The following is a 72089-nucleotide window of genomic DNA, read 5'->3' as shown; positions in this document are numbered from 1 at the left end:
CTATCATATTTTATAGTGCCTTTTTAAATTATGATAAAGAATACATGAAAAAAATAATCAATTATTGGCAAAATTCTTTTTATATATATAATATTTTATTGAATACATGAATTATATATAGATATAACATGATGATTTATACATGTTACTAGAGATCTGTAATGGTCGCCATTTAAAAAAAGTAATCCGCTATCCCGCCCACCCATGTTTTTTATTCACCCGCCACCCACCTATTTATCTAACAATGTTTAAAAATTATTTCAATGGTGGGAAGCGTTGTTAAAAATCGATTTTTAAAATGACTCGATTAAGATTTTAGCCACAGTAATATTATGTAGGCTTGAAGATTTTCCTCATAGGTGGCAAAAAGATTTGAACCCCTGTTTGCCAAATCCCGAGGCTTACCTAATATTATTTTGGCTAAAATCTTAATCGGGCCGTTTTTAAAATAGACCCAAACGGAGCCGTTTAACATTACTAATGGTTAGTTTGGCTATTTATTTATTTTATTTTAATATATTTTTAATTTAACTAATAAATAGTATTGTTAAATGGCTCGTTTTGAGCCGATTTTTTAAAACGGCTAACTCAATATTTTAGCCAGATAAATATTGCCTAAGTCTTGAGATTTCGATAATGTATGCCTAGACCTTTGTTCCTTCTATGAGCAAAATCTTGAGGCTTGCGTAATATTTTTCTGGACGAAATATTGAGTTAGCCGTTTTTAAAAATCGGCTCAAAACGAGCCATTTAACAACACTACTAATAAAGTATTCAATTAAATTTATAAATCGATAAATAGAACTCTGTTTCGTTTATTTCACACGAATAATATTTAAAATTCACTCGCCCATCCCCAGCTCATTATTTAAAAATATTTTTTAAACCGCCCGCTCACTATTCAATATTTAAATTTTAGAAAGCCCGCCCATTGTAGATATCTAGTAGTCACCTCTACTTATTTTGCATGAAATGGAGTATTTTGGACAAAATAAATTCATAAAGTGTTTATTGCTCATATATTTCATTAGGAAGTAGTACTATATTATAATTTTTCGCTCATATACTGTCTATCCGACGCTCAATTTAATTCATTCTCCACATTCAAATTTTCATAAACCAATTAATTCATTTTCATAATTTGTATCCTAAACTATTCTAATATTTATATACAAAATTCCAAATGAAATATGAACATCTCACGGTTCTTAATCGGTATCACTGGGAAACTTAATTATTTGCTCTATGCCTTAATTCTTTACTATATTCCTCTATCCATCTTCTTATTTTTCCCTTCCTTATCATGTCTTGTTCTAATACCTCTTAAACTTCTATTTCTTCTTCATATTTTAGCAACTTTGAAACTTATAAAACCAGAAACAATTTCCAAAAAATTTATATTAAATTTATAAATCTTATCTAATGAGAGGACGCTGATCATACTTACATAAATAGAGAATGAATCAGGCTTGACAGTGTCAGTTAAATCTTAGAGGTAGATGGAGCATTTAGACTTTCTTTATATTTTTCCCCTGAAGTAATGGAGGGGTACTTTTTTTTAAATGTTTTTAATTTCTTCAAAATTTATAAAGAATAATTTTAATTTTTAAAATTCTTTCGAACGTATAAACGAAATATTTTAAATTTTTGTTATTTAATTTCGGCTATACCGTATGCCTAGAAATATAAATCAACATAAAATGATACATTGTATTAAAGGATACATCGTGTCAAGGGGTACATCATTTAAAAAAAATAATTAATTTTACAGTATTATATTATATTTTTGAAAATTTTGGGTAGAACGAAATTGATTCTACTAGAAATTGAATTTCTTACAGAAATTTTTCTATTAATTCCAGAAATATTTTCTAGATTTTAATGAATATGAACACAACAATGGCAAAATTAATTTAATAAAATTCGCTATAACATAATTTATTTAATTTAAAAATTCGAATTTAGTTTTTCAAGTTCGCGATAAAAAAATCTATAAAAAATTTAAAATTTTTTTTGCAAATTAGTAGAAAAATATTTTTTCTTTTGATTTTTCCTTCTCTTAGACTTTTTAAACTCCTTTGCAAATATTAAATATAAACAAACTAAGCTTTCATCCCTAAAAAATTATCTCTTCGACTTCCTTTTAACCTTCTTTTAGATACTCTCTTCCCATACCCAATTATATATTTTTTTTAAACTATTCCCTATCCAAAAAATATAATTCAGCTTTGAATTTTATTCTTGTTACTTTTCGAAAATTTATATTTTGCAGAATAGTTATTACATACAAAAGAATAATTAATCAATAATAACAATAATTGAATAAAACTATTTATATTCTTCGCGCGACATAGCTTTAACCAAATATAAATCTTTGATCTATCGCGATTCGTATTGAGGTTCGCAAATTTGAAATTAATCAAATCTGTGGCGAAGGTGAATAATCGACGAAACGTTGAAGGAAGACATCACAATCATTTTGCAAGACGACATATTCTCAAAGTTTGAGAGCTGTAGTCAGTTAGTTATCTGGATGAATTCTTATATAAGATTTTGAACTTTCTCAATATGAATTTAAAAATGTGAAGGGAAATAAAATGCTGCTATATTTTGATGGCAGTGAAATGGGCTAGTGAATATTTTTGAAATAAAAAATTAACAAGATATTCATTAAATCTTATTTTAATTCCTTGCTAAATTTTCAAACAAGAAAATTTGGATATTCAAATTAATCATTTGAAAAAAGGTAGAAAATTATGTTGACAGAAATATTTTTAGAATATGTCCCATCAGGAGATGACAGAGAGGGGAGGATATTTTTATGAATAAAAATAACAGATTTACTTATAAAAATATTTTACAATTATTTAAAATTCTGGGTAAAATTGATCTAAGAACCTATTTTTCTTTAAAAATCTATTTTTAAAAATCTTTAAATATCAATATTTTTTTTTTGGAGAACGTTCAAATTCTGATATAAATTTATACAATATTTGACATGACAGATAATAATGGCAGTTATTTTATACTGTACCCTTAACTTATATGGCGGGAAATATAATATTTGTGGAAGAAATTGTACCATGTTATTCAAATTTTTTTAATAATAAATATTTGATAGTAGTTGGAAAGTTTGTATATCATAAAACTAATTTTTTTTAAAACAATATAAAGAGTTTTGGAATATAAAGTCGAAGAAAATAAAATACTACTTGGTAGTTGTCTAAGGGATAAATCACACATTTTAATCATTGATACCTCTTTAATAGATACATGTAATATTCATGAAAATTCCTTGTACCAATTTTTCGGAGAATTACAAGAGAAAACAAAAAATATTAATACATATTTAGCTAAAGCTTATAGGTGCATAGATGGAATGGATATGACCCTTTATAAAAAAGCAATTGATATCCAAAGAGTTCATATATATAAGAATTGTAGGAATAAAGAAACTACTCAGGTCTATCCTATGTTTAAATAAAATGTAAATCTTAAAAAACGTACTTACTCAAGTTTTAAATGGGATCCATATATTTCATCATTTCCTTTCTTTTCCTACATTTGTTTATCATCTAAATGAGATTACAAATGATCTATTTAAAAACTTTGTTCCCAATTATAGCATAATGTATTTCATTTTTTATATAAATTCATGATTTTATTTAATGAGAATTTATAAAATATTTTTTTATAAAGAATAGAATTTTGAATGCATATGCTTCTACAATTTTTAAATGTTAATAGTAAAGCTTTTTGCATTATATTTAGTTCATAACTAGATGCTCTACATAGAGTATATTTTTTCATCTCTGGATTCAATTTTTTTTTAACTACATAATTTAATTTTAGTAGCCTTAATTTAAAAAATAATAATTGTGAATGCTTAACAATTTTAAAAAAAAATTTTAAGCAAAAATCTTAGAAGATTTTTTTAAAAAAATTTGATTTAAATGAAAAACTTTTGGTATAAAAATTATAAAAGATTTTTTTGTAAAAAATTTGGCATTTTAGTTATAATTTGATTAAAAATTTCTTTTCTGAAGATTCTTTAATTTTCAAACTATGAATTGCTTATTAAAATTATTTTCAAAAATTTAAATTTAGGAATCATTTATACTCATTATTTAAATTTATTATTGTTAAGTTTTTTTTATCATTAGATTTGAATTTTTTGTGAATAATATTATTGGTATTAGTAAATTTTGAATCTAATATCAAATCATTTTTGATAGGATTAATGTGGGAATAAGGAGTCACATACCATCTTACTATTCTGACTAAGAAAAACAAGGATATTATTTCAACTGATTTTTGCTAAGGGCAAATTGGCTTGATTGTTCAATCTTGGCACTCATGTCCTTAGTCAAAGATAATTGTGTTCCTTTATCAATTCCATTTTTAACCCATTAATATGCATAGTTAGTTTGGCTCAATTTTGTCACCTTTTAATATATTATTTCTTAAACTTACCTTGTTCAGCTTTTGGTAATTCTTATTATTTTTTTTTGAATTTGCAAAATTACCCTGTTTCATGTGGCTATTGCAGGCAACCTTAATTGATAAAGATATAACATCTTTGGCATGTCTTCCAATATATTTCATCATTTAAATTATTGCAATATTCATACTATTTCTCATTAGTATCATTTTTACTACAAATTTTAATAAGATTATTATTTTTATATCATAAATTTTTCATTATTGAATTATTTTTCAGATTTATAAGTCTGAATATCTCTCCTCCAATCTACTTAATTTTATGCACCATTAACTGTTAGCATAAACCTTCAGTATCATCTTATATTGGCACATTTATTAGCTTTAATTTTATCAGTTTATATAATGATAGTTTCCATGATTATTTTTAAACTGATAAACTCAACACTAGATGCGAGTAATGTCAAATTAGGTTTGAGTAATTGTAAACATGTCTTTAATCTTATACCTTAAGATCTCATAAAATCCAGAAAATGTTTCGATGCTTTTACTTCTGAATAATATAAGCAAAATTTTTTTTAATACTGAACTGATTGAACTTAGTTGCTTGCCTTTGTCGAAAGTTTATTAAGTTTCAAAATATCTGATTTTGAATTCGATCTATCAGATTCATCTCTTTTAGCATAGAAATGCTGGTAAATCTGTCATTTAAATTTTAACTCGAAATAATTATTGTATATTCAGGGATGATCTAAATTTCCCTTCGTGTTAGATAACAAACATTGGTGGAGACTTCACTGGGGCTGTTTGGCTCTTGCCCACTTGAAAAAAATAGATTAGAAAATGAATTAATATCATAAAACTGAAAAAAAATATCTATCTTTCAAATTACAATTCCTGACTTCTCTATTGCAAAAAAAAAAATAAGAATAAAATAACTTGATTATATTTCAAAATTTTTATTTTCAAAAACTTTTATAACAAAACATTGTGTAAAAAATTGATTATTTATTTTCTGCTATAATTTCCACAAGGAATCTAAAGGCATTTTAACTCTCTACATATGGTGATGGTAAATGAATGATACCATCGTTCACAAAGATTTTTAGAATTGGAAAAGGCACTTGAATTGAAAATTTGTTTATACATTGCCTATCTCTATAGTGGTGATTTTCGGAATCATTTAAAAAGTTAAGCAAAAAATGTTAATTATTTTATTGATTAAAATAGTATCCTCTAAACGGAAATGGGACTACGAGTTACAAAAAAACAAGATAATTATTTTAAAATGATAATTTGTATTTATTGTTTTAGAAAAAATTTGTCTATGTTCTGAATTCTTATGTAATTGCTCTGATTTTGCCGACTGTAATAAAAAAACTTAAAGGTCCACTTGATAGATATCTAAGGGAAGTGATAACGATTGGTATAAAACCATAATTAATTAATTATGATTATTTACTCAGCGACAATATCAAACGGATTTGATTTAACATTTTTTGGAGGAGACGCAAAGTTCCAAATTAAGGATTTACCTAAAGACCTAAAATTAAGCCACCTGTTCTCAGGCTCATCAGATGATGAATTAGAAGGTTACAGAATGTTTGGCATTCTGGATTTCGGAGGACCATCTAATTTAGAATTAAAAGAATGACTGAATTGTAATAATTAAAAGGGAATCTATCACTATATAATTAATAAAATTCTCACTAAAAAATCTTTAAATTACAACTTTAAAATCATATGCATTCTAGATAGATTATATAAAAGCAGTTTTTCATATTTTTTAATTATGTGGAAGAAAAGGATTTTATTAAATATCGGTAACAAATTGCGAATATTTATATCGTAATTGGATATATTATTTAGGCATTAGAAAAATACAGCGGTAAACTTCTGATGGAGTTATTAATGTTAGTGGGAATAACTAGCTTATAAGCGCGTCTTTTTAAGTAAGAATCTTGATAACTCTATTTCGTGACATAAAATCAGAGACCTGCAGAGGTACCATTTGCACGATCTGGCCTGGATTTTTTTTAAAAGCTTTCGACCCAACCCGTGTTTTATATTTTAAGGCCCGGTCCAGATTTTTTTGAAATATATTACATTTATTTATAACTTTATAGCAAAACGGAGATGTAAAATATTCGGTTTTAAAATATACGGCTGGCCCGGGTCGGGTATTTTTCAAAAAAAGTTTAAGGCCCGGCCCGGTTATATTTCAAAAAATTAAAATACGACCTGGCTCGTGTTCCCGGGCCCGCAGTCTCTGATGTACATTAAATTTGGTTCTGGTGATACAATATTTCGTTTATACTATTGAAAGAATTCTCAATGTCATAGTATTAATGAATGATTTATTTTTGGCTATATGTATTTAATGTAGCCGTAAGCTACTAGCTTAATATTTTTGCAAACGACTTTAATATGCAGCATAGAACATGTATCGAAATGAATTTACTAAAGTATGGGCAATCCTTCATTCAGTGAATTAAAACAAATATTTTCATGCAAAAAAAATTGGTCTGATATTTATTCTACATGGACTCCATCTCGAAACTGTTACGCTTAGGTAGAAGTTTATCTAGAACACTCCTGTTATTTTTAAAGAATGACGATCAACGTTTAACAAAGGCCTAAATATTAACCAGAGAATAAATTATCTACCTGACACACGAACTAAAATTTTATCTTCCTTTCCTTTTTTTTATCTAATCATAATTTCTGAAGGCACAAATCATTTTACATTAATCAACCCTTATAATAAATTAAAATAACTATTTAGGGAAGACTTTTATAAAGCATGTTATAATATAATACTGAATTATTAATTAAAATGCAACTGAATGTGAATTAGAATTATATTCTAATTATATATATCATTTATATCTATTAATTTTTGGTCTATAAAGTCTGCCATCATGTTACAAGATATGCTTTTGGATAATTTTCCTAAAACTTCCTCATTTGTAAGCGAAGAGGGTATTCTAGGTTTATTGAAAGTTCCGTTAGTATCCAAATTTTCGAATGAATTAGTTCCTGAGACTGACTTATCTTGAGAGTAAGTATGCGATTTAACAAATGAGTTTTCTGTGAAACCGAATAAGGCCAATCTAAATATGCCGTATTTTGTTATTAATCTACTTTAATGTAATTTAACCTAGTCTTTAAATCTGTATCCTTGCTTAGTTTACTCCTTGTTGCATTATAATTACATGAAGTAGTACCTGAAGCCACTAAATCGTCTAGGCTTCTAATATTAACGTTTCCTCTGAGGCCTCCAAATATAATTTCATTTTTTAAATCTTTATTTGATAAATAAGATTCTGGAATTTTAGCCACAACATCATCTGTTTTATTATTAACTATTTTATACTTTAAGGCCTTCATACGATTTGGCAAACATTCGTTCATCTCTTTTTTTCTGTCTGATATATCTATTCTTTTAAATATTATTTTTTGTAATAAAATGTACTGTAAATTAATATTTATTTTGATAATTTACAATAGATTTTCCAATCCTAATATAACGCCATCTATTCTTTCTTTTTCAATAGTATTGCAAAAACCATAATTTTTTAGTGCGGCCGATAATATATCATTTCGTCTGATTAGTGTAGCCATATCTTCATCTCTTGTTTCTAATAGTTTTTCTAGTTTTTTCTATTTCATAGGAAAATTAACTATAACCTTTTTAGTTATATTAGTGTATTAAACACATAATAGCATTCTGTGTGTATTTCTCAAAATGAAAGCGACATTTTGCAACACGAAATTTTTTGTTTAAAATAATCACTTTAACAAAATATTTCGGCATAAATTAAATTACAAGAGCTTTATTGTCTTATTTCTTCTCCAAATTAATTAGTTTTATTAAATGCTCGAATAATTATTCGATATTTTAGCTCTTCCTATCAAAATTTACAATTTTAATTAATACTCAGATTCTAGGTTCTTTGGCTGTTTTTATGAATAAACATTATAATGTTGTTATGCATTAATTTTAAATATTTAGCAATATCACTGACAATATATATCTATTTTATTGTAAAATAGGATATGAACGTGAAAATAAAATATCCTCCACCTAATATATTTTGAACTCTTCCTGCTTGTATCTTTAATTGTGATATTCCGTCAGACAAAAAATAAAAGAAATATAGACTTTTTAGGGTCATCGGTTGACCATGCAGGACTCTAAGGAGGATTGTCAATAGGAGAAAGTCTAGTCTGTACTATAAATTGAATTATGGGCTTATTATAGTTTAAGTATTAAATATATGTTGTAAAATCAGAAAGGGGAGAACGATGGGGGTTATATTATCCATATAAAATTGAAGGGCCATAAAATATAGTTGAAGAAATTCCCAAAATATTTAACGTGATTTTAATCTTTACACCTCTACAGTGAAAATAGATTTTAATATTTTAAAAATTTAGTTAATATAAAATTTTAAAAATTATATAAAAAAAATCTGGGGTACCTATATTAGCCTTTTGTGGTGGGCGTTTATAGAACCTCTTTATTAGATTTTATTAATTTTTATATAAAAAATGTTAATATTAAAAAAAAATACATTGTTAAAATTAAAAAATGGTTAACACTCCTCCCGGAAAAACTTTCCCCAAGTCTTCACATTTAATCAAAAGTTGATTGTAGGATATTAAATTCGCATAAAAATTGTTTATATTTTTTGAGATTATTTTGTCATTTAGTTTGAATATTTTTATATAATTTATTAATAAAAATACAAAAAATTTAAAGGTTACTTTTGAAGTGTTATTAAATGTATTTTGGAATTTAATTTTAATGATAATATTTTGTAAAACATTTTATAACAATTTAAGTATTTATTAAAATAGTTTAGGGTTTAAATTACAAATCCCAAGGTATTAAATAAATTTATATGATAAGGAAATACCTTTCCCGGGATAACATACTCGGTCTCTCATACCGATGTCATCACATAAATTATTAATAGATATTTTTAACTATAATAGGCGCATAATTTTCTAAGTACAGACAGGTGTTGTTAAAAGGCCCAATTTAGGTTGATTTTTAATAAAGACACGAATTTTAGATAAAATTAATATGTAAGTCGGATTTGTCAAGTATAGGTCCAATTTCTGCCAGTAATAAACAAGATCTCCAGGCTATATAATAAAATTTGTCTAAAATTTTAATCGGGCCGTTTTTAAAAATCTGAACTTTTTAACAACACTGGTACAGACTTGACTTTTCTTATTAAAAATTCTTTTTAGAGTGCTGCATGGCCGACCTGGCCCCTAAAATATATTTTTTTGCTGATGGAATATCAAAATTCAAGAATAGATAAACAATAAAAATTTAATTTAATTCATAATAATAAAACTGGTTAATTTAGACAAGGTAGTAAAGAGAAAACATTATATTTTTTATTCATGAAAATAGCTATTAAGAAGACCTTGAATAATGAGGCATTTACTAAAACTAGTCAATTATCGGCAATAAGGATAAATGCATTATAATTTTTATTCAAAAAAAATAGCTACAACCTCAAATAAATAAAGATGTGCATTTTTACTTTCTATAGTTTTTAAATTAAATCATTTTAAAAAAAAGATGTTATAAATGTATTAATAATAACTTTTTGAGAAGCGACAGTTTTATACATATCTTCCATCCTATAAAACAAATACTTCCAAGGATTATCACTTTTTGCAGACTCCATCGCAAATGCAGAAAAATTTTGCACGTCATCAATTCCTATCCCGCTTTCTTCTTCCTCCATCTCTTCCTCATCTCCGCCCTCTATCGAGTCGCTAATTTTGTTGTTTTCTTTCGACGGGGTCATCATTAAAACTGTTATCGCATTTCCCGATCTTAAAATATTTGAATTGTCTTTTGATTCGCTTGAATTAATATGCACCCTTTGATTTTTCTTACTTTATATAGGAGGAAAAAACATTAGGATTGATAATTTATGAGTTTGTGCAGCTATTTTTTCTTTATTTCTTTAATTTTAATATCATTGAAACTTTTCCCGCTCTAATTAAAATATTTTATAATGTAAATTAATCGTTTCCTAATAATGTGTTTTTTAAATATTCGAATTGGTCAGAAATTATATTTATTTTTTTTATATAGAAATCTATTTTATTTTTATGAGAACCCATTTTTCATAATTTCAAATATTGTTTATTTTTTTATAATTATATACATCTAACTTTAAAAAAGTAATTTGTTTTCATTAATAATTAACTTTTATGATAATTTTTTTTATTATATCTGCTTAACATAATCGTTAGAAAAAATATTTGATATTTTCTGATAATATTATTAGTTTCATAATGTTTTTCAGATTATATTGTAATAAATATTTAATAATATTGCTAAATTCTAAAATAAACTTATTTTAGTAAAAAATTTAATAATTTTATACTTGTATACTTGTATATGGGTCTCAAAAAATTTGTATAATCAATTGTGTCGTAATCCACTAAATCTAGTTTCATATCTTTGACACACATCCTAGATTCGAGATTCACTAAATATATACGATCAAAGGATTTAATTTACGTAATATCAATCTTATTTAATTCTAATAAAACTTCAGGAAATAGTTTAGATTCTTGACACAACATAAATGCACCTTTCAAATAATAAGGCCTAGGGGGGTGTTTTAAAATATTTTCGATTTTTTACCATTAGAAATTGTATATTACATTAAATTACTTTAATATTTCTTTGTATTTTAATATTTCCATCAAATATAAGTGTAAACGCTTTTCAATAACAGCCAATCTCAACCATGCTCTTCCCTATTATAATAAAATTAGTAATAATATACCCTTTAATATATTCTAGTCATATGATATCAGAATAAATTTTAAGTTTATTTTGTCGATTAATTTATTCGATAAGAGTTATTTTAATATTTGGATTAAAGAAATATTTAGTCTATTATAACTCATGTCCGAATTCGTTAACTAATTTTAAAAAATTTTTTATTGATTTACTTCACAGAAATTTAAATATGAAAATAGATATAATAAAATATAGAAAAATGGTATATAACAGGTTAAAAATTGCTATGAAATACTAATTCTGAGGACATATGTTGCACTAACATCTAATTGAAAATCCCTTGTGATTATAATATAATTATATTTTGAATGTAAAAGAAGTCCTTGAAATCAAAAATTGAATAATTTATTCATAATTTTACCATTATTATGTCTAAAATTTTTATCACCAACTATGTTACTTACAATATAATGTTAAATATACATATATTATTCCAAATTTTATCATAATACATAATTGACAAACTTTGGCTTTTGAAGTTTTATAACTCATAGTTTCAACTAGTTGAACGCAAGAACCATTATAAATATTTTTGCAAATTACTTTAATGTAATCCCAAAATGATATGGTATCTCCTTCACTACCAAACCAACATTTTCTTCCTGTATAATACAATTAAAAAATATTTTTAATTACACAGTATTTCCATAAAAAATTAAGTAATTGCAAATATTTATGAAAAGATAATTAGCTAATAAAGTATGAGTTATAAATAAATATTATAAAAGCAGATTATATGTAAAATATGTTTAGAAGTATACTCAAGAGAATAACGGTTATTCTTGAAATAAAGTAAGAGAAACTTAAGCGAAATGGACGCCAGCACTTATATTTCCCTTAGAAATAAATATTTTTTCAAGTACAGTTATTTTTTATTAAAATTTTTTTTAATTTCTAATTAAAATTTATAAATCGCAATATTTTGTAAATGATAATATTAAATAATTTATAAAGCAACTTTCAATATTGCTAGTTTTTGAATATAACTATTTTTAAGGATGTGACTGTAACTAGTTACTTTTTGATAGTAACGTTAACAGCACTAATAACTCAATTAATATAAGCTTTTATAATAAGTGAACAGTAATAGTAGGGGCACGTTGGCCAATAGAAACATTTATGTCTATTATCGATATTTTTGCATTTAACATTTTTTTGCAATTTTCTATGGTACAATATTGTATATTTAAAAAAAAAGCCATAATTGATGGCATATCTAGCTTTTATATCTAAAAAAATGATTCAAATAAAAGAAAAAAAATTATGGAGGGGTGTCCAAACTTTTGTCTTTCCCAAACATCCTCTAACATGGCCCCATTAAAATTTAAAAGAAAATAAAAAGTTTATAATTATTTATCAGAAAGTGGAGAACTAAAGCCATTTGGCCAAATATTTTATAATGTTTCAATTTTATAGATTTTATATAAAAATAAGGTTTGAGTGACGCGGTCTCCTAAATAAATAGAATAACATTTGCTTATGAAATTATTTATCAATTTTTCACTTTGTCAACATTAAAAATATCGAATTTAAATAAAATATGCAATTAAATATAGAAATACTTGTACTTTTAAGTCGATGTTTTAAGATATTTTCAAGAATGGCGAAAATGTTTTTTAACTCTGAATTGTTATCTTCTATTAGCAAATTTTGATATTTGTCTGCAAATTCCATAACTGCCAGACTTGATATTTTAGAGAAAAAAAAATTGATATCAAATATTTTTCTAGGCATATTATTTATAAAGGCTATGTAAAAATTAAATTATATTCTAAAAAAATTATGCCATGGAAATTAAATTTATTAATGAAAGTAAATTAACATGAGCAAATAATGCTAATTCATAAAAATAGTACTGAATTTTTTACATAGGAAGAAATATATTAATTGAGAAAAGATTCATGTAATATGGAAACTTTCATGCAATTCACTAAAGCCTTTGAAATAGAATGATTAATTCAATTTAAGCTATTAAGTTATATTCATTATATTATAAATGTATAATAATATACATACAGTATAGTTATTTTTTGAAAAACTTTACTTTAAAATAGAGAATAGACTTTGTCTCTTGATCTTAGCCTGTTCTAAACCATGTTTTATATTGTCGAATAGCACAATGTCGACTGATGTCAAAGCTGTGGGGCTAAAGCATGAAGCGGATGTTATTGTATTCAATATTTCCATTGTCATGTCAAACAAAATTTATTCAATATTTGTAAATAATATTGCTATGCATCTCCCTTTTACTTGATAAATCCAATTCAGAAAAAAATTATTAAAACAAATGCATGTAAAAGTTATACATTATCATCACATAAAATAAATTTGTAAATATCTCACATAGCAGCGTGTAACACAAACATTATTATTTATTTTATTAAACTGGAAAATCGATTTTCCTTTTTCTTAAATAGCCTTTAAAAAACAGTTTTTATCACGACCATTAACAAATATATCAAAACAATTTATACTGTTAAAAATTATTAAAGATTGATCCCAAGTTTTTTAAATTTATTTTAACCTTTATTACTTAGCTTAAATTTTATTTTCTTCCATCGTCTTATCTCTTTTTCTTTCATTTTGCTTAAAATATCCCCTTTCTCAATCATGTCTTCATAAATAATTATATATGAATGAATAGTGAACGATTTTCCATTTTAAAGAAATAGTAGTGAATCTTAAGGGGTAGGGAAAAATTTTTTGGGGAGGGAGATTTACGGTTGTTGTATTTTTTTTCGAAGATAATTGGTTTAAGAGTAAATCAGTATAAAATGGAACATGAAGAGTAAAGACGATAATATAGAGATAAGCACGGGAGAATGGGCACTGGAATTAATAGGTTATTATTTACTAAAAAAATTATATGAATCGATGATTTTATCAACTGTCTGATGTGGATCAGAGACGTGGGCATTGAATAAAGTTTAGCTACAATAGAAGTGAGTATGCTAAAGTGGATAGCGGGTGTGCCGCATAAATTATCTCTGGAATAGTAGGAACTTGATGGGCCTGATTGAAAGTCCTAATAAGGACAAGAATGTGTCTATGAGTATAATATCCATCAAAATAAAATATTATCAAAGTTTTATTAGATATAAGTTTTATTTATTTATAAACGCGTCAGTGTATTGGGAAGTAGGCTAAATCCCCCCTCCCCCACGTTTTTTTTATTAGCCCTTTTTCTAAATTTTGAGAAAAAATTTAATATTTTTTCAAAAGTGTTGAATCTGAATCAGTGTTGTTAAAATAGCGCGCTACTTTTTTCAGTAGCGGTAGCTTTAACTGGCTACTTTTTTTAGAAAATAGCGATAGCGGTAGCTCGCTACTAATTTAGAAAGTAGCGAAATAGCTTAAATAATAAATACATCTAAAAATTATTAAAAAATTTTTTTTATTAAATCTAAAATTATAATCCTTTTATTTTATTTAATTTTGAAATTTATATTTAAAAATATACATTATAAATCTAGTTATTAAAAATGTGTGAGATTGTTGAAGATAGTAAAATTTCTTTGGAAAATTAGAAAAATATAGATTATCCTTTCCCAAAATTCAAAAAATACTTTAATCTTGAATAAAAAATTACTACTGGATATCGGTTTCGATGCAAGAAATTTTGCCAACCACTGGTAGAGTCTATACTAAAAGGCATTGAGAAAAGGTCAAAACATTATTTTTATTTTCTATTATACAATTATATAAAATGAATGATTTATTGCTTGATTAGCCAATTTAAATTGGCTTAATTTACAACACAATTATAAAATTCAAAATTAATATATTATTAATTACCTTGTGTATAATAATTATATTTTTAAAATCTTTATTTACCATAATTTAATGCTATTTTAATATTTTTTTATAAATGAATCTAAATCTCAGATAAATTTAAATTTTGAAAATTAAAAAGGTATTCTTCTTATTTTATAATTAATACAATCGCTTTATATAAGTTAGATTTCCAGATCTGTATGATGATGATAACGTAATAGCTGCTATCGTTCATCCTAGTTTCTAGTTAAATTGGCCATACATTAATTTGACTGAATCTAAAGGGCAACTTGATAGGCTGATGGTAACGTTAAAAAATGCTGCCTAACCACGATACTAATACTATAGCAAGATCGAAACCGCGGCCTTCCATAGACGATTTTTTTAAAATAAATAATAATATTATTGAACCTCTAAATGCTTTTTTTAAATCTAAAAATACTCATAAAAATATCTTTGATGATTTTTTTCATATAAAAAGTGTGTTTATTAAATTCCTCAAGTGCTACTGCTGAACGATTATTTAGTATGGCAAAGCTTATACTTTCTGATCGTCGAGTACAAAATGTTATTATTATTAAAGTGCAATATTAAATAAATTATATATACTAGTAGAAAGCCCGTCAAAAATGACGGGAAATGAGATTTTTATTCATTTTTTACGATAGATGTCATGCCAGGTTCAATCTCACAATATTAGGAAGCATCCAAGATCTCACAGCTCAACCCTTAATAATTTGTAAAAGATATTCACAAGTCAGGTGCAAGCTAATATTAATTTTGAGGTTCCAAGCCCAGTCCTACCCATTATAATTTTGAAAAATTTTTCCCGCCTCAGATATAGTTAAATTTTTAATATCATCACATGAACGGAAAATATCTGATTTACCAATTAGTCTAATATGGAAAAAAAACTGTAAATTCCGTATTAAAGGAAACTAGGGAGGCCTGGGCAACCACTTATTAGAGAATCATGACAAATAAAATAAAAATAACCGACTCTTATACTTTTTGTAATATGATCATTTAAAGTATATCTAAAAAATAAATTCTTGTTTATTATATAGGGTTATTGTTTTTCAGCTAAATTTAATGTATGTCTTGCATTTTCGAAATTATTTGTCAAAGAATTTGATAAGGGATATATATATTTTTATGTTAAGTTATAAAAAAAATGCTATCTATTTAAATTACAAAAATGCTATTAAACACTAATGAAACTTATTAGCAAATTATTTATATATTTTTTAAGATATTTTTTTTATTGACATATAAATTTAGGATAATTTTTTTAAAAAATAATGAGGATTAATTTATATGTATTTGATAAAATTAAGAGCAAATCCTTGTTGACATTTTTATTTTTGATGGAAAAAGCGACAAAGTTGAACTGTTGTTAATCCTATGAAAATATTAAATTTGCTATCAAACATATATTTAATTTACCATTTTCATCCATATTATATATATCACCTGGGAGAAAGTTATTTTCCCTTAAAACAGTCAAATAATTATTAAAAAATAATTCAACCATTTTCATATTGAAATTAGGGGTCCTGGCTATACTTGTAGCCTCTGGTGTTCTCAAAGATATTGTTGGATTTCTTTTAATAAATGTTCCAAACCAGTCTTCACCAGCTGATTGAGTAATTTCCCAAGATATTGGTACTTTTAAACTACACTTAGCCATTTGATATGCTAAAACTCTAACCTATATTTAAACATTAGATATTAAATTATTTATATATCAAGGCAATCTCATTAAAATCCTAATTCTTAAATTTTATTCTGAATTTATTTTAGAATTAATATATACAATCTTCTGCTAAAATCATTTAAAATATATCATGCATAATTAAATCTTTAATGTATAGGTAAGAACCTAATTATGTTTTAATGCATGATATAATTTAATGCTTAATCAATGAATATAAATCATTTTATAATTAATATATATACATGGCAGAATCTTCTCCGTTTATGGCGATTTCCAGGTTTACCCAAGTAGGCCAGTTATCCCTCTGATTTTTCTTTTCCATTTTTGACGGTCCTGATCATCAATACTTGTAAGATTCATGCTTCTCATATCTGCCGCTATCACATTTGTCCACGTCATCTTGGGTCTTCCTCTAGGTCTTGATCCTCCTACTTCCATCATTGTGCATCTCTTTACCCAGTCATCTCTTGTCATACGTTCCACATGCCCAAACCATCTTAGTCTATTTCGTCGCATTACCATACCAATCATTTCTATACCTAATCTTGCTCGCAATTCCTTGCTGGTTTTTCTCTCTCTCAGAGATACCCCACACATCCATCTAACCATCCTCATCTCTGTTCTTTCTAATTTGGCCTCGTGAGTCGCTTTCATTGCCCATGTTTCACCGCCATAAACTAAACAACTCCTCACACAGCTTACGTAAACTTTCCCCTTTAACTTCAGAGAAACTTTTTTATTTGTAAGAATAAACGACATCTCTCTAAACTTCTTCCATGCTTGTCTGATCCTTGCAACAACGGCATAATCTACACCACCATCTGCGTTTAGCATATCACCTAAATAACAAAACTTATCCACTTTTTCTAGGGTTAGCCCATTGCCAATATCCAGACCACCATTTTTTAGGTTATCATTATTATGTATCCCTTTCATGCATGTTCTACAAATAATGGTCATTCTTTCTTACATCAAACTGCCTTTTTTCCCGCTACATCTTTTATGTACCCATTTCTGGCATCTGGTGCATTGGATAGAATTTCTAGCAACTCCTTTCCCACATACACCACAAGGCCACTTACAGGATTCCTCCATCTTTAGTTTTTCCCCATTAATCATCATCTTTGTATTTGATGCATTCATTTTCAGGCCCTTTGCTTCCATAGTCATCTTCCATTTACCAACTTTATCCCTCAATTCTCCATCACTGTTTGCCATTAATACAAGGTCATCTGCATATAATATCACCCAGGGAAGTCCTTCACGCATTTCTCTAGCCACCACATCCATTACTAAGATAAATAATAATGGACTCAGCACGGGTCCTTGATGAAGTCCTACCTTCACCTCAAAGCTGTCACTATCACCATAATCCGTCCATACTGCTGTTTGTTCTCCAACATACATCGCCATCACTGCGGTAACAAACCATTCTTCCACACCTGATTTTCTCAAGGCCCATCTAGTAATCTCACGCGGCACCTTATCAAATGCTTTCTCCAAATCAATAAACACATAATAGAGTTTCTTTTCCTTCGCGAGATACTTCTCCTGAATTTGTATCACCATAAAAATTGCATCTGTCGTGCCTTTTCCCGATGTAAAACCAAACTGCATTTCATCAATTTTAATTTGTTCTTTTAACCGCTTCTCTAACACTCTCGCAAATACTTTCGTTGCATGTTCCAAGAGTTTAATAGCTCTGTAAGACCCACAATCTAAAGGATCACCTTTCCCCTTGTATACTGGGATAATTATACTTCTTCGCCAGTCCTCGGGAATAGTACCTTCTGTGACAATTTGATTGGCTAAATTCATTACCATTCAATCCCTAAATCATCAGAACCTTTAAACATCTCTGATAACACCATCGTTAAACCCGATGCCTTCCCTTTCTTCATCTTTTTCACTGCTCTCGTTATCTCGTACTTGCCAAATTTACACCCTGGACCTTCTACCTTTGCACAACTAATATTATTATCCCATTCATTTTCTTCATTCAAAAGTCCTTTCATGTAAATCTTCCAGGTGTTCTTAATACCACTACCATCAATCGCCATTTTTCCTTCCATATTTTTCAAACACTTTACACCTATCACATCCTGCCTATTTTTTGACATCTGTTTTGCTATTCGAACCATATTTCCAATTCCATCAGCGCATTCCATTTCTTTGGCAAACTCATGTCATTTTTCTTCTTGAGCCTACGCTATTAATTTTTTAGCATTTTTTTTTAGCCATCTTGTAAATATCATTATCACTCTATTATACCATACTTTGAAACACCTCCGTTTCTCATCCACGGCTTTCGCTACCTCCGGGTTCCACCACCAAGTCTCCTTATGTCTAGGCGGCCCTTTTGTCCATCAACATACCTCCTCAGTTGTCATTACCCAGGCTTTCTTCATGGCTTCCCACTTATCATTCACCCCAGATGCTTGTGCCACTTCCGCCTCCCTTATCGCCATTGTCATATTGAATTGACCTCTAGCACTCTCCTTCAATTTCCAAACCTTCAGCCTTCGGACAAACTTTCTTTTAGTGACCCTGGTACCTTTAAGAGTGAGATCTCTTACAACTAGTCGATGCTATTTATACATTCCTCTCCCAGTATCACTTTCACATTTTTTACGATACATCGATCACATCTCCTTTATAACAAGTAATCCACTGCACATTTGGTACTAAAGTCACCAGCATCTCTGATTCTTTCTTAAACATTGTATTACAGACAATCATATCCATAGCATCACTAAAATCTAAAATCCTCTCTCCTTCCAAATTTCTCATGCCGTTACTGAACCCTCCATGTATTCCTTCATAACCCTCACTACTCGCTCCCACATGTCCATTCAGATCACCAGCCAGAATAATCCCCTCTTCATTTGCCAGTCTCGATGTCACCCCCAATAGACTGTCCCAAAATATATCTTTCACTTCTTCCAACCTGAGGAACATATGCCGAGATAATATTATATAGCTTTCTACCAAAAATCATCTTGATAACCATTATCTGGTTGTCTAGCCTTCTCACTTCGACTACTTTGTCTACCAATTTCTCCGCAACCAATACCCCAACTCCAGCCTTACCATCATTACCTCCTTGCCAAAAGAATTTATACTTTTCGCTAGTCTTGTCAATCATTCTGGTCCCATTTCCTTTCCATCTAGTCTCTTGTATTCAGCACACATCTATATGCCTTCTGTGCAATACATCGACGACTTCTCCCGCTCTTCCCGTCATACTCCCAACATTCCATCGCGACTCTAACTCGATCACCCGTAAACTGGTTTCTCCACTTTTTATCAGGTCGTTTATGGCCGTCATAAGTTTCATTTTCATGAATAGTGGTTCCACCAGGTTTCCCATCCTTCTTTTTGTCGTAGGCGGATGAGGAGGCCCACGGGGTACTTTGGGCTGTACCCCGCCCATGCTTTGTTGTAACCATAGGGAAATTTTGTAGCAAGGTTTTTACAATCGGATGCCCTTCCTGACATCAACCTCTTTAAGTGGTTTTTACACCCCGTCGAGGAGACTGTGATTCTATTCTAGACCCAGATCACAGGGAACCTTTTAGACCTCCATTAGCCGCCAAAAGACGTTGCCACTCCTCCGCCACGATGAGGCTGAAGGTAGGATTTTGGGAGAAAACATATTTCATTTAAATATATATCACACACACATAATTACATATCATTCTAATGCTTATATTAAATTCTTACTTAAACTATTTTAATATTAATAAAGATGTTTCATTAACATATAATGAATTTAATAATTAAAAAATTTATATTAATTTGTTCTCAGGTTTATTGTTTTAACAAAATTCATTTTAAAGAGAATTTGTATGATATAAAATTAAGAATTAAAATACTTGTTTAGGGCATAATCCTGAGAATAATCTTGATCCTTTAATTAAATAATCTGTTAATTTAGCTTCTTGAATATGAGAAAATACTGATCTGTGAACATATCGCTCTTGAAAATCTTCATTCCTTTTGAACAATTTATGATACCTCTTAATACTTAGTTTAGTTTCTTAAATATATTAATTTAATAAAAAATTTAAGTTATAGGATCATCTGTTTGTATAAAATAAATAAATAAAATCAACAAATAATAAATAAATAAATACGTACCGATGACATGACGTCACGGTGACGTAGTGAGGACATCGGAAAATTATAATATAGATATATATATATGTAACAAATTATAGTCATGTTTTTATACCAATATTTTATTTGTGAAAATAAAGTTATGTAAAAAATATTTTTAAAAAAAATCAAAATAGCGTAAAAAGTAGGTAATAGCGCGCTACTCATTTGAAAGCAGTAGCGTTTAACAACACTGATCTGAATCCCTTTTCTTCGTATTATTGTAATAAAAATTAAAATTTTTATCTGGTCAAAAATCTTTTTCATATTTTTTTTATAGCTACAGAGAATTGAGAAATAGATTTATTTTTCAATTATTTATATTTTTATAAGTCGCAGCCTCTTCTGCTTTATTTAAAATATAGAATGTGGTTCACCACCAACCGTAAATAGCTCAATTAACAGATTTAAAGCCAACTCTAAAAAGGCTAAACCGAATTTTTAAGCGAAAACAATCATCTTAACCTCCATCGAGGTTTAAACTTAAAGAATAGCTCAATCAAAAATATACTCTTGTCTTAAGGCTTAGCGAGTTTTTCGATTGTTATGATTTGGCCAATATAACAACACTACAGGCACGAAATAGATCAATTTTAACAAAATCTTTTAAATGTTTAAATAAGAATTTAAAATTTTCAATAGGTAGGTTATTGTTAAAATAAATCAATTTACTATAAAAGAATTAATAAATTGAGAAATTTTTTTATCAGGTTCTTAAGTGTTCTTTTGCCAATTAACCATTCTTTTATTGATTAATATATAAAAAAATGAATCATTTAGAACATGTAATATGTAGGCAGCGACTACATAACAGAAAATTTATTGTAGGCAAATCCCCTCCAAAATCTACTTTACGTCCTAAATATTTTAGCCGCTGTAAGCCGCGATATTTACCCACCCATTGTGCTCTAATAATCCGATGATATTAATTTTTAAAAATTTTATGATGAGCCACCATTTATAACGTCAAAATAATTCTAATTAAACTCTTTGTCCTCATATTTAGGCATGAGTAACAAATAATCAAAGTTATATGTGAATAAATAAAATATTTATAAATTAAAATTTTTTATCATTTATATTTATCTTTAATCTACAAAGAGTGTCTATTTATACTTTATCCTACCGCCCCTTTTGAGTGTAAACCCCTTGCCCCCTTCAAAAAAATTGGTGACAAACTTATCCCCCTCCCCTCTCATGTAGACATTGTATAAATGCAAATATTTACAGATGTCGCTCGATTCAGAAATTTCACTTATCTATAAATATACCATTTATAAACAAAACTATAAGATTAAAAATATACCAGTTAATAATTCTCCAGAAAGCATCATTCAGTCCCGTATAATAGATTAAAATACCTAAATCCTTTTTTTTAAATTATTTAAGAAATTCTTTCCAATATATCCTATATTCAAAAAGAAACGGCCTAAGAACCTAGATATGCGATTTGGCCAAAAGCAAATAAAACGAATCTGCCAAATATTATAAATAAATATGATGGGCTTCGACGATATATCGGTAAAGATATTGGTAATTATTAAAATTTTATTAACTGTGTAGGTGCATTATCCTATAGCCTAGTGTAATTTAAGCTTTCAACTTATGATTTTGATCATGGAAGATAAACGAACGAGTTTAAGACTAAATAATTTGTCAAGTTTAATGTTGTAAAATATTATAAAAGATAAAAATTATGTATAATATACTATAAGATCAAAAAACAACAGAAATTTTTTGTAATTTATAATAAAAACGAGATGTTCATATATTATGAAAATCCTTGAAATATTTAATATGAAGTGCGATTTGACATGTTTAGCACATATCTTGAGTACATATGGCAATGTCTGCATCTACTAAGTCTTTTTTCATCTATAATTTTGGATAAATAATGTCCAGATGAATCAATAGGGTTCTCTGTAATGCAAACTGGCTTGCGTGCCTTGTACTTAAATTTTTTTACAATTTATACTGGTGTTTAAATGAGGTAGTTAATAACTTCTCTCCTAAATGCAAGCAAACTCTTCTTGTCATCTCGATTCACGAATTTCCAGATTTACCAAAGCTACATTGATAAAATTGTCACTATCATTAAACCAATACATTCTTTCTTGTGGGAACGAATAATATTCAGTAAAAATAGGCACATATTATATTACTATGATCTACAATTAGGGAATATAAGTCTTCGTCGAAAATCAAAGAAAATATATCTGATGGACTTTTACCATGCAAATTTATTATATCTTCCTTTTTCTATTGAATAGTCTTGTGGAATATCTGTTTTCCATTTTAATTTGCGAGAAATTACAATATCTTCTTGTAGAAGATGGTTCTGGAATATCTTTGTCAAATGAATTATGAATCTCTAATTCACCATCAGTATCTGAAAGCAAAAACTCTGTCATTTGTTAAGTCATTTTCGTTGAAATTTTCTTTCTTTCTTATTTCAGAGGGGTTTAGTGGAATTATAACTATATCTCTTTCTTCAATTAGTTCCTCACCAAGAATTTGAGCAAGCGCTTGTAGTGTAAAAAAACTATTCTTTTAAAAATTTTAATTGAAAATTAAATATTTAGATAAATTATTTTGGTAGAATCTTTTTTTTAATTAGTAATCTTGAATTGATAAAACAGGTGCATAACAAGAAAAAATTAAATGTATTTAAAAATAAAATGTTCAGCAAGGAAGATGTTACATATAATTTTAAATTTTATGAATATTTTTGAATATACCTAATATTTGCGAATAATTTGACCGTAAATATAAAAAATTATAAAAACTCGATTTAATCTCAGAGGGTTCAAAAAAAATTTTTGAAATTATTTTCATAAGACCTTTTTTAGCTAACATCTTCAAAATGACCTTTTTTGGGTATGAAAAAATTTTCATAAAGAATTTATTCATAATATATATCAGATTTTTTGATAATATATAAAAGGTATTTTCCTACAAACTTAAAATGCAAATTTATTATCCTAAAATTATTACGGATCGGGTTTTGCTATGCAATAAAAATTATTTTTCTACAAATTTAGAATGCAAATTTGTGATTTGTCCTAAAATTATTACGGATCGGGCTTAGGGCCCATAAAACATTTAAAAATATTTAAGATCCGAGTAGTGCTATCTCTAGTAACAAGCCCTCCCTAGAGTTATCATTGATTATAATTCTAACCTTTTGGGGGATTTTAAATTATGTATCTTAATAATATATATATTAAATGATTATCTAAGGCATTTATTACAATTATATAAATATTATAATATCCATTTATGTTTGATTAACAACATTAGTTAGTTTTTTTATGAATTTATAAAATATGGAATAAAAAATTTACAATAATTTACTATATCTTTCGCACAGTTACAAATTCATATATATCATAACAATTTAACTATATGATTTTTATGTCAATTGGGATTGGGTGAAGTACCAGTGCAATTTTGGCAATATTTGAAATACAATATAAAGCCCATGACTACAGCCATTAAAAGTAATAGTGAAAAAAGTACCAATATTGCTATAAGCATTCTTTCCGATCTTGGGTAACTGGGCTCAAGAGGTGCAGGCGTAGGGTTTTCTAATCCTATATTTTTTTAAAAGGAATATACGATGCTGTTCATTTAATTATAGTACCAAGTATTTAAATTTTGTATGTGGATCCTTATGTCAAATATTTGCATCAAAAAATACTTAATTATCGATTAGATGGAATTATCTTATAATGGGTGCGATTTTATTTGAGATTTAGTATTATTAGTAAACGTCTCCAGCACAGAAACATTAATATTAAAAAGAATTACCTAAAAAATCTAATATTAACTATAATTATATCTTATGTTGTCAAAAACTAAATCACCTTACAATTAAAATAATCTTAAATTTTTTTTCAGGTAATTTATTTAATATAATACAACATATATTCTCACTAGATTTATCAGCGCTTGAAAAAGATTTTGGTGTGGTAATATTTTTGGCAAATTTTGTTAACGTTGAACTGATATTATCAAAAATACCGAAAAAGTTATCATCAGTTATTGTTTCATTAGTAACGTTGGCTGAAGCTGTTGGGACTAGTGTTGTCTTAATTGTAGGTGACGAAGCTGATAGGGGAGTAGTTGGCGGTGTAATTTTGGTTGTTGTTATTGAATCTATTATAAAAATATAATTACAAAAGGGTAAACATCGTGTCTACTCAAAATAATTAAATTAAACTAGCATATACCAAAAACAAAGCTTAATATCCTGTATTTGAAAGAAAAAAAATTTTAAAAAATCCATATTAATGGCTGGACAAGTCAATTACAAAAATAAATTAATATATTATTTTACTCCTCTCCATAAATTGTTTAAGAATATTTTCTATATTAATTTTGATAGTAAAGGTCCCCAATGATGAATTAGTGTTTTGTGTTGATACATTATTCATTAGCTATATTATGGAATATATTTATATTAAAAAAATTATAATTTTTTACCGCTAAAAAAAGAAGGAATAGCAATACATACCTCTTAACGTGTGAAAAATATAGGTGATGGAATATCATTATTGGTATTATAAAAGACTTTTTTTAGTCAAAGAAGATACTCTTTATCTAAAAACTTTATAATTTAAAAAAATGTATAAAATATTGATGGCTTTACAAAGAAATAATAAACAAATTTTGCTACACTATTATATTTGATTACCTTGAAGCCAAAGTTTTTTTGGTACTAATCGCAAATTAAAATATCAACTATTTATATTTGAAAGTAAACTATCTTTATACAACAAAAGTTTATAAACTGTAAACAATTTTGTTTAATAGAAATTTAACTATATTAACTTCGTAATTTATCAAAGGACTTTCTAAAAAAGTGATAAAATTTTATGATGTTATCAATCATTATTAAAACTATTGAAAGTTATTTTATAAGAGATTTATTTGAATTCTTGGTTCTTATTCTAAATCTTAATTTCTAATTCATATTTCTTTTTGTCACCAGTATTTTATATGGCAGTGAAATTAGCTTAGGAAAATTTATTTCAATAATTAATTTGAGTCAATCTGCTGAGTATTAGGTAATATAAAAATTAAATTAGAATAAGAATATACCTATAAAAATAATTTAAATGACTTATTATATTAAATTAATTTATAAATTAAAATTTGCCATTAACCATTTAATAATTTTTATCAATTCTGGTGATTCAACACAATTATTTTATATTTATATATCTATTGATAGCATGTTTCCATTATGGTTTTGGTTCCATATTTTGTTTTTCCTTCGATGTAGTTATTCTCTATCATATATATTAATCATATGGGCAAAATATTCCAAAAAGCTATATACCTTAATTTCTTTCCCCCCTATTGTCAAACATGAACGATATTACTATTCAGTGATGTAACTTGATAATCAGTATTCAGTAGGGAGGTAAAATACAGTGACTATAAAAAAATTGTAATTGGAAAAGAGGTTCTGGAAAAATGTTGAACGGAAAAAAATGCCAAAAAAAAGGAAAAAAAGCTGAAGGAAAACTTAGGAATACTTGAAAAAAATCTATATAGTATAAAATCCATTTGAAATGAAATTTGTTTTAAATATCACGTGATAATTTAATAAATTAGGCATAATAATAATTAAATATATAAACTTTAATTATTACCCTAATAAGTTAGTATCTGAAAAGGACATTATTGTTATTTAATTTTTTTTATAACTTTTATAAATAGATAAAATTTGATAACCTCTTATAATAATTATTGATTTTTCATCTTCTAGAAACATATCTATATATAGTTACATTATGCGGAAGATTTTTTTTTTCAAAAATTATTCTTTTTAAAAAAAGAACTAAAATTAAATTAGAAAAAATATAATATAATTATAAAATTGCAAATTTATAAAAATTAAAATTTTCATGATTCACTGGAAATTTATGTTCACGCTCGATCACGCCCGGGAAAAATTTTGAGAAGGCCCGTCACGCCTAATGGTTTAAAATTTATTCACACTCCACCATGACCCGATGGGTCACCCTTAATTTCATGGCCCGCGCCCACTTCTAATTCAAATTTTAATGTGGGCTACAAAATTTATGAGTAGATATCTATCTCATATAATTTAATAGCAATTGTTCGATTTTACTAATACATTTATATATATGAATGTTTATAAATAATAATTGTTAGATTTCTATAATAGAACCAGGGTTGTTAAAAGATCGAATCAAAAGATCGCCGATCCTGGATTCGATCCTAAATTTTTCAATTTTCTCGGATTTAAGATCCTGACCTTAAATTGTGGATCGTGATCGAGATCATTTTTTTAAATATTCCCCGATCCTTTTAAAAATTATTTTTTACTTAAAAAGCAATAAATAAAATAAATATTTGAAAATTAAATTTAAATATTATTTTTAAAAAAATATCTATCTACATCATATTTTATCAACCACCATTCCACCAGATTTGATATTTCAACAATTTCCCAAATTTTTTGTAAGAACAAGTTATATTTAATTATTAATTATGTTATAATATAAATTCTAGGTTTTAATAATGTCCTCCATTATAGATTTAGAAGATGATACATCTACTTCTATTGATGTGACAGCAGATATAAGTGAGAATAGGAATCTTTTACCATTTCATAATTTACGTAAGTTTTACTTTATGTGAAACAGATGGAAGTAACCATACAATGATCTATGCAAAATGCTCTTTATGCAAAAACAAAATATCTTCTTCAAAGATTAGCAGTTTAAACCTAAAGAAGCATTTAGAAGTAATTAATTCTTGTAAAAATACTAGTGAAGATCATAACAATCAATATACATATAATAAAAATTATAGATTTCCTTCACTATATGATGACAGTAATATAATGGCATCAATAATTCACCCAAAATTTAAGCTCAATTAACCTTTTTTGCCACAAAAGTTGCTAAAAGAAAGGTTAATTGTCCATTTAGAAAATATACAACAAAATGCTCTTTCCATTAATAATTTTTTTTATTCTAATGATGATTCAGTGAATATTTTTAGTAATGATGTTAATTTAAAAAAACATTTATTGAATATAACACACCTTTACCATCAAGCGCTCCTGTGGAGGGCTTGTTTAGTAAAACTAAACATGTACTTAATGAAAAACGTGGTTGTTTAAACGATGATAATTTAGAAAAAATTTATTATTAAAGGCTAATTTAATTATAAATAAATATATTCTAAGTTATACTTATATTATATTATTCAATTACAATAAATTTATACCATATTTATTTTTTTTAATATTAGTTAATTTTGAATCGATCTCAGAAATTTCAATAATAAAAGGATCGTGATCCTTTTTTTAAAAAAAAGTCGATCCTGGATTTCGATCCTCTTTTTCCCAAAAGATCGGGATTCGATCTTTATAAAAGGATCGATTAAACCTGAATAGAACATTCTCAAAATTTTCTTCAAGATCCCTCGTTTATCTGTAATGACAATTTTAGCCACACTAAAAAAAATTCTTCAGGAGCACTTAACGTATTGTGTTATACTTTATGAATAACAATTTTATATTGGGATAATCTTTAAATATACTTAAATCCTGACACATTTAATCATTCAAAATTTGATGAGTGTTAAAATTTTCGTCATTTATAATCATATCCTCTATAGGGTGTTGAAATATATCGCATATCAGCTTATTTAATTATTTTCAGAGAATATCTGTTTACAATAGGTTATAAACTTTGATAGTTCATCAACTAATCTTTGCATTAATTATTTTTTTAATTAAAATTTTTTTCCATTTGTATCTAATTCCAATCAATTTAGAAATAAGGATGCATTTTAAAGGCTCTGTAAATTGGCTAAGGAGATTCAATATTCTAACCGCTGATGCTGTGTTTATTATTTCTTCTGTTTCTTCATCATCACTTGTAATTTTGATCAGATTTATTTTTTTTTAAAAATTGAGTATAAATATTAAATATAATTTAATATATTAATGTCTAAAATAACATTTGTCTGGTTTGTTTTTTTAATGAAATAAATTATCAAGTAATATATAATCAAATATTTATAATATAGAAAAAATGAAAAATTATATCAAAATATATCTAAACCTTAAATCTCTAGATTAGGATACTTTTTATAAAGTGTATCTAGATACAGATACCCCATTTTCATAGCTAGTTACTTTAACAACTCTGATACTTCTAATACAAAAAAATCAGCTGTCTATTGAACTAAAAATATATTTGCTTTAGGCGAAATTTTTTAAAATATTATGCATAATTAAAATATCTTTTACATAGGGCGAAAAATCTCGAATGTAATTCCATTTTTAAAGTAGGTTACTTAGATTGGTAGGATCGCGGAATGACTAATTAATCACTAGATTATTAATTCTTTAGCATTTAATTTTTTTTTTAAATATTTTTTCAAACATATTTTGAGATTTTGATCATAAGTGTATTTAAAAATATAGACTCCCCACATCAAAAGATAAAATTTTTGCTCTTAAATCTATAAATATATCTCCCTGTACCGGGATTTCTTTTGCGCGTCTTATTCATATATCTATGCTTTTCAGAGTTGTTAAAGTATCTAGATATAAAAATGTGGTATCTGTATCTAGATAGATTTTTGATTAAAGTATCTGTATCTAGATATTGTTTTAGAGGTATCTGTATCTGTTTTTAGATACTTTTTAAGATACATTTTGATATACTTCTATTTAACGCTTTTTTATATTATAAATAAAAATACTTGAATGTAAAATTTATTTTATTTCATATGAGAATATAACTTAATATTAATATATATATTAAAAAATTATATATATATGTAAAATATTAAAACTTATCTAAAAAAGGAATAATAAATATTAATTAAATATTATGTCCGAGTTATCAATAACAAGCAAATTCTGATATTACAATCCATCTCAAGGAATTTGCCATTTTTATTGCGAATTGGTATTTTATTCTATAATATTAATTAATATTAATGACGACATTCTTCCATGGCCAATTTATAGACCATATTTTAAAATAATAACTCAAAATAAAGAAAACAAATCTCTCTTAGTAAAATGTTTGCCATGTCTACCAAAAAATATGCAAATTTTAGTTAGCATTACCTCAACTTGCAACATTGTAAAACATTTAAGGGTATAGATACTAAATAAATGTTTACAATTTTAATTTTAAATCTTAAGAGAAAACATCAAACACTCTTAATCCAAATAAAAAAGGGGAAGGAGAAAAAATCTATTAAAGAAAATATTGGACTAGGCTCATCGTCCATTGATTTTTTTTCCAAGAGACCTCAGACTTTTACCCAAACTACTTTAGATGATTTAATAACTGATTTTATTATAGATAGCATTCAGCCATTTTTAATTGTTGAAAATCCTTCATTTATAAAAATGATCAAAACATTAGCTCCACAAAGAAATATAATTTGCCGACAGACAGTGGTTGTTACTGAAATCTAATAATTATTTATAATCATATATTATATTATTTTATTAATGATATACAAAAATTATTTATATTAATCATATATTATATAAATATCTAAAAATCCTTATTTTAGTTATATTTTGATATATGTGATATCGAGTCAATAAATTTTTTAGATCATTTCATGAATTTTCACAATAGAATCCTAATTTAGGTTTATTCAAACCTTATCTAAGAGTATAATAAAAAATGTATCTGTACATAGATATTTTAAATTGTATATGTACATAGATACATTTTAAATTGTATCTGTATCAAGATAACTTTTTAAAAGCTGTATCTGTATCTAGATAAATTTTTAGACGATGTATCTGTATCTAGATCTATTTAAAAAGTATCTTTTAACAACTGATGATTTCGCATCTCTATTACTAGAAGGCAGGGTTTCTAGATGTCACGATTTAGCCGAGATTCTCACGATTTCATACCTATTTTCTTACTTACCCACGTTTTTTCACACTTCACGCTTTTCTCACGTTTTTTATTAAAATAATCACACTTAGTCTCACATCACGTTTTTAAATTTTTTCAAAAACAAATATAAAATTTTAAATTAATTCTATTATAAAATATTTTAAAAAATTGTAGTATTTGTTAATAGTCTAACTAACCAATCATATTCATAATTACCCACAACATAAATTCAATTTTTAGAAAGTTTATCAAGTATAATTATAATATGAATTTAAATAACTATACATTTCTTTTATGGATTTTATAAATCTTATATTAAAACTCGTAAAATTTTAAATGAAATAAATTAAGGGCAAATGTTATAAAAGATCTAAAAAACAATCATCCGTTTTCAATACTAACGAATTTATAGAACAAAGGTGATATAAAAACATTTCCCTTATTACTTAGATACTTCAACAAAAAGAATGGAATAAATGTTTAATTACTTAAAATTTTTTCGTCTGACAGTGAAACTTCTAAAGGCATATCTAGATACTTGCTAGAAAATTTAAAATTCGCTGAACTTGATATTGCTAATGTAACGGCCTATTGTGCAGATAACGCATCTGTAAACTTTGAGAAAAATTAAAGTATTTGAACAGAATTGAAAAGCCATACCAATGGGTTGTATATGCCACATTCTTCACAATTCGTTTAAAAAGGCTTAATTTTTCTTAAATATGGTATTGAGAGTATAGTAATTATATGCTATAATGAATTTAGCAACTCGACAAAAAGATTTATTTTAAAAGAATTGGTAGAATGGTGCAATTTAGAATGGTCAGAATCACTTCGCCATGTTCCAACACGCTGGCTTACATTAATTCCAGCGATTAAGCGGATGCTTAAGTATTTTCAACCCCTTAAAGAATATTTTTTATCTTTAACAGCAATCTCACCAATTTTGAAAATAATTTTGGAGATGATTTTGCAGAGGCATATTTAGGTGTTGTCCTTAACGTTGGCACTTTTCAATAACATAAATTTACAATTGAAATCTGAAGATGTATTAGCGATATATATACATGCTTTTATCCTAAAACTAAAGAATTCATTAAATTTAAAAATTCAACAAAATTTTTATCGAAGCATTTCTAAAAATATTTTACAACATAATAATAATGTAGAAAAGGCAATAAATTTCAAAAATGAATCAAAGATATTTATAAAAAATATTATAGAATATGTAGAAAAACGTTATGATATTATAGATAATATATGGAAATATCTTAGCCCGCATTCAAATGATCAGATTCAGTCTAATGACTAGGGGAGACCAGGGCTAGTCGGCGCAAGGGGCTTGTTGGTTCAAAGGATTTTATTTAAAAACCAGTAAAGATTAAAAATTGAAATTTAGTTCTAAAATAGAATTCTATAATATCCATAATTGGGGATGAAAATAATTTATAATATTTAGCAATTTAAATTTTTATCTATTATGACATGTTTTTGATGTAAAAATTACAATATAATTTTACTTAATATTATAAGGTTGTATTAAAAAATTAAAAGTTTAAACATGACAAAATGAACATTATATGAAAGTTAAATATCTATTTTAATATTTGGGAAAGTTTCAGATTGATATACAATGCTTAAATATATGTTAAGATCAAATTAGTAATATTACCACCATTGAGGTTAGTAGAATCGTGGGTAGTCGGCGAAATCAGTCAATTTTTATTATATTATTGGCACCCAAATATATATGCAAAATTCAAAATAATAATTTACTAAAAAATGATTATGAAGAAACTATAAAACTGTATGAAAATGATATTTCATTATGAAAAATACCATTTATTACAGGTTAAAATATTATATTTTATAAATGTAATATATTAAATGATAATTATTATATAAATTTATTAATGTGATTGATTTTTCATAATACATTTCAATTTTAATATAATATCAGACCTAAATAAATGTCTTGCAAACTAAAATCTTCATATACCTATTGTGATAATATATTATATATTGTCACAGATAATACAATATTTTATAAATGTAATATATTAAATAATAATTATTATATAAATTTATTAATGTGATATATTTTTCATAATACATTTCATTTTTAATATAATATCAGACCTAAATAAATATCTAGCAAACAAAATCTCCATATACATATTGTGATAATATATTATATATTGTCATATATATATTGCATATATAAATTTTAGCCTATAATATCAATATATTTAAAATGAATTATATATAACAAACAAATATTTATATTTATATATATATTTTAATTGACAATATAATATGAATCAAATTAATTCATTTTATTGGACACAGATTATATTTAGCCTGATAATAAAATCAAATAATGTTATATAATTAAATATAGAATTAGATAAATTTTGAGTAAATTTATTATTAATAAAAAATACATTAATAAAAAATTAATAAAAGATGTGTGCATTATATGTAAACAGGATTATAAAAGTTTTCATAATTTTGAAGATTGGTTTCAATATAGAGTGGTTCTCTGTCAAAAAAGATTGTTATTTTATTTGTTATAAATGTAAATAGAATATTATATAAATAAAGTATCATAGTTATATATTAAAATCTGAAAAAAAAATTTTTGTCCCATAAGAAGCCTAATAAACCACTTGATTCGACTAGCCCCATCGATGATCCGACTAACCACGGGTTCGGGGCTACTAGTTTGAAATTACTTAAATCTTTCCAGATAAATAATTATTAAATATTTAAAAAATATAACAGTATATATATATATATATAGGTAGATGTTTAAGGTATCTATTGGTATTTTGTAAGATCTTATATGATCATCATTTTCGGAGCTATAATGATTTTGACAAAAATTGCGCCGACTAGCCCTGGTCTCCCCTACTGCTTGGCGAAAAGAACGTCATCATTGAAAGCTGAAAATATAACTATTCATGCAAAAAGTTTTCAGCCGATCTCCACAGTGCCGATGGGAAATCTTTATTGCCTCTTTTAAAATCATCCATAAAATATTAATTAATGTTATGCTATATTTATAAACATGAGAAAATATATATCATAATTGTTATTAGTAAATCAATAAAGAATTTTCATTGTATTTAAAATCTTGTTATATTAAATATAACTCACTAACTTAGATGAGTATGCTACATCAATTACCGGCCAAAGGCCCGCAAACTGGGGGTATGGGGGGGGGGGGCGAAGTCTCCCATTAATTATTATAAAAGAAAAACTCACATTTTTAAGTGAAGAATATCTGGCAACCCTGCTAGAAGGTGCATCTGGTTGTCCATTTTTTAATTATTGCTTTATTTAAATTATTTTTGGCAAACTACTTTTAAAATTTTTTTACATTTATTATAATAAACTTTTGATTATTATATTTGGCTGTAGGAAGGAAGATATAATAATCTTTTTTTATTATATAAATAAAATTTTATGATCAATTTATTCTTAAGTATCCTATCTTTTTGATGGTAGCCAACTTTTCTGAACAATGTTCGTGATTCATTATTCTATGTTAGTAAAAAATGTATATAAATTTCCCATTATCATTTTTTCTTCTTTATTTCGGGAGAAATGCCAGCTAACTTTATAAACCTATTTTAAATTGATCCTTAACCCTATATCATATAATATTATATATTTTTTAACTCTTGATTTACCAATATTTATGATCCATCAAGATTTGTTATTAACCATGATTTATACTACTTTCTGATTTATAGCCAGTTGTGATACTCGGGCCCCACGTCAAAGGCCAGGCTACGACTGTATTTTTAGAATCATATATTTTTATACCAAAAGCTAGAGAAGAAATAGAAGAATATCTGAAAATCGCTCTATTCAACGTAGATATTTTAATCTGATGGAGCGACGATGGCCAATTGCTGATTTAATGATGGCAAAAGATTTCTTGTCCTGAAAGAGAATAGCAGTGGCTATTGAAAAAGTTTTTCGCGCATTGTGGATTTCTTGACCAAAATAATGAATCGTATTTTAACAAAGACATTGAAAGAATAACCTCTTAAATCGTGGGCAGCATTAATATTTAAGTTAAAGCATCATTTTTAAAATTAATTGCTATTTTTATAAAAATTTTAGAAAGTGAATCAGTATTTAATTGAAATTTTCTATATTTTGCTACTTTTGCTAATTTTTCAAGTTTAATTTGTAGATTTAAACATGGCTACTTATCTCCTCCGGTCCCACTTGTTTATAAAAACCGAAAGATTAAATGGCATAAATATTAAAAACAAATCGTTATTTTAAACAATTAAAAATAAATAGGGCATAATTAGCTGATTTTATAGCTTAAATCCCTGGTTAATGATAATATCGATAAATATTTCCAGTTATTTGTGAACTCTATTCAGTTTTCATCTAAACAGTTTAACTCATAAGATATTTATTTTAAACAGAGCATTAACTGTTTTCTATAAATAAATATATAACTCCCTTCTCATTCCTTTTATTGTCTAAATTTGAATATTCATTTTATTGAAGTGATTTAATAACATTATGATAATACTCTTACGCACAAATAAATCCTAGAACTTCCAATAATTCGGCTAAAAATGTAGTACTTGTAATATTTTCCCATTGGAGAAAATAATATAAGTAAATAGTTTCAAAAACAAAGTCAACTCATGCGGCTCATCTCAATGAGCAGTTTAATTTAAATTGAAATAGTTTTAACATCTTAAAACTCGATGCACTATAATATTGTTTAGTACTTATTAAATCATCAATTTTGAGAACTATAAAAAGATTCAGTTATAAAAATGAAAACTATCATGTTACGCTTTAAACGTGAAATAAACCAAGTTTTTGGAAACAATACCTCTGAAACTTATACCAACCATTAAGTATTGTTTTATTAGTTCCTTTTTAGCATTATTCATAGATTATTTAGGGGGGAGGGGGAACATTGTAAAATAGGAAATTATTATGAACGGAGAAGAATAAACTCTAATCTGATTTGCATATTTAGCGCCTTGCTTATTAATTCTTGAATCAATTTTATCAGCCACAAAAAAAAGTAACAGATTTAAAAATAAAATAAAAACTAATCACGGCATTAAATAAGAAGACAGCTAAATTTCTGGAAGAATTAACTCAAACTTATGCAATAATTAGTGCTTATTTAGTACTAGTGATATGCAAGACCCACTTCGACCCACCCCCCTCCGAGGTCCAAATTTACTTTGGTCTTATATGAGTCTAATATTTGAAAATAATATTGGTTCGGACTATGACAAAAAAAATTTTTAATTGGCCGGGCTGTTCCGAACCGGATCTAATGATATTTAGGTCCGATTCAGATATTTATTAGTAGTATATTTTAATTTTTAAACCTTCATTCAACCCATTTAGTAAATAGATTAAAGTACATCATTATTTAAAAAAATTTTTATCTAGAAAGAAAATTATGGAAGCACTGTATTTATTAGTGAGCCAGTTGCCTGATTGGTAGTTACTTTTTCGTGAATCAGTTTTTTTTTAGTAAATAAACAAAAACCATTTATAATTAAACTAAAAGTAGGCTGAGTTTTAAATATCGGATACTAAATTGCGATTATAAAAATTTTGTTTAGAAAAAAATAATCGAAGATCACAAAATTGAAAATTTTATTTAAAGACCAAAATCTTTTTTAAAAATTTGTGATTTAATCTAAAAAATTTTGTATGGATAAAAATCATAAAAGATTTATTTATAAAAAATTTGAGGAAAAAATCTTCAGAAATAAAAATCTTTGAAGATTTATATTTATAAGAGTATTTAAAACTCTAATAAATTCAGTGTAATTTTTCCCCCGATCCAAAATGTCTTTTTAAATCTTATGATTCTATCAATGGATTCTATTATATTAATAAATTTTAAGTTTTATTATTTTTTTTTATTAATAGATTTAGATGATAAAAAATATCATTAAATTTTTTCAAAGATTTGATATGAATCTGACTAATATTAAAACACAATCCTTAACCATGAAACTTTCCAAACTTTTGGAAGCAATAATTCTAAAGATCAAGTCATAAAGGTTAAACTCCCCTATCCCAAGTAAGTAAATTATAACATCTGTTGGAAGCGTCCTTTATTTTTTTTTAAATATAATTTACAAAGTTGGTATTCAGATAAATCATAAAATGGATCTAGATATAGATACATCATCTAAAAACGTATCAATATACTAATTTTACTTTATCCTACTTATATAAAGGGTTATAGGCATAGCCAAGGTGATAGGGCAAGGGGAAATCCCCCCACCCTTCGGAAATTTATCACTTTTTGTGAATATCATTTTAAGCTAATAAAAAATATCCCCCTTAGTCCTCCCTTCCAAAAAATGTATACATATAGCTTAAACAATAATTTGAAAGAATTTAAGTCTATATTTTTTTATAAAACTATTCATCATAATTTATACATTTTTGGAAAAAAGCATTTTTTTTTAAAAAAGTGAACCAAAAATGTCTTTTAAAAAATGGAATATAAGCCTAAGTCTTAAGACAAAAGTGAAATGTATTATAATAATTAATAAAAGATCCATAAAATAACTAAATAATATAATACATCAAATATAGTTTTTTATAAAGTGAGTAATTTTAATTTATTTATTTTAATAAAAGTAAAATATAATTATAAAACTATTGATAAAATAAATCATAAATTAAATAAAAGCACAATAACAGTGGAATATTATATGTCGTAGATTTACAGTATATCTAATTTTATCAATTATCATATGACAATCAAATAATTTTTACAATATAGCGAATTATATATTTTACGAAAAAATATAAAATATTGATAGAGACATCAGAAAATATCTTTTAAAGATATTGTGGTATGAATAATATAAAGATTATATTTTAATATCATTATTTTAAATAAATAGATGGCGTTAAATAGAATGCAAATTGTTGCTATATTTATTATCAAGAGCATTGATTAGTAAATGTTAAAATATTATTATCTAACTGTCAAATATGTCTGTAAAAGTGGAATTTTACCTAGTATTTTGTAGCCAATTCTATATAATAGAGGAATATCAACCAGCGTCTACATGGCAGAAAATTTGATGGAGGCAAAGCCCCCTCCAAAATCTACCCATACCCACATAAAAAAAAATCCGCGCCCTTCGGCCGCCAATTTTACATACCTACGATGGTATAGTGATTTTATTTAAAAAATCTTATAATAAGCCACCATTTATAACCTTATAACATAATTCTATTTACAATCTTTCAAGCCTATTTAGGGAAAAAAAATTTAAAAATTTGTAGGTGATAATCAACTTATATTTAAATAATGCAATCTTTTCATAATTTGTTTGATATTCACTTTATTTTCATAAAATATATATAAGTGAATAATTAAATTTACATTTTTTAAAAGCGTATATATTCGCTGTGAAAAAGATACATTACTTATTTTATTAATAATTTGGATAACCTTATAGATGTTAATGCAATGACATTAATACTATAGACTGCCGATTAATATATTTGAAGTGGCAAAAATTGAAGTGACTGGTGGCCATTTTGTGATTGTATCTTTTACGAAAGAACCATTTGATAATTTCATAAATTTCAGGTATATTTTTATTATGTTTATATTTATAATATATATATATATTCTAATTAAACACCAATTTATTATTTACCTTATATATTATAGTATATATGAATCAAATAAAGGTCACTACTAAATATGAAGAAAAGAAAGTTAGATGTGATATCTGTTTACATTCCCTAATTGATAATTCCGCAAACGACAATAATTATACATTAATAAAAATTAAGAATTATGGTGGATTGATAATACCATCCCAAAGCGTGTCAAATTTATGCAAAATAACAGAGAGCTCATTCAGGGCTTTTGAAAAAGTAGATGAAATAACCAAAAGACATGCTGTTAAAAAAATAGAATGTCTAATATTGTCAAAAATATTAGGGACAAATATCCTTAGTGACCTGCAAGATCATATGTTTGATCAAGAGGCAGGGTTAAGTCATTAACAAATTATAATAAGACTTATAATAAAAAGGTATATTTAATATTTACTTGATTTTAATAAAAATTTATTTTCAGATACCTACACATAAGAATGCATCATTTTGGTAATAAAGTAAATCAAAAATTACAATTAAATATCAGGCAAAAACTAAACAAGGCTGTACTTTTTCAAGGACAATAAACCAAGTAATATAAAAATATGTTATTTAACTTAAATATTTATAGGTGAAGAACAAATTATCTGAAAATTTCTAATAACTTTATTGGTTATAATAAATTAATTTTATTAGACATAAATATAACATATATATATTATTTGTATTTATTATTGATTTATAAGATTAATATTTTCTTTTCGCGATACATATTAATTATAATAATACAATTATTTTATTTAATGTAAATATAACATAATATATATTATTTGTATTTTTCATGATATATATTTACATTGATTTTTATACTTTAGTGAATTAAATTTAAATAAAGAAATATATTTAGAAATGGATAGTTTATATTTATTAAGGAATAACATAATTATAAGCAAAAATAAAACATAAAAGACATAAGACATAAATTATAAAAATACAAAAGAAATCTAGAATTGATTTCTATAAAAAAAAATATTCATGTATTTTTGAATTAATCTGGCTTCTAGGAAACCTGCATGTTATGATTTATTATTCATTATTTTGTTACTTTTAGAAGATGCTTTGGAAAATTAAAAATTGATGGTATTGCTCCTTCTCTTAATTGAACATGATTTGTAACAGATGGAATAAATGAATCTGGTGTAAAATGCTTTGAACATAATTACTATATTTTGTTACATTGAAGTTCTCTCTCTTCACAGCATGGGTCCACTTTTGTAATAATATTTTATCTTTCATAGGAAATCTGCCATAAATAATTTTTACAATAGAATAATTAATTTGAGATATCATTTATGAAAGGAAATTTTGCTTCCTCAGCAATATATTACCATTTTAAATCTTTTAGTAATTAAAAAATATTAAATTGAATTCTTATAAAAGATATTTATTATTAAATAATAAATTGCAAATGTTAATAAAGAGCAGAAATATTTCAAGTAAAATATTCAGTAGTGACCTTTATTTGATTCATATATACTATAATATATAAGGTAAATAATAAATTGGTGTTTAATTAGAATATATATATATATATATATATATTATAAATATAAACATAATAAAAATAAAAATATACCTGAAATTTATGAAATTATCATATGCTTCTTTTGTAAAAGATACAAACACAAAATGGCCACCAGTCACTTCAATTTTTGCCACTTCAAATTTGATTTTAGCATTACGATCGGCAGTCTATAGTATTAATGTCATTGTGTTAATGTAAATTATGTTATAATATCATCAATTGTTAATTTTTCAAAAACATCAATTTCGCTGGATATTAACAGTAAATTTTCTAAAAATGGGTCCCAAATTTTATTCCGCATTCGAGTTTTGTTTATTTTTACTTTACTCATGGCTCTTTCGGCTGAACAGGAAGTTGTAGGAAGGGTTAATAAATATTTATATAACAAATTTAAATTAGAATAAAAATTTAATTGATTTAAAAGTCGGTATGGTAATATAAAAGAATATATTATCCATTTTTTTTATTTTGGTCATGATTTCGCTGTTGATATTTTCTTCGGTAGTTTGATCGTTTGCAATACCTTTAATTATATACAATTACAAATAAAATATCAATAAATTACTTTCATCAATATATAACGACTTCATTTTCTTTAACTTTCCAAAGATCTTCGTAAAAAATGATTGATTGAGACTCCAAATATAAAGAGCGAAAATCAATTCAACAACAATGTTTTGGAATTTCAATTGATAAGTATGACAAATTTCGGATATTTGCCATCCTTCTATTTTTTTCATTATCCATAGTTCCAAAGGGAGTAAAAATAGATTTTGTGATAAAATTTAAACAATCATAATTAAATCGATCATTTAGGTGGTTAATTATTGCATTTAGCACAGGGAAAAATATTTCCGTTTTATATCTATAACAATAAATAATAATTAAAAAAATTTTAATTTATTCAACTTGTTTTTTTGTTCAACATAATTATTGAATTCTGTTTGATCCAATTTGAATATTGATTTCATATTATACAAATCAGTTACATTATTCTTTTTCAAAAAACTATTAAATAAGGAATGTAATTTTAAAAAAATATTGTCTCCATTAGCTATACTTTAAAATTATTTATAGAAATAGTAACTAATATTAACCTTTTAGTCTTTGTACTTTATTCTTTGTATGTTGTATTAATTTGGTTACCATAGCCAAATTATTACCAACTGCTTGCATTTCAATACAAGCCTTATGGGTACATTTTAATATTTCTTTCAAAATAAATAGACTTAATATAAAATATTCATCCTTAATTCTGGATAATAATCCATCGGCAATGGAAGAGGTGCTTGGGTCATTAGAATCTTTTAATTCAACTAATGATGCTAAAATATGTTCATAAACATCTATAAAAAGATTTTTACAGATTTGTAGGATGATGACCAATTTCTAAAAATATATAAGTTTCATTAAAAATATTTTATTTATGTTGATTGATCATATATTTAAATTTAAGAAACTATTTAAATTAATTCTTTTTTTAAATCAAAATTTATTATCTCTATTATTTCTTTTTAGTATCTATATATATAAAGTTTTTAACATATTAAACAATCAACGTTAATATATTTTAAAAATAAACAATATTCAAATAAAACTAAAATTAACTATTCAAATTTAAATTTATTTAAATATATAATCAATCAACATTCCCCCTCTTCTACAAAGAACTAAGCTTCTTCTCAGCAGTCATCGAGAGCTTGTTGTCCCAGAAGTTTTTTCCCGTTTCGATTGTACTCGGTTTCATCTTGGTTAGCGCATAAGTCTCAAATGTTCTCGTAGGCTTGATTCTATCACGTAGGTTTGATAAAATCGTTTATTAGAGTTGCGTGAGTTTGTACGTTTTTTTTGTAGGCTTGAATCAATCGCGTAGGTTTGATAAAATCGTTGAACGTTATCGTTGGCTTGATATCCTTATCGTATGTTGTTCACATTTCTCAAAATTGTTATTATCATGTTTCATAATTAATCCAGTCGAATATTGGAATTTGGAATAAATCGGAATATGTAATTTGGAATAGTTGATCAAATCAAATATATGAATAATATGCACGAATAAAATTTTGAATTTCGGAACAATAAAATATGTAATAAGGAATGATAATTTAAGGAATAAGGAATAAAATCCAAAATAAGGAATGATAAATGATTATTATATTATTTTTTAGGTGTTAAGTTAATCTTAGCGTTTTATACTTTTAGCGTTTTACATTTTTTGCGTTTTACATTTTTTAGCGTTTCAATATTTAATTAGTAGCGTTTTAATATTTAATTTATTTTTATTTATTTTCAATCTCCGAGGTTAAAATATGCAAATATTATGCACATTTCCCTCTCTTAAAAAAAATTTAAATTTCACACAATATTTTTTTAAAATAATGATGTTTAATTTTTACATTGTCTTCAAAAGCTTTATTTCAAAAACATTTTTATCATATTAAGTATTACTTATAAGGGTTATTTAAATCAATCCCTTTTAATTCATATGTTTTAATTACACTTTAATATATTTAAAATTAAAGTTTTATCTTCTTGTTTAGGATTTATAATGGTTTATATTTAATTATATCTAAGAATTCATTTTTAGGATTAGTTGTTAATTTACAACAATTGGTCATCATTCAAGAAATCAAAAAATAATATTTCACTAAGAATTTAAGTAAATAATTTTTTAAAGGCTTTTTGTGTGTTCAAATATATCCATTATGATTTTACATTTTAGTGATTTTAAAAATTTATAGCATGCCTTTATCCTGGCATAAAATTTTAATTTTTAATAACTTTTCTTCTTACGTGGATTAGAATAATAAGTAATCATCATTGGTCTCACAAAATAGAATTCATAACCTATCGTTCAACTTCCATATCAGTTCTTCCTAGGTTGTCACATTAGGTTAGGTGCTGGTTATCATATTCCAGTCCAACATCCAAAGCCGGGACACCATGAAGAAAGAAGCTTTTTGCATGAAAGAACGTGCTAACATCTCCATAGATTAGGCATTGGTCATATCAATAGATTATGCAGTCACAATAAATAAGGTAGTCATAATAGATAGTCATCTCCATAGGTTACGCAGTCTCCATAGGTTAGATAGTCATCTCAGTAGATTAGGTAGTCACAATAGATAAGGTAGTCATAATAGGTAGTCATCTCCATAGGTTAAGCAGTCTCCATAGGTTAGATAGTCATCTCAGTAGATTAGGTAGTCACAATAGATAAGGTAGTCATAATAGGTAGTCATCTCCATAGGTTAAGCAACCTCCATAGGTTAGATAGTCATCACAATAGGTAGTCATATAAATAGAGTAATCTCAATGGATTAAGCAATCGTCACAAAGGTAGTCATATAAATAGAGTCATCTCAATGGATTAAGCAATCGTCACAATAGGTAGTCAAATCAATAAATAAGGTAGTCATCAATTTCAAATTTAATTTAATTTATACTTTTTTATTTTAATTTTAGGCAAATTTTCTATATTTTCTTCTTTTTTTTTTACAAAAACGTAACAGGGCGCCATAAAAGAAACAAGAAGTTAACAAGTTATATTTATTCTAAATAAAATTTTTTTACCTTTTATAATTTTGTAAATTTGGATAAAATTTTGACTATCGAAAAGAAAAGTCAAAAAAAGTTTATATGTCCTTTTATCATCTCCAATATCGAACGACAAATTTGATAAGTAATTCCATTACCTTTTATTTTTACAAAAGAATTCAAGGTAAGGATATTTTAAACTTTTATTATTTTACTTTGTTTTATATTTTTTTTTAAAAAAAAAGAAAGAAAAACGAAAAAACGTACCACCGTAACCGGGGCACCATAAAAGAAAGTATTTAGATTTAAGAAACTATTTAAATTAATTCTTTTTTTAAACCAAAATTTATTATATCTATTATTTCTTTTTAGTATCTATATATATAAAGTTTTTAACATATTAAACAATCAACGTTAATATATTTTAAAAATAAACAATATTCAAATAAAACTAAAATTAACTATTCAAATTTAAATTTATTTAAATATATAATCAATCAACATTCCCCCTCTTCTACAAAGAACTAAGCTTTTTCTCAGCAGTCATCGAGAGCTTGTTGTCCCAGAAGTTTTTTCGTTATCGTTGGCTTGATATCCTTATCGTATGTTGTTCACATTTCTCAAAATTGTTATTATCAGGTATCATAAATAATCCAGTCGAATATTGGAATTTGGAATAAATCGGAATATGTAATTTGGAATAGTTGATCAAATCAAATATATGAATAATATGCACGAATAAAATTTTGAATTTCGGAACAATAAAATATGTAATAAGGAATGATAATTTATGGAATAAGGAATAAAATTTTAATCCAGAATAAGAAATGATAAATCATAACGATTATTATATTAATCATAGCGTTTTATACTTTTAGCGTTTTAAGCGTTTTATATTTTTAGCGTTTTATTTTTAGCTAGTTTTATTTTTAGCGTTTTATTTTTAGCGTTTTATATTTAAATTTTAAGCACGTAATCTTTTAAGTAATCAGGTTTATTTTTAATTCTTATTGGTCTAGTAATTGGTATCTTAATCTCATTCTTCGTGTCCACACTTCCCCCGGAATTTTTAGGGTCAATTTCATAATATTTTAAACTGTTGTAACATTCTCTTTTCCTTAACTGATCAAGATGCCTACTTACTATCCCTTTATCAGTATAAACTTGAAACATGGTGTTACTCTCTTTAAGCTTGATGCTGCCTTTGCACCACGTATCATCACCCTGTTTCTTATACCAAACATAGTCTCCTCTATTAAAAGTTCGATTTCGTGGTAACGACATGAAGACTTCACCAACTTTATCCTCCAAAGGTTTTAATAAATCCCACTTTATTCTAATGTCGCGGTTAAACATTCTTTTGGACGGTGTAACTCCCGTAGTGTCATTCGGCGTGTTTCTATAGTTGAACAAAAATCTGTCCAGCGCAGTTTCTAAGTCAATCTTTATGTTTCTTTTCATATGAGCTTTAAATGTTCTCACCATACGTTCAGCTTGTCCATTAGATTGCTGATGGTAGGCCGACGGTAGTACATGTTTTATACCATAATTGCTACAAAATTTTTCAAAATCTTTGCTCGTGAAATTGGTACCATTATCTGTAACAATGGTTTCAGGTATACCAAATAGTGAAATAGTTTTATAAATTTCCTTTAACGTGAATTCAGTCGTAATACTCTTTACCGGAACTATAACCGGAAATTTACTGTAAGCATCAACGATTATCAACCAATTCTTTGTAAAAAAACGGACCCGCATAATCTATGTGTATCCTTTCAAATGGTTTAGTTGCTGCTACCCATGGATTTTGTATTTTCTTTGGATTGTCATGATAAATATTACAATCATCGCAACTTTTGACTTCCAAATCAATATCGTTGACCATACCAGACCACCACATACGATCTTTGGCTAAGGATTTAATTTTACCTGCTCCCAAATGACCTTCGTGTAACGCCTTCAGTACGTTCTTTCTCAGACTTGACGGAATTATTATTTTGTCGCTTTTGTACAGACAATCTTTAATGATACTTAGTTCTTGTTCAATATTTTCATAAATTTTATTTTGGATAGGCACATTATTTCTTATGTCATTCATAACTTGAGATAATTCAAAATCTTTGGATGTTTCATCACGTATTCGGTCAAAACTAAGAGGTATATCGCCAAAGTCATTTATAATCGCGATATCATCAATAACGTCATCATCAATTACTTGTGGTAGTCTTGAGAGGCAATCGGGAACAACATTGTATTTACCAGCTTTATATCTGATGTTAAAGTCGTAACCCCCCAAAATTATACTCCACTTCTGTAACCTTAATGACATGGTGCTATTATCTTTGAGCCCTTTGGTGAAAATATGGATTAGCGGCTTGTGATCCGTTATAATAGTGAACTTAGTCCCTATCAAGTATTCTTGAAATCTCTTGATAGCAAACATAATGGCCAAAGCTTCACGCTCAATATTGGTATAGTTTGTTTCGGATTTTGCTAAAGTTCTTGATGCAAAAGTTATCGGTTTTTCTTTGCCATCTTTTTCAGTGTGAAACAAAACAGCTCCTAAACCTCTTTTAGATGCATCAGTCGCAATTCCGATAGGTAGTTCAGGATTAAAGTACGTCAAAGCTGGAGGAAGACTAATCAATGTCTTTAGATCATCAAAACTTTTGGAGTGTTCTAAATTCCACTCCCATTTTTCTTTGTTAACAATCTTGTATAAAGGATCAGCTATTTCAGCGAAGTTGTTCAAAAATTTTCTGTAGTACCCGGCCATACCTAGAAACGTTGACAATTCCGCAGCTGATTTTGGTTCCGGCATTTTAACGATCGCCTCGATCTTGTCATGGTTGGCGTGGATCCCCTTGGCGTCGATGTCGTGTCCTAAGAACCTTAGACTTTTTTTGAAAAATAAGCTTTTTGCAAAATTAGGCACTAAACCATGAGATAGTATTCTTTCAAAAACCTTCTTTATGTTATTGAAATGAACTTCGTCACTACTTCACGTAATTAGTAGATCATCAATATAAAATATGACATCTTTCATGTCACTGAAAATTTGATCCATAATTTGTTGAAAAATCGCAGATGAAGTCTTTAACCCAAAAGGAAGTCTGGTAAACCGGTAGTACCCCCTGTGTGTAGATATAGTTAATATGTCTCTGCAGGTTTCATCGATGGGAATTTGTAGGAACGCATCCTTGAAATCTATCTTGGTGAACTTCTTCCCTTCCTTGAGCTTAGCGATAAGATCATTTATTCTTGGAAGTGGGTATCTGAAGTCCTCAAGGGCTGGGTTGACAGTGTCTTTGAAGTCGGCGCAAACCCTAACGCTCCCATTATCCTTGTAGACAGCGGTTATCGGACTTGACCATCGTACATCTGTTACAGGCTCAATGACTCCATCTCCTATCCATCTCATAAGTTCTCTAGTTACAGCGTCTATCTTTGAATAAGGTAACCGTCTAGGTGGTATGATTTTCGGTTTGGCGTCGTTACGTAGATATATCTTGACATTCCCTTTATTGATCGATTTTTTAGTCAGTTATGATTCGCAATCTTTTATTAATTTCTTTTATGGTGCCCCGGTTACGGTGGTACGTTTTTCGTTTTTCTTTCTTTTTTAAAAAATAAAATAAAGTTAAATAATAAAAGTTTAAAAAAATAAAATTTAAAATATCCTTACCTTGAATTCTTTTGTAAAAATAAAAAGTAAAGGAATTACTTATCAAATTCGTCGTTCGATATTGGAGATGATAAAAGGACATATAAAATTTTTTTGACTTTTCTTTTCGATAGTCAAAATTTTATCAAAATTTACAAAATTATAAAAGGTAAAAAAAAAATTTATTTAGAATAAATATAACTTGTTAACTTCTTGTTTCTTTTATGGCGCCCCGTTACGTTTTTGTTAAAAAAAAAAAGAAGAAAATATAGAAAATTTGCCTAAAATTAAAATAAAAAAGTATAAATTAAATTAAATTTGAAATTGATGACTACCTTATTTATTGATTTGACTACCTATTGTGACGATTGCTTAATCCATTGAGATGACTCTATTTATATGACTACCTATTGTGATGACTATCTAACCTATGGAGGTTGCTTAACCTATGGAGATGACTACCTATTATGACTACCTTATCTATTGTGACTACCTAATCTACTGAGATGACTATCTAACCTATGGAGACTGCTTAACCTATGGAGATGACTACCTATTATGACTACCTTATCTATTGTGACTACCTAATCTACTGAGATGACTATCTATATGGAGACTGCGTAACCTATGGAGATGACTATCTATTATGACTACCTTATTTATTGTGACTGCATAATCTATTGATATGACCAATGCCTAATCTATGGAGATGTTAGCACGTTCTTTCATGCAAAAAGCTTCTTTCTTCATGGTGTCCCGGCTTTGGATGTTGGACTGGAATATGATAACCAGCACCTAACCTAATGTGACAACCTAGGAAGAACTGATATGGAAGTTGAACGATAGGTTATGAATTCTATTTTGTGAGACCAATGATGATTACTTATTATTCTAATCCACGTAAGAAGAAAAGTTATTAAAAATTAAAATTTTATGCCAGGATAAAGGCATGCTATAAATTTATAAAATCACTAAAATGTAAAATCATAATGGATATATTTGAACACACAAAAAGCCTTTAAAAAATTATTTACTTAAATTATTAGTGAAATATTATTTTTTGATTTCTTGAATGATGACCAATTGTTGTAAATTAACAACTAATCCTAAAAATGAATTCTTAGATATAACTAAATATAAACCATTATAAATCCTAAACAAGAAGATAAAACTTTAATTTTAAATATATTAAAGTGTAATTAAAACATATGAATTAAAAGGGATTGATTTAAATAACCCTTATAAGTAATACTTAATATGATAAAAATGTTTTTGAAATAAAGCTTTTGAAGACAATGTAAAAATTAAACATCATTATTTTAAAAAAATATTGTGTGAAATTTAAATTTTTTTAAGAGAGGGAAATGTGCATAATATTTGCATATTTTAACCTCGGAGATTGAAAATAAATAAAAATAAATTAAATATTAAAACGCTACTAAAATATTGAAACGCTAAAAAATGTAAAACGCAAAAAATGTAAAACGCTAAAAGTATAAAACGCTATGATTAACTTAACACCTAAAAAATAATATAATAATCATTTATCATTCCTTATTTTGGATTTTATTCCTTATTCCTTAAATTATCATTCCTTATTACATATTTTATTGTTCCGAAATTCAAAATTTTATTCGTGCATATTATTCATATATTTGATTTGATCAACTATTCCAAATTACATATTCCGATTTATTCCAAATTCCAATATTCGACTGGATTAATTATGAAACATGATAATAACAATTTTGAGAAATGTGAACAACATATGATAAGGATATCAAGCCAACGATAACGTTCAACGATTTTATCAAACCTACGCGATTGATTCAAGCCTACAATAAACGTACAAACTCACGCAACTCTAATAAACGATTTTATCAAACCTACGTGATAGAATCAAGCCTACGAGAACATTTGAGACTTATGCGCTCCAAGATAAAACCGAGTACAATCGAAACGGGAAAAAACTTCTGGTACAACAAGCTCTCGATGACTGCTGAGAAGAAGCTTCGTTCTTTGTAGAAGAGGGGGAATGTTGATTGATCATATATTTAAATAAATTTAAAGAATTAATCTTAAATTTGATAGTTAATCTTATATTATAAATTTTAGTTTTATTTGAATATTGTTTATTTTTAAAATATATTAACGTTGATTGTTTAATATGTTCAATTAACTTTTTATATATATATACTATGTTTTTAGATATAAAGAAATGATAATAATAAATTTGATTTAAAAAAGAATTAATTTAAAGAAGTAATTTAAATAGTTTCTTTTAATTTACCTTGTCGTGTTTTTAATTCTTTTATGAGATTTCTTGAACTTTCTCATTTGATATTTAACAAACACACCTTGACGTCTAACTCAATTCATAAAATTATATAAATCATCTAATATTCCCATTACCTTTTTCATTCCAATTTTGCATCCACAAACATGAGCAACTACTAAATTTAGCCGATGTGCATGACACCAAATATAGATGGCTTTTAAAGCCTCTTTCAATATTAAAGCCTGCATTCCTTTGTATACTCATCTCCCTTTGTCCAACCAAATAATCAAGAGGAAGACCAAGATCATTAAACTTAGAAAAAATATGTTTCTTTATATTTTCCCCAATGGTTTCTGATGTTGTAAAAACATGTATGATCCTTTCTACAGGATGTGGATGCAGATCATCTTCTATAAACTGTACAAGCAAAGCTATGCATTCTTTTTTAACATCATATGTTTCATCTGATATGATGCTATAGGCATGATTCTCTTTAATTTTTTGAAAAATGCTTTTTGTTATTTTTATCTTAATAATTCCAGTTATTTTTTTCACGTGGCTATATGATTTCAAATTTATATAAGATCTCGAAATTTTATCTGATTTTTTTCTCCGCAATTTTTTGTTGTTATCCATGTATGCACGTAAAGTTGGACCCTTTTTGCCATTAATTTTATGAGGCACATAAAATTACCTTCATTCGAATTAGAACCCCAAAAGGCTATATTACTAGACAAAATACTTTGTTTAAAGTAGTGCTATAGGATAGCCAATTTCTGAGGTTGGGAGAATCATCTATATTATTCATGCTCCTATTTAAAAAGTAAAAAAATAAATAAATACTGGTATAGAAATAACGGATGGGTAAAAATTAATGAAAATTATATATTATTTAAAACCTCTTGTGAGTAACAGGATATTAAAATTTATTTGTACATGGCTGACATGGGCCTACAGCAATTATGAAATTAATCAAAATATTTGTCATCCTAAATAATATGAAGTGAAATGGGTTATTTGGTTGCTTCTTTTTGTATAGCTGAATAAGACTTGGACTTTGAATATCCTCATAATTTATTCCCTCCAAAAGTTATTATATAAATTTTATTTAAATTAAATACCTCATGCAAAGTAAGCGCCTTACTGGAACCGGGGATTGGATGAGAAAATAATACAATTTGTGAATCTTCAATAATGGAGATTTGCTATAAATAAAGAGTATAATTTGTTTAATTATGAAAAACTATGTTTTAATAAAATTTTAGCCAAATGGTTATTTTATTCTTAGCTACATTATAATTAAGTTTTTAATAAATGTTGGAAATATTTAAATATCCTAATAATCATAATTTAGTTTCTTCAAAAGTTATCATATAATTCGTATTTAAATTAAATACCTCATCATGCAAAGTAAGCGCCTCACTGGAACTGGGGATTGAATGAGGAGATAATACAATTTGTGAATCTTCAATAACTGAGATTTTCTATAAATTAAGAGAGGTTATAATTTGTTTCCTTATGAAAACTATATTTTTTAAAATTTTAGCCAAATGGTAATTTTTTTCTTATCTACATTATAATTAAGTTTTTAATAAATGTTTTAATTCTACAAGAATACATGATTGAGAAAACAGGCATTATAAATATTATGAAGTTTAACATAAAGTTATCAGGTTACAATGGCAAGACGATATAAGTGATAGGTACAGCACAAGTGAATGTAGAATACAAAGGGAATCCTCAAATTTTGAACGCGTTAATCATAAACATTAATAAAATGTCTTTGTTAGGAAGATCATGTTAAAACATTTTGAAAATATACTTGAAAGATTCATAGGCATGATAGATGCAGATTAATATAAAACTGCGATCACCTGAAGAAATCATAAAAGAATATTATGATTGTAAAAACAATAGTAATCGTATCAATAGAAAAATTAGTATAAAAATTGTGAAATTCATGATGAAAGTATATTATCTAAAGAAATTCTAATAGCTAAATTAAACAATGATAATAATATAAACATACCTAATATAACACATAATGTAAATAAAGGGGATGAAATTCACAGATAAAATTTTGAAAATAGCTGAATCCAATTCATATTTTAAGGATAAAATTTATATAAAAAAAAGTAAAAGAACTTTGAAATCTTAATTCAATTAAATATGTAAAGATTTAAATTAAAAATTCTACTACATTATAATAACTTAATAAGTTTTTTTAATACTTTAGTTTTAAATTATTATTATAAACCTATTCATATTGTTAAATTGAACTTTATAAAGTTATATAGATCTAAAAATAGTGTGATAAACAGTTAAAAAAATATTTAATAATAAAATATATAATTTATTTTCTCTATACCCTGCCTATTTTAATATTAATATACTGTGAAAAAAATCAGTTTCTATTAATTCACAAATTTAAGGTTTATTTTCAATAATATTTATTGTCTTTAGTTACAATAAGAAATAAAAAATATTACTTTTCGGAAGTAAGATGTTATTGTCTTTTTTTGCAACTGGGTTTCAACTCCATTTGTGATATTATATGGAATATCACAATTTAAGGATACTCAATTATTATTATCTCGTTTGATGGCTACCTTTGTAAATTTCATATCAGCTAGCTTTACATGAGGATGTTTATGTTTAAAATGTTCATGTATCTTGTCACTTCTTATTTAAGAAGTTTTACAATTAATATAATCACATTTCACTTTAAATAAGGTTCTGTTAGGCATCTAGAATGGAATAATTAATTATTTTTTACATATTATGTTTTTTATTATTCTTTGCTTGTTGGTATATGTTTTTAAGCATGACTAAAAAAATTACCTCCAAACTTTATCCTGCTAAAAAAAATCTATAAATTTATTAAAAACATAATATAAATATATTAACCTCTAAGAAAAGTACCAAATAGGAAATGTGTAAATATTAACTGGATAAAATGGTAAATGAAAATGGCACAAAGAAAGTTTATATTATTTATTAATTAACAAATATCTTTACTTTAATTGACATTTGTTAGAAAATCAACGATAACCATCATAATCGTATCAATTAATGGATTTAAAAAGATTATAATTCAAAACAAAAATTACCTCCCAAAAATATTAATACCTACCCTCAAAATATTAATTCCTACCCCCTAAATGTCAATATCAACCCCCAAAAATGCCAATATATTTTGGAGGCATTTGTCTCCTACCCCTTCACCCCCCCCCCCCCCATCAGCTATGTAGACGCTGATATCAACTATATGTCTACTTACTTTTTATAAATAAATTTCTTATACTTGTGGTTGTGGAATAAATTATTACCATGCTTTTATATTAATGTATATACAAGTGATTTATTATATTTTATATAAACTAATAAAAATATATTTCATATTTGTTTTAGACTTATTTTTTTTATCAAAAATAACCTCCTCTCTTGTAAAAATATTTTATGACTAAGGTAACCCGACCGAAGGCCGGGTAAAAGCGGGCCAAAGGCTAGCCTCAAATAGGATCTGGGGGCAAAGCCCCAGAAAATTTTTAATTCCCCCCCTCCCTTAGAAAAATCCTGGCTACGCCTATGTACAAGGTTCTCTGTTGTTTTCGAACACAAACATACTTAAAGCACGAAAAATTTTTTACACTAATCTTATTATTTACTTATTAAAAGTCAGAGGAATATCTATTAAAATAATTTTGTGCATCAATGGTATTGTTTTTTAAATTAATTTACATTATAAAAATATCCATCACAACCTTGAACTGATATCTATAGATTTAAATTGGGGGGGGGGGGGGGGGGGGCTAAAATATAATGAATATTTATATATTTTTTATATATAAAAACTTTAATATTATATTACATATCTTTTTTATTACATTAGTTTTAATATATTTTAATATATATATTTATTTAAATTATATGCCCATATGAAATAAAATGAATTTTGCATTAAAATATTTTTATTTTCAATATGAAAAAGTTTAAAAAGTATATCAAAATACGTCTTTTTATAAGTGTGTATTTAGCAGACGTAATATAATATCAAGATACTTTAATAACTCTGATAATCTATAACCCTTTTGATTTATATGAAATGTATTTATAGTATTGTTTATTCGTAAATTTTTTTATACACTTTAATAAATAGATGAAGAAATTTCTTATTTTATCTATACAATAAATTAGGAAGGTGGTTTATCAATTTAAAAGAAATGAAAGTATATTTTCTTCTAAAAGTAAATATAAAAGTATGAGATTTTTTTACCTAAACATATTTTCCATCTACATACTCATGGTCTACGATAATAAATATTTATAAAAAAAATTTTTTTAATGAAATGGGGGGGGGGGAGGGGGTAAGGAGGTTCAGAGTCAACCGAATTCTTCCGTGTCTATACCCTGTTTTCTATATAATTATTAAATTAATATTTTATGAAATCTATTTTTAAGAAAAATAGTTTCATGTATAATAAGATTATTGGATGGAATTTGTGCTTACAGATTTGTCATAACAAAGCTTAAAAAAGTTTTAAATAATGAAAATGAATTATGCAATGACTGCTATATATTGACCTTAAAAAATTTTAATTTTAAATAATAAAAATGGATTATGCAATGTCTGCTATATATTGACCACAGTAGCTTTATCCCGCGTAATTTGCGATATGAGTGATCTAGAAAATCAATGTAAACTTTTATTTGGTTCACTTGATCTATATAAAATTTTTGAGATTAATAAAAAGTCTAAGCCAAATGAAAGTAATTTTTTTTTACCTCTATATAGTATTTAAAAATCATAGTTAAAAAAGCTTACTATCAATTGTCACTAAAATACCACCCAGATAAAATAAGTGATATAAGGTCATCCCAAAAAGCTACATCCAAATTTCAAATATTATCAAAAATATATTCAATATTAAGTGATACAGAAAAAAGAAAAATATATGATGAAACTGGTAAATTTTTAGCGTGAATATTGAATTTGTATAATTTTTATAGGTATATTAAATGATGAAAATATAAGTTTTAGTAAAGATGAAGATTGGATCTCTTATTGGAGGCAACTCTTTAAAAAAATCTCTTTAGATGATATTAAAAAATTTGAAGTAAATTTTCAAGGTAAATCTTACAAATTTTTATTTTATAAGATAAATATGCAAAGTATCTTAAGAACAGATCTGTAAACCTCTAAATTTGAAGGAAATTCAGATACAATTTTTTTGTTCATAATATAAATAAAATTCATATATTTTAAATTATGATATATTCACCTCCACATAAATCTGACAATATGTATTTCATGAAATATAAGCTAACACTAATGATACTTTGATGATTGGGTATTTCAGTCTAATTTAATAATCTAAATAGTTTAAAACATATGCTAGATTCATAGTGGGATTTTATCTAACATGATTTAACAACTGATTGATTTTTAAAATATTATGAGGTCAATTTTTATTTATTAATATTAATTTTATCTTTAATTCTATTCAGGACAATAATTAAAAATTATGATTTCATTAGATTTTAGCTTCTAACTGTATAATGGTCTAGTTATTTATTATTGTAATTTGTTAGTGTTTGTTAACTATTTTTTGTTTAGATTGTGACCTAAACATGGTTTCAAAAAGCAAATCTAATGATAAATAATCTCTTAAAAGTTTACAAATTAAATTTTTTTGATGCTTTGGACACATTTTTAAAAAATTTATTTTATAAAAGATTTTATCCCCATTTTTATTTTTAATCGAGCTTATCTCCCTTATATTTATAAAATAATGATAGTGGTATAAAAAGGTACATATTCCTTTTTTAATTCCTTAAACTTTACTGAGATCTGTCAATGATTACCATATATTTTATAACAGGCTCTGAACAAGAACGATTGGATGTAATAGATGCTTACAAAAAATGTAAAGGAGAAATGCAATGTATTTTGGAAAATGTTATGTGTGCAAAAGCTACAGATGACAATGATGAAACAAGATTTAGGGCTATAATTGATGAAGAAATAGCCAATAAAAATTTAACTTGCTACAAAGTTTATAAATATGAAACCCCTTCCAAAAAATCTAAAAGGAAAAGAAAGGTAGTTTAATTTAGACATATTATATTTGACATCAAAAAAATATAGGCCAAAAAAGAGGCTAAAGAAGCAGAAGCTTATGGCAAAAAATTGGGTCTAGATAATTTAAAATCCGAATCGTTGGTAGCATTGATAAATCAAAGACAAAAAACAAGGGAACATGACATGAATGATTTATTTCAAAGTTTAGAAAATAAATATTGCAAAGGAAAGTTAAAAATTAAGAAATAATTTATTTTACAATAATGGTTTATTTAATTTATTTTGCACCCAATTTAAAAAATAATAACATATGTATAAATGAATATATAATTTATAATAAAAATCGATTATTTTAACAAAGAGTTTATATTTTATTCATATAATATGCTTTGCATCATTGGAATCAAATGTAATTTATGCCCTCTATGAACAAACGATACTATACCTAAATAGGAAGTTCTTGAAACGCCACCCTATTAATACAGTAAATATTTTTAAATTTCCAAAATCATTTTTTAAAATATAATTTAGTGATAATCATATAAACGGCTCGATTTAGTTGACTTTATATTAAGATTTTCACTAAAATAATATTTCGCAAGCTTTTAGATTTCATTAATATTTATTCAATATGAGGGAAATCTCTATTTTTAGCTAAAATTTTGGGTTTGGGTTAGCCATTTTTAAAATTTGAGCCGTTTAACAAGGAGCATATTAGACAGATTATAAAAACAAATTAATATGCACTTCTAAAAAATTGTAAATTGAACAAATTTACTTTTAACTAGTGTTAAAAATTTCCGATATTTCACAAAATGATGAAAAGTAAATGTACATTTTTGGCAAAATCTTGAGATTTATTAAAATCGGCTTATTTTTAAAGAACTTAATATAAATATTGTGGAATTTAAAATTTTCAAAATACATACCCTATAATCTGACATAAGTCCTAAAGTTTTTGTTAATTTTTCAAAATGCAATTGATTATGATAAATAATTTTGTAGCTGGGTTTAATTAAACGATTATCCTTTAAGCGTTGGTTTAGAGGCTCTCGACCTAATTCAAGTGGGTGTTTGCGAAGTAAACTTGCTAACGTAATTGTTTCAGATTCATTATAAACATCATTTAGGAATTTTGGATCATAATTTTTCTAAATTTAAAATTGTTAAATATATTATTTTTTAACAAGCGATTGTAATTATATAGCATTTTTGGTTTTCCAGTAGCGTCTGTGTCCGAATCAGTTCAATGGGTGTATCAGGATCATATAGTTCTAGATTCAAATCGGGTTGTTTTCTAAACCTAAACGGGTGGCTGCATCCTTGGGTATCAAAAATAAAGTTTAGCAAGAGGACTAACTCCATTATCATTATCCTAAATAAAAAAAATATAACTAACCAAATGGGGCCAATTTTAAAATTATTTTTTGGATCCAGTCGAGCCTAATTATAGAAATGGCGATGCCTGATATTACAATTTTGTAAAAATATTAATTACTCATCTCCAAATAAACTCGGCCATGGTTGGACAAATAATTTCTTTCAGGTGTAAAGGTATAAATAATTCTTCTAGTTAACGCCTCTAAAAATCTAATAAATCAGTATTCGTTTTTTTAAAATCGAATAATTCAAATTGGATATCTTATTCAGTACATAATATGAAATTCAAATATTTTACATGATTAATAAAAAATAACATTTTTTTAAAAAAAAACAACTCATTCCTATAAGTTTCATTATTTATTATTTTAGAGGCATGTCATTAGGATTTTTGCTAAATCAGCTGCATAGGATAATTTTTATAAATTGTACTTTTTTCGATATTGTAGGTTTACCTTAAGTAGTCCCATTAATGAATTGGTCATTTGCTTAAAGTGTACGAATCTAAAAAATGAAATATCAATTTAGAAAAGTCAACTTATTGATCGAGGACTAAACATGGTATTAAAAATAATAAAGGATATTATTGGAATTAATGACCTCAGATATGTTTGGGTTCAAAAAGAGAGCATATTGACCAAATTGAAAGAAAATTTTTTATATATTTTTTGACAACCTCAGAATGAATTGATGCAAGGAATAATTTTATCCAATTTTGGTTTAATTTTATATCCATTCGTTTTCTTTCCTTCTTTCATTTGATTTAAAAAAATATATATTTCGTAATTAGTTTTTCTGGTTTTAATAACTTCTATTATTATCGAAAGTAGTTAATTTAATTATAAAGCTTATGTATTATTAAATTGATATTTACATGTTGGTTTTTGAGACTTTTTAGTGATAGAAATATCCTGAAAAGACAATGTATTTTTATTTTAATATTGTTTTTTAGAACTTTTAGGTATTATAAAACATCCAGAATGACCGTAATTGTAATATATAACCAATATTTTACATAATTTTAGAACACCTATAAAGGTAATTCCATACCAAATCGATAACTTTTCGGCCCGACCTTTAAAATTTGTATAAAAATTTTTATGCTGATAGAATATCATTAGAAAGCATCGAATCCACAATTTTAGCCTCCTAGTACTCATAGTTTCAGAGATATCAATAGTCAAAAGTGCCAAAAATGACCTTTTTTCGAAAAATACGATTTTTAAAATGGAGATAAGTTAAAAAATAATGATTTTAAAAATATAAGTTATATGTCATTATGCAACTCTAATTAAGACCTTTTATTAAATATTAAGGATTTTTTTGAAATAATATTGTTGCGGTTTTTATTTACGTTATAAATTTTAAACATGAAAACTCCTCGTGTTTCGCTTTCCAAATTTTTTTGTATCTATTCATAGAAAAAATTTAAACTCGGGACAGCCATGGGTTTTTTAGTTATTACGATTTAAAAAATCAAAAAATAAATATTTTCTTCAAAAATAGATAGGGCTCATTTATAAAATAACGTGTTTTGTTAAGATTATTATTTTTTTAAACTTTTTTTCATTTTTAAACATAAATAATAAGATTTTTCAGCATTACTATCATTAAAAAATATTATATATAGATCGTTTGATAGGCTTATTTATTATTATTATATTGATAACTTGTAAAAATTAGTTGTTTTTATAATAAATGATTAAATTTCCTAAAAAGATAGTTAAGATTCTGATATCTCCTACAAGAAAATATGATAATTAATTGTTGAAAGATAAAAGCAAGTTCTCACCTGCCCCAATATTAATTAATTTTTATTTTACAAATATTTTGATATTAATTATTTTTCTTTTTAAAATTATTTATAATGTATAAATATAAATTCCTTTTAAAGAATCTAAACACTTTAATTATAAAAAGAACCCGCGTAAAGTCATGACGTGGATGACACAATATCCTAAACGGTTATCACAAAAAAATATTGAAAATATAAATATTCTGATAGCTAATATGTAAATAATATCAACACAGCATCAACATCAATAGATACAATCAATATAACTTAAACGAAATTGGAATATCTCCTATTGAGAAAAAAAACTAACCGAAAAAAATTATCCAAAAAAAAGGATAGCGAAAATATAAAAAGCTTATTTCAGATATAATAATTAACAATCCAGAATTGAATATAAAAGATAATAATGATATTACTCAATAATATGAAATTACAATATCCTAATTTATCTAAAAATAAAAAAAATATCAATTGTTGACCATTCTGCCTCCTAATTGGAGCGCAAATAAAATAAAAACGAGATTCAACGCCACATAATCATATGGCATATAATTCCAAAATCGTTTTAGAAGAAAAGGAAATTCTTTCAACTCCAACTCGAAAGCCTGCAAAAATATCTCAATCAAAAAACAGTTGATATTGTTAAAAAAAAATCTGCAGTGATGAAGTTAAAAAAAGATTGCATAGTCTAGCATTGAAAAGGGGGAACGAGCGAAAGCTCAAAAAAGGTTAGTTCTTAATAATTTGAAAAATTATATAATCATTTTAAGGCGAATAATTGTTTAACTAAACTATATTCTAATTCGCAGACGATCAATTAATCGATGAGATTAGAGGATATGTAACATGTGCATATGAAAACGATTGGTGGTTAGGATTTGTACAAGAAGTGAGTGTAATTAGAGATGAAGTAAAAATTAATTTTCTTCACCCTAAAGGACCAGCAAATTCTTTTGTTTATCCAGCTGCACAAGATATCCTTTTCATACCAAAAAATAATATTTTAACAATAGTTAGCCTATCAACGGCTACTAGGCGTAAATATAATTTATCGCAACACGAAATTATCATGGTGTCAAAAAAACTAAATTTAATGAAAAACCGAAAATAGGTAATATCTTTCATGAATTTTAATTTATCTATTATATCTACAAAATTTTCGAAAATTAAAATTTTTTATAAGAAAAAAAATGATTATAACCGCAGCTAAATAATCTCATTTCATGATATTAATGATAGAATCTCGCTATGTTTAAAAATAGAAAAAAGTTTAAAAAAATAATTATCTAACACGTTATTTTATAAAGGAGCGCCATCGAAAAAATATTTATTTTTTAAATACCAATAACTAAAAAACCCATGGTTGTCCCAAGTTTAAATATTTTTTATGAATAGATATAAGGTTAGAGAATAAGAAAATATTAAATTCAAAAAAATTTGAAAAGCGAAACACCTGGAGTTTTTATGTTTAAAATTTATAACGTAAATATAAACCGCAACAATATTATTTCAAAAAAATCCTTAATATTTAATAAAAGGCCTTTAATAGATTTACAAAATGGCATATAACTTATATATTTAAAATCATTATTTTTTTAATTCTCAATTTTTTAAAATCGTATTTTTCGGAAAAAGGTCATTTTTGGCACTTTTGACTATTGATGATATCTCTGGAACTATGAGCACTAGGAGGCTAAAATTTTGGATTCGATGCTTTCTAATGTTATTCTCTCAGTATGCAAAATTTTTACGAAATTAAAAAGGTCGGGCCGAAAAGTTATCGATTTGGTATGGAATTATCCATAAATTGATATAGATTTATTCAAAAGGAAACTAATTTAGGATAGAATTTAGTAATATCTCAAGTAAAAAATTAATGTTTCCTTTTGAAATTAAACAAGTAAATTTTGATTAAATAAAAACAAATTATGATTATAAAAATGTGATACAAGATAAAGGTGTATCATGGATTTTAAATAGTGTTGCAAAGAGCGTTGTCTTGTTTCAAGGTAACGCTTTCTTTTTTGAGTAACGGTAACGTAAAGCGTTAGCTTAAATTTTTTCTTAAAAAATATAGACGAAATATATTTTAATATATACTATATTTTTATAAATTTAAGTCGAATTTTTAATTCAGATTAGCCACCAAAGTTCTTAATTTTTATTTTATTAATTTAATATTTAATCAGATCTCAATCAATAAAAAAATAGCAAGAATTAATGACTATATATTATTGTGATTTACTAATATTATATTTTTTACTATTATCATAACTTACCTTGATATAAATTGTCGATATAACGAAATTATAATATAATTATATTATTAAATTAATAGAATCAAGGTATGTTTATTATATTCTTTAATATTATAAAAGAATATATGTCAATCTTTGATTTAACTTTGCCCTGGCCCTTATGAAGGTAGAAATATTGATTCATATTAAATTCTGATATCGTTTTAAAAAAAAATTGATGAGGATCTGAATGAAGATTCGTGAAATGATCTAATTTTTTTAAATAAAAATTCTTTAAATATTTCTTATATATACCCCCCAATTAAAATTTTTATATATATAATACAACCCTCCCATTATCTGCGCCAGTTGAACGTGTTTAGCCTAGCGAAAGCTGTGTTTAACAGCGTTCTTGTTTATCTGGTCAAAATTTTGAAAAACAAATTAAAAATTATTGAAAAGGAACTTATCGTGATAATATATTATTTATATTCTCTATAGGTGGAAAAAATAAATTAAAAAATTTTGCATTTTTTTAAATAACGCGTTATTTTTTCATAAGGTAATGAGTAATGGTAACGCGTTCCTTTTTTCAAACATAACTTTCTTTTTTGAAATAATGCTAAGAGCAGTAATTTTAAAAGATTTAGATAAGATTGTGAGAAAATAAATGGATGTTTGAATAGTCAATATGTTAGCGCCTAGGTGTAAATTTAAACGTGCTAGTGAAGATTAGATCAAAAATCAGTTTGTTTCGGGAGCAAACTGCTGAGATTTGAAATTTTCAGAGAGTTGAATTGAACTTATGATTTAGGTTTCAATGTTAAAGCTGGCAGCCCTTAAGAAAGGGCATAGAATAAGCCTAACATCATTTACAAATTCGCAAAAAAAAATTACCAGTTAAATAAACCCAGGACCAAGGGATGTAAGTAAGATGTAAAAAAACGGGGATTTCATAATTGTGATTGATATATAGAATAATAATTATCGATATTATTTGCAGATAATATTTTATAAGTTTCATATGAATCTTCAAAATTCCTATAAGCACTATTTTTGACATTACGTAAAAGTCACACTTTAAATTGCTACATTCTAAAAAATAATCTTTATAAGACTTCTTTAGTAATTTATGTATTTTAATTTAAAATTAATTATAAATAATGAATATAAAGTATAAAAACTTAAATAATTTAAGTAATATTTGATACTATATCTTGGTTAACATGAAATTCTCTAACCTGGTGAAAATATGTATACCTCGTGATAACAAAATTATACAAGTTTTATTTGTCATTATATTACCTAATGTTGAGCATTATTTTCGACAAATGTTCTTCAAAATATTGTCCGCGACTAACTCCATCTACCCCAAATGTGTAAACCCTAGATATTTCTGGTCTAATGCATACTCTGCCTAGTCTTACATCCGGCCTTCGCATCCAGTCATCCCAAAAAGCATCAGGCCATTTAGACCTTAATTCGTGCCAAATTTTTTCAGATAAAAGCCACCCAAGACCGGGGAAAAAATCAGATCTATGTAATAAAGCTGTTTTGATAAATGAGATTAATAAAATTCATAGTTAAAAAGAACGCTATATATTTTATTTTATACTTACGTTAATGGGAAAACAAATTTATTAACAATAGAGTTGCGCCAATAAATATCGGATACACGTTTTTTTATAAGATTTGATCATTTTTTTTAAATATGATCCAATACCTTGCAATTTTCTAAATGCGAAAAGAATGAGTCATTTTTAAAATATTGAATGAGAAATGTGAAGGTATAGTCCTTTTATATTCATATATGATTAAATAATATCGGGTAATTGCAAACGGATAAATTTTTAACCTTCTAATTAAAATTGTCATCTGTAAAAAAATTTGAAAAGTACTTTTGCACTTAGAAGGCAATAATAAATGAATTTTATAATAGTTTACAATATATGATTAGTCAATTGTTAAAATAAAATTATTAGCCAAAAAATAATAAAATTTTATCAGTCCTACTTGATAATGACTTAAGCTATTATGGCGATTTCAATGATAAGACAATGTAATTAAAGAATAACTAAATTGATAATAGATTTTTTATGAACCATTTATTCTTTGTTTAACGGAATATTTTATTATATTAAAATTTATACTTTATTTTTTGTTACCAAATTAACAATACAAAGTTATAATTCAAAAGTATAATTCTTTTTTTAACAAAATTTTCGTTTTCATAGATTATTGCAAAATAAATGAACTAAAAAGAAAAACAGTCATAAATACTAAAGTATCTCAGTTTTAGAAAAGTTATATAAAATTAAAAATACATAAAAAAAATTTAAAAATTTATGAATTGAAAATTAAAGCAAACTTAAATATTAATAAAAGGCCAGTCCAAGCCATAAAATATTAAAACTGATCCAGACCATGGTCCTCTGAAAAAAGATTGTTCGGCCCATCGAGTTGGTCCCAATCTAAGACCGATATACAGGACAGTTGACCTTCACTACTCAACATTTTAAAGACTATTATAATTGATACTCCTCATTACTCGAAAAATACATTAATATTCAATAAGTAATTTTAATATAAATTAATAAGTAAATGAATTATTTTTTGTTAATTTTAAAAACATTTATTTGTCCAAACACAACTATTATATGAATACAATAAATGTTTAAAAATTTACCAGGATCATTGATGGTTAAATTTGCAAGTCCATTATCATTCCAGCAAGATATGCACCATATTGTAGGGTCCATTTGTAAAAGTGAATAAGTAGCATGAAAATACTCAAAAAAGTCTGGAGAAATGTCAAAATCATCTTTAAAAAAATAATTAAAATATATTGTTGTATAAAAATAATAAGATCGAAAATAAAATTATATTTTTTTACTGGTTACCAGTTTTAAAGTAGCGTGTTAAAAGTAGCGCACTTCTTTTTTTTAGAGATTAGCTAAGCAGTGCATTACTTTGATACTTTCAAATTTTATATAACAAACATGCCTAAATTTATTTATAATTCATTTTAAAATTATAATCCTTACATTTTATTTAATTTGGAAATATAGATTTATATATCTGCATTATAAATCAAATTTATCAAGTAATTTAAAATATAAAATTCCACCAACAGAGATAAATCACGAACAAAAATAACTGGAATACTTGACCCTTTATTGCACGCTATATAAATTAAAATGAAAATTATATAATACATCTTTTTTTCTACTCTCTATATTTATATAAACATGACAATTTTTTAAAAATTTGTGAGATATTTCTATGTTCTATACAGTATGTCAACTAGAATATAAATTGTATAAACAGATAAAATTTTCACCTTTTATTTTTGTAAAATCAAAATTGTGTAAAAAAATTATATATATATAAAATTTAGTTTTGGTGAAAAATTGCAAAACAATTATTAGTTGTAGTAAAATAAGGTGATACCCCTCATTTTTCACACGCCACTTTTTTGATGCCTTTAGCAGCTGGCTTTATCTCGTTATATTTTGGCTAATACGCAATATATTACGAATTTTGGGATTGGGTAAGCTTCTCGGCACTCGTTTAACATTTTTTGATATACTCCGTCGTACAGATTTTCACCTCATAAAACTGGGATTAGTACTTTTATTTCCCTTGCATAGAAGCCACTGATATTTTGAAGGATTAAAGTGGGCCCTGTGATTCTTTGGGCTTTTAAATGAAATTGCAATCCTTTTGGTATAACAACCAAGGCTATCCGGTGATACTATTTTTGACAAATGCTTTTCCAACAATTCCAATACCTGCTTATTAGCCCTTGAGCCTTTAGTCTGTTAGTAATATATAATTTTTCATTTGCCCTAACTGTCGACACACATTGTATTCCAGAGGGGACTTAGACGACCATATTTAGAACAAAATATCCCCTACGATTCCCATAGAACGGCACCACCTAGTGGCTACAGAAGAAAAATATAGTCCTTGTTGGATTCGAACCCAGAACTATTGGATTAGGGATTTATGCATATAGGCCTAGGCCTCCGAAAGCTTTTTGATTACGATGATTTTTATTATAACCATATGTGGTAGTGTTGATCCAAGCAAAAAAATAAATAAGAACACTCAGTTTTCGGATGACCATTTTAAAAATGGGTAAAAATTGTATAAATTTTATATAAATCAAATATTTAAAGCTCTCGCTTATAGAAAAGGAGTTATGGGTCTTTAAAGTCGAATAAGAGTGTAATCTTGGTTTTTATAATCTCAAATTACTAGATAAAAAATATTTTGAGAAGTAATATGTTTATTACTAATATTATATAAATTTTAGGTAAAAATATTAGTGTAGAAAATAAGAATTTAATATTATTTAGTTTTTTATAATTTTATGAATTCAAAAAAAATCAATCATAGAGGGCTAGCCAACTAGATTTTCTGAGGCAAGGACAATAAATAATATTGTCTTTCGTTATTATTTAGAAGCTAATCTAAAAAATAAATAATATTATGTAATAAAAATCTTTAGGTTATATTAAATAAAAAAATATATATTGGGAAAAAGCCTTATTTCTATATTATTCCATTTTGTGTTTAATAGAATTTCCTCAGTGGAAAATTTATGAGTAATACGCTAGCTGTTACAGTATTATTTCTTTGAGGCAACCATATTTTTTCCGGAATTGTTCTTTGGAAATTTTATTTTTTTCTAACCACCAAAAATCATGATATAATAGATGTAACAAATCCTTTGATTTCGCTAAGGATTAAATTAAAAATCGATATAATTTTGCTAGGAAACGATGTTAGCAATTAATTTTACATATGTGACTAAATGAAGAAAATATAAATCGCGTGAAAGATTCAGTCAAGCTTGCACAATTCATGGCTCTAAAAATACACAAGATATTTCCAGGTTTGAATAAAATTAAGACAAATATTCAAAAGCTGATAGTCATAATATTCATATTATATATGTAGATAAGGATAATAATCTTTAACGAAATCAGAGGATTTGTAACATGTATATATGAGGATTTTTAGTGGTTAGATACGATTTTACAAAAACAATATCAAACATTTTTAGATTCGCTTCATTTTTTTAAATATAATTTCAGAAAAGATATGGTTACCATTTGGAGATATAACAATGGTATCCTGTAGGCTACTGGAAGTACCATTAATTGTCTCCTCCGGAAATTCAATTAATAAATAAAAAATAGAATAAGATTTAAAAAAATTCCCAAGGTGAATTCCATGACAAATCAACATTAATCCCTGCTTTTCGTTTCAAATCAGGTTTCTCAAAATGCATATTGTGTGTTTTACCCAAAATACAATGTCACTGAAAATATTTCTACAATAATTTTGTTATTTTCTTAATGATAAATGTGTTTTCAGTGGTAAATATTTTGAGATTCGTTAAAATAAAAGGCTATCATTGGACTTTGAAAGCTCATAACTTAAAATATATTTGGGCTAGAGCTTTAAAATCTTGATTATAAAACATACACTGTATAGCTAATATGCCGATAATTCATTTTAAAAAGGGTCATCTAAAATAGCGTTATTTCAGTAGATATGTCATGGAATTACTCAGAGTAATAATTAATAATTCTTGCTAAATATAGCATTAATTATAAATAGAGATATACTGATATTTTTATCGGATCGGGCTGATATTTCTTCCTTTTAAAATATCGGTTATCGGCCTTTATTATAAAATTTCCCAAACCGATCCGATAAAATGGAATCTTTTTTTGAAAAATTTATTTAAATTTCATAATATAATTTTTATATTATTTATATTTATTGTGTAAAATGTTATCATATAAATAATAGATTTATCATTAAAAATAATTTATATAATTTTATATTCATAAAATAACCTTTAACTAGACCTGTGCGCCGCCGGTGATTTTTGACCAGGCGACACCGCCGCCAAAAAAGTCTCGGCATATAACACACCGCCACCGATGTAAAAATTCGGCGGCGTGATACATATTTTTTTGTAATTAGAAGAAAAATAATATTAAATATTTTTTAAATTATTAACAAATGCGATTTTATTTTTTAAAATTATTAATAAATATTATTTGCTATAAAACATTTGATTTGTAACAGGATGATATATTATTAGGCTAGTAATTTACAGAAAAGATAATGAAATACTATTATATATTTTATTCTTTAAATTTTTGATGTTAAAAATCTTTTATATAAGACCATCAAGTATTATATAGAGTAATACAATGTTTTCTTTATGCAATCTACAACTTATCATATAAAATTTATTTTTTATCATAAAAAATTTTAATTAATGATTTATTTTATCATTCATATATAAACATAGCAGGACTAAAACAAATATAATGGATGCAGCATTGCAATACCCTGTAATAAAATCCAATATATCCTCACAAGCAAAACCTTCTTTTGCATGGAAATATTTTTGATTCTTAATATTAATGGCATAAATAATAAGAGAACCAGTTTTAATGCAGATAAAGTCTTTTGCAATATATGCTTGCAAATAGTACTTGATAAAGATGGTAAGGATGAAAATAATTATATATTTTCATAAGTAAATTTTTTAATTAGTTTTAAAATATTTATGAATTTTTTTAAATTATTTTTTAAACCTTTGTAAATGATACATCTGACCCAATAAAAGATATAAAATAAATTCTGGTAAGAAATTATGTTCTCAAGTGTTGCAAGGATTTAATGTCATTCTATTCTATAAATAATATTGGAATGCAAGATTTTCTAAAGGTTATTTGTAAATTAATTATAATTTTTTATAGTGCAATCTTAATTTTTATTTTAACTGTTAAAATATCTAATTATTTTATAATAGAATATTTAAATAAAACTGATCTAATATCACATTTAGAATTTTTCAAAGCATTATGATTTTATTATTAACTTTTTATGTAGAAATATGGCATTATTTCAGATACAAAAGATTTACCAGATAAAATAACACATCAGGAGTGGATTAGATGATGTGTATTTATTTATCAATGAAAACAACATATATATGTCAACAAATTAATATAGGTCCAAAATTTTGTGCTATAACTTTTGATATCAGGACCATAGGCGAAATTATATTACCTTTACATTTAACGAAATAATAATAATTTTAATATTGTATTTTATACATTGGTGACACATCATGTCACTCAAAAACATACTGATGAAACTATTCTTTCCAGTATAGAAAAAGTTGAAAATAATTTGACTTAAGGTCCAAGAAAATTCAAATGATTACGGATGTAGGACCCAATGTATAGAAAAGTGTTTGTCTAGGAGAATATGACCATCATTTATGTTTGGGGGATGGATACATAATCTAGTGACAGTTGATGGAATAAAAAAAGTTAATTAAATAGAAAATCTCATTAAAAAAGTGAGAGAAATTAGTTATCTTAAAACCGCTGATTTTGAAAATATAAAAGATATCGAAAATAGGAAATGTTTTGAATCTATATCATTTACATCGGATATTTTAGATTTTGATGATAATGATCCTTTTTATGAAGATCGTTTTGGGTTAGATGATGATAGTGCAAATCAAAATTCATATGAGAAAAAAACATAAAACCTTAAAATAAATTTGTCTACATGTTGGCATAGTATTTAAATAATACTGGAAAGTGTGAGTGGCAAAAACAAAAATTCCATTAATTAGAATGGAGAAACTGGATCTCAAATTATCTAACTCCAAATGGGACTTGGCATGAGCTTTTAAATTTCTTAAAACCTTCAAAAAAAACTCTTGAATCCCAAAAAGAATTTATTTAGTAAAATTATAAATCATTTAATCATAAAAGAATATAGTCCTCCCATAGCATCCCTTAGACAAAATATGCTTACTAAATTTGATAATAGATTTCCAATAACCAATCTTCAGGTAGTATTTTAAAATTAATAAATGAGTTTTTTTATATTATTTCCCTTTGATTAATTATTTATACTTAGTAGTTAGGAGCACTTTTGGATCCTCAATTTCAATCTATAAACATAGTAAATGAATATATGGAATCAAAAATATTACTCCTGTGCAATTTTATGTCAACACGCTACCTCTCTGTTGCCTTACACGAACGAATTAATAAAATTTGAAACGACAGAAGTTGATTCAGAATTCGATTACCTTAAGTCATTGGCTACCAAACATTCATCTATTCTTAACAATAATCTGGAACACCAAGACTATCTAAATAGTCTAGAAAGAAAAATGTAGAAGAAAATGGGTTCAGGTATAAATATACAGAATAAAAGTCTGCAATGAAATAGATGGGTATGTTAAACAATTTTAAACATTAGATAGGCAGATAAATTTGTAATACCTTTATGAACAATGAACAGAATAGGTAATATTGGTTTAGCAAGATGTGTTTATGTGCTTAATATTATACTATATTTAAATTATGTGTATATATCTCATATGCATTTTAAAAAAATAAATTATTAAAATTACTGTAATCAACCTTCAACAATTATAACAGCCTCAAATTTTTTTACACCAAACATTTGGGTTAATGACCAATTATAGTGCCTTGATATTTTGTAATAACCCCATAAGGAAAAAGATATTTTGCTATTATAATCATAACTTAATGGTGTATGCTAAATAAATATTATATTACAAATGGTTTTTTTTACATAATCTAACTATTAATATAGTGATTTCATCTTGATAAAAATGTAAACTCTTTTCAATATCGCTTTCTAAGCACCCTAAGCTAACATAAATAGGAAATTGTGTTTTTGAAGGCCTAAACCTATAAGAGAATTATCACAATTATGATATATAATTACTTTAGCAATTGATCTAGAGTTCTGGTAATTGTATTTCGATTACAAGCAAATATCAATATTGGAAGCACAACTTAATAAAATGTTTAAAATTTGAAAATGATTTTAACAAACTTGAAACTTTATTTTTATCTTCTAACATGAATAGTTCATGACGAATTTGATTTTGAATTTTGATCTGAATTTGTATTTCATTCTTAATATTAATAATAGTTGTATTAAGCGTTTTAATCTTAAGGGTAATATGTGATATATTTTCAATATAAATAAACCTTTACATTATCAATACGGTAATGATAGTAAATAATCAATATAATTAAGATGAGAATCCATAAAAACAAGGTGCCTTTTTTATATTTCATATGTTATCATGATTCAAGGAATTTATTTGAAGTGACATTTAAGATTGATATATTAACTTCACAATATTATAATATATCAAATATAATTTTTTATAAAGTTAGTAATTTTAATTTATTTATCTTAATAAAAGTAAAATATAATTATATCATAAATTTAATAAAAAAAAATATAGCACAATACAAATAGTAGAATATTATATGTCGTAGATTTACAATATATCTAATTTTATCAATTATCATATCACAATCAAGTAATTTTTACCAATATAACGAATTAAATATTTTACAGAAAACTATAAAATATTGATAAGGACATCAGAAAATATCTTTTAAAGACATTGTGGGATGAATAATATGAAGATTAAATTTTAATATTATTTTTTCTTAAAATAAATAGATGGCGTTAAATAATTGAATGCAAATTGTTGCTATATTTATGATAAAGAGCATTGATTAGTAAAATTTGTTAAATTATTAACTGTAATATATTCTCTAACTGTCAAATATGTCTGTAAAAGTGGAATTTAACCTAGTATTTTGTAATTAATTTTATATAATAGAGGAATATCAACTATATGTCTACTTATTTTTTATAAATAAATTTCTTATAATTGTTTGGAATAAATTATTACCATGCTTTTATATTAATATATATATAAGATATTTATTATATTTTATATAAACTAATATAAATATAATTCATATTTGTTCCAGGCTTCTTTTTTTATTAAAATTAACCTCCTATCGTAAAAATTTTTTATGACTATATAGACTTAGAGGCGAAGCCCCGTAATTTTTTGATCCCCCCCCTTTGGAAAATCTTGGCCACGCCTATGAAATGAAGATAATAAAATATGGGTCATATAAATACAAAAAATACATTTTTAAAAATTGTGCCATGACGAAGATTCGAACTGTTGTAAATGTTAGATTTAATTTGCATAAAGAATTCTTTTAGATTTTGTTGTACTTTATATTTAATTTGCATAAAGAATTCTTTTGGATTTATTATTATAACGCATGATAAAAATATTATATTTGAATAGTTATGAATATTAGTTATAAGAAGATTGAAAAGAATATAAAAAGGCCAATTTTTACCATATAAAAAGAATCTTTTTTAATTATTAACTTTTTTGTATTTTATTTTATTTTTTTTTATTATTTTTACTTTTATAATTTTGTTAATTTGATAATGTTATAATTTTGAATAAAGGATGAAATTGATTTCATGATTTCGTGATTCATAATTATTATTAATTTCTTTTTATATATATATATTTGTTTTCTTTTTATATTTTAGGTCTCAAAAGCCTTACTTTCAACATTCCTAATTATTATTAATTTCTTTTTATATTTAGGTTTTGATTCACAATGACAAATGGCCACTTCGTGACAATGGTGTTGGAGAGAGGAGGCGACAGGACCATTACAACTTTCAGTCTAATACCAACTAAACTCCATACCAAAGAAAGAAATTCAAAACAGAAAAGGGGTAAGGAAAATATGAATTTGACAAGATGATATTTAAAATGTAGGTTGAAAAAGAGAAATTATTTTAATAAGATTAGGTTTATAGGAATATAAAATCTAATATTAAAGACAAAGGTAACATTCATAGTAGATAAGATATAATTGTGTTTAGTTATTTAAAGGTGATAATTAGGAATTTTATATTTAGAAGTTACTGGTAAACTAAAAACCATTGGAATTTTGAAACTAATAAAGACTATGATATTTTAGATTTTAGAATTATTATTAATTGATCACTAGAAATAATTATGACAAAGAAAAGAAACATAAATTGCGAAAGTTAATATTAAACTAATATTATGCTAAGATATAA

General features: G+C 25.8%; 4 protein-coding genes and 2 long non-coding RNA genes across 8 annotated transcripts; 2 read left to right on the top strand and 4 right to left on the bottom strand.

Moving 5' to 3' along the window:
* Positions 1 to 7268: 7268 nt before the first annotated feature.
* Positions 7269 to 13582, bottom strand: LOC135929832 (RUN domain-containing protein 3B-like). Of its 2 annotated transcripts, none has more exons than XM_065466559.1 (10): positions 13332 to 13582; positions 12850 to 12971; positions 11753 to 11889; positions 11156 to 11241; positions 11000 to 11089; positions 10871 to 10951; positions 10068 to 10365; positions 7946 to 8103; positions 7601 to 7882; positions 7269 to 7553 (listed from the first exon to the last, which is right to left on the bottom strand). In XM_065466559.1, the coding sequence occupies exons 1-10, from the start codon at positions 13478 to 13480 to the stop codon at positions 7307 to 7309; spliced, it is 1650 nt and encodes a 549-aa protein (XP_065322631.1). In that variant the 5' UTR covers positions 13481 to 13582; the 3' UTR covers positions 7269 to 7306. The 2 variants fall into 2 exon arrangements, with proteins under 2 accessions (XP_065322631.1, XP_065322632.1); XM_065466560.1 differs by having other exon boundaries at positions 12856 to 12971.
* A 3475-nt stretch (positions 13583 to 17057) lies between these two features.
* Positions 17058 to 17738, bottom strand: LOC135930167 (uncharacterized). The gene has a single exon (XM_065466949.1). The coding sequence runs from the start codon at positions 17736 to 17738 to the stop codon at positions 17058 to 17060; it is 681 nt and encodes a 226-aa protein (XP_065323021.1).
* A 20858-nt stretch (positions 17739 to 38596) lies between these two features.
* On the top strand, positions 38597 to 39284 carry LOC135929924 (uncharacterized). The gene is made up of 3 exons (XR_010572670.1): positions 38597 to 38949; positions 38994 to 39104; positions 39144 to 39284. It is a non-coding gene; the product is annotated as an uncharacterized LOC135929924 (long non-coding RNA).
* An 11279-nt stretch (positions 39285 to 50563) lies between these two features.
* Positions 50564 to 51087, bottom strand: LOC135929329 (uncharacterized). The gene is made up of 3 exons (XR_010572561.1): positions 50974 to 51087; positions 50698 to 50781; positions 50564 to 50657 (listed from the first exon to the last, which is right to left on the bottom strand). It is a non-coding gene; the product is annotated as an uncharacterized LOC135929329 (long non-coding RNA).
* A 3134-nt stretch (positions 51088 to 54221) lies between these two features.
* Positions 54222 to 55959, top strand: LOC135929374 (dnaJ homolog subfamily C member 9-like). The gene is made up of 5 exons (XM_065465920.1): positions 54222 to 54346; positions 54388 to 54543; positions 54587 to 54706; positions 55459 to 55679; positions 55725 to 55959. The coding sequence occupies exons 1-5, from the start codon at positions 54253 to 54255 to the stop codon at positions 55905 to 55907; spliced, it is 774 nt and encodes a 257-aa protein (XP_065321992.1). The 5' UTR covers positions 54222 to 54252; the 3' UTR covers positions 55908 to 55959.
* LOC135929373 (alpha-1,3-mannosyl-glycoprotein 2-beta-N-acetylglucosaminyltransferase-like) lies at positions 55930 to 70292 on the bottom strand. 2 transcript variants are annotated; one of them, XM_065465917.1, is made up of 10 exons: positions 70154 to 70292; positions 69996 to 70113; positions 69885 to 69954; positions 69739 to 69847; positions 69554 to 69692; positions 63757 to 63891; positions 62376 to 62619; positions 57494 to 57542; positions 56588 to 56809; positions 55930 to 56131 (listed from the first exon to the last, which is right to left on the bottom strand). In XM_065465917.1, exons 1-10 carry the CDS (start codon positions 70241 to 70243, stop codon positions 56030 to 56032), a joined length of 1278 nt encoding a protein of 425 aa, XP_065321989.1. In that variant the 5' UTR covers positions 70244 to 70292; the 3' UTR covers positions 55930 to 56029. The 2 variants fall into 2 exon arrangements, with proteins under 2 accessions (XP_065321989.1, XP_065321990.1); XM_065465918.1 differs by having other exon boundaries at positions 69996 to 70077; positions 70154 to 70256.
* Between the last annotated feature and the right edge of the window lie 1797 nt (positions 70293 to 72089).

The sequence above is a fragment of the Gordionus sp. m RMFG-2023 genome, chromosome 5, assembly GCF_954871325.1.
Source record: "Gordionus sp. m RMFG-2023 chromosome 5, tfGorSpeb1-WG-v2, whole genome shotgun sequence".
NCBI lineage: Eukaryota > Metazoa > Nematomorpha > Gordioida > Chordodea > Parachordodidae > Gordionus > Gordionus sp. m RMFG-2023.
The sequence above is the reverse complement of the archived record's forward strand: the minus strand, read 5'-3'. Positions and strand labels throughout refer to the sequence as shown.

Excerpts from the sequence above, each read along its gene's own strand:
- LOC135929832 (XM_065466559.1), bottom strand. The coding sequence starts at position 13,480 with ATGACAATGGAAATATTGAATACAATAACATCCGCTTCATGCTTTAGC. Across the intron at positions 12,972-13,331 it reads AGTCTATTCTCTATTTTAAA|TCTGGCAGTTATGGAATTTG; the intron begins GTAAAGTTTTTC and ends TAAAATATCAAG. Across the intron at positions 7,883-7,945 it reads TTAGGATTGGAAAATCTATT|AATAGATATATCAGACAGAA; the intron begins GTAAATTATCAA and ends AATATTTAAAAG.
- LOC135929374 (XM_065465920.1), top strand. The coding sequence starts at position 54,253 with ATGAGTGATCTAGAAAATCAATGTAAACTTTTATTTGGTTCACTTGAT. Across the intron at positions 54,347-54,387 it reads AAAGTCTAAGCCAAATGAAA|TTAAAAAAGCTTACTATCAA; the intron begins GTAATTTTTTTT and ends TAAAAATCATAG. Across the intron at positions 54,707-55,458 it reads ATTTGAAGTAAATTTTCAAG|GCTCTGAACAAGAACGATTG; the intron begins GTAAATCTTACA and ends ATTTTATAACAG.
- LOC135929373 (XM_065465917.1), bottom strand. The coding sequence starts at position 70,243 with ATGAAATATAAAAAAGGCACCTTGTTTTTATGGATTCTCATCTTAATT. Across the intron at positions 57,543-62,375 it reads AAAATAATGCTCAACATTAG|ATTCGTACACTTTAAGCAAA; the intron begins GTAATATAATGA and ends TTCATTTTTTAG. Across the intron at positions 56,132-56,587 it reads GACTTATGTCAGATTATAGG|GGTGGCGTTTCAAGAACTTC; the intron begins GTATGTATTTTG and ends CTGTATTAATAG.
- LOC135930167 (XM_065466949.1), bottom strand. The coding sequence starts at position 17,738 with ATGACCATTATTTGTAGAACATGCATGAAAGGGATACATAATAATGAT.